This window comes from Ciconia boyciana, chromosome 36, assembly GCF_034638445.1.
Source record: "Ciconia boyciana chromosome 36, ASM3463844v1, whole genome shotgun sequence".
Taxonomy (NCBI): domain Eukaryota; kingdom Metazoa; phylum Chordata; class Aves; order Ciconiiformes; family Ciconiidae; genus Ciconia; species Ciconia boyciana.
The window spans coordinates 793,628-858,482 of NC_132969.1; the positions used below are offsets into that span (position 1 = coordinate 793,628).

General features: G+C 67.2%; 8 protein-coding genes across 13 annotated transcripts in view; 2 read left to right on the forward strand and 6 right to left on the reverse strand.

The window, feature by feature from the left end:
• Positions 1-228: 228 nt before the first annotated feature.
• LOC140645685 (uncharacterized) lies at positions 229-9,434 on the reverse strand. 2 transcript variants are annotated; one of them, XM_072849142.1, is made up of 5 exons: positions 9,151-9,434; positions 8,037-8,119; positions 7,548-7,597; positions 5,869-7,466; positions 229-1,486 (listed from the first exon to the last, which is right to left on the reverse strand). In XM_072849142.1, exons 1-5 carry the CDS (start codon positions 9,154-9,156, stop codon positions 701-703), a joined length of 2,523 nt encoding a protein of 840 aa, XP_072705243.1. In that variant the 5' UTR covers positions 9,157-9,434; the 3' UTR covers positions 229-700. The 2 variants fall into 2 exon arrangements, with proteins under 2 accessions (XP_072705243.1, XP_072705242.1); XM_072849141.1 differs by lacking the exons at positions 5,869-7,466; positions 7,548-7,597; positions 8,037-8,119; positions 9,151-9,434 and adding exons at positions 2,087-2,164; positions 2,921-3,136 and having other exon boundaries at positions 229-1,563.
• Positions 9,435-9,564: 130 nt separating this feature from the next.
• Positions 9,565-11,500, forward strand: LOC140645699 (transforming growth factor beta regulator 1-like). Its single transcript, XM_072849166.1, is given in 2 exon segments — positions 9,565-10,830; positions 10,833-11,500. Coding segments are annotated over 2 exon segments (1,200 nt in total). The 5' UTR covers positions 9,565-10,254; the 3' UTR covers positions 11,457-11,500.
• A 67-nt stretch (positions 11,501-11,567) lies between these two features.
• TACO1 (translational activator of cytochrome c oxidase I) lies at positions 11,568-14,708 on the reverse strand. 2 transcript variants are annotated; one of them, XM_072849148.1, is made up of 6 exons: positions 14,644-14,708; positions 14,017-14,216; positions 13,015-13,121; positions 12,788-12,849; positions 12,526-12,709; positions 11,568-11,867 (listed from the first exon to the last, which is right to left on the reverse strand). In XM_072849148.1, exons 2-6 carry the CDS (start codon positions 14,210-14,212, stop codon positions 11,667-11,669), a joined length of 750 nt encoding a protein of 249 aa, XP_072705249.1. In that variant the 5' UTR covers positions 14,213-14,216; positions 14,644-14,708; the 3' UTR covers positions 11,568-11,666. The 2 variants fall into 2 exon arrangements, with proteins under 2 accessions (XP_072705249.1, XP_072705248.1); XM_072849147.1 differs by having other exon boundaries at positions 12,788-12,924.
• Positions 14,709-16,712: 2,004 nt separating this feature from the next.
• LOC140645659 (integrin alpha-M-like) lies at positions 16,713-29,588 on the forward strand. The gene is made up of 30 exons (XM_072849106.1): positions 16,713-16,965; positions 18,009-18,126; positions 18,209-18,312; positions 18,393-18,457; positions 18,773-18,887; positions 18,976-19,106; positions 19,335-19,480; positions 19,584-19,737; positions 20,564-20,714; positions 20,794-20,867; positions 20,979-21,108; positions 21,648-21,796; positions 21,883-22,023; positions 22,107-22,313; positions 22,923-23,053; positions 23,140-23,297; positions 23,787-23,941; positions 24,039-24,170; positions 25,040-25,113; positions 25,201-25,342; positions 26,631-26,679; positions 26,738-26,924; positions 26,999-27,076; positions 27,199-27,280; positions 27,362-27,469; positions 27,562-27,645; positions 27,764-27,877; positions 27,997-28,085; positions 29,028-29,277; positions 29,400-29,588. The coding sequence occupies exons 1-30, from the start codon at positions 16,929-16,931 to the stop codon at positions 29,481-29,483; spliced, it is 3,639 nt and encodes a 1,212-aa protein (XP_072705207.1). The 5' UTR covers positions 16,713-16,928; the 3' UTR covers positions 29,484-29,588.
• An 83-nt stretch (positions 29,589-29,671) lies between these two features.
• On the reverse strand, positions 29,672-31,757 carry COX6A2 (cytochrome c oxidase subunit 6A2). Its single transcript, XM_072849113.1, has 3 exons — positions 31,639-31,757; positions 30,252-30,394; positions 29,672-29,792 (listed from the first exon to the last, which is right to left on the reverse strand). Exons 1-3 carry the CDS (start codon positions 31,709-31,711, stop codon positions 29,712-29,714), a joined length of 297 nt encoding a protein of 98 aa, XP_072705214.1. The 5' UTR covers positions 31,712-31,757; the 3' UTR covers positions 29,672-29,711.
• A 677-nt stretch (positions 31,758-32,434) lies between these two features.
• Positions 32,435-45,408, reverse strand: LOC140645661 (integrin alpha-M-like). Its single transcript, XM_072849108.1, is given in 30 exon segments — positions 32,435-32,718; positions 32,837-32,947; positions 34,115-34,207; positions 34,330-34,443; positions 34,562-34,645; positions 34,757-34,864; positions 34,946-35,027; positions 35,150-35,227; positions 35,304-35,383; positions 35,491-35,598; positions 37,804-37,945; positions 38,033-38,106; positions 39,134-39,265; positions 39,363-39,517; positions 40,011-40,168; positions 40,255-40,385; positions 41,013-41,219; positions 41,303-41,401; positions 41,404-41,445; positions 41,532-41,680; positions 42,220-42,349; positions 42,461-42,534; positions 42,612-42,762; positions 43,135-43,288; positions 43,378-43,529; positions 43,622-43,752; positions 43,974-44,076; positions 44,879-44,943; positions 45,058-45,161; positions 45,243-45,408. Coding segments are annotated over 30 exon segments (3,450 nt in total). The 5' UTR covers positions 45,398-45,408; the 3' UTR covers positions 32,435-32,634.
• Positions 45,409-48,779: 3,371 nt separating this feature from the next.
• TGFB1I1 (transforming growth factor beta 1 induced transcript 1) lies at positions 48,780-55,433 on the reverse strand. Its single transcript, XM_072849169.1, has 11 exons — positions 55,289-55,433; positions 53,889-54,040; positions 53,302-53,333; positions 52,981-53,081; positions 52,538-52,640; positions 52,247-52,349; positions 52,020-52,160; positions 51,494-51,667; positions 50,848-50,929; positions 50,349-50,497; positions 48,780-49,785 (listed from the first exon to the last, which is right to left on the reverse strand). The coding sequence occupies exons 1-11, from the start codon at positions 55,299-55,301 to the stop codon at positions 49,519-49,521; spliced, it is 1,317 nt and encodes a 438-aa protein (XP_072705270.1). The 5' UTR covers positions 55,302-55,433; the 3' UTR covers positions 48,780-49,518.
• A 1,064-nt stretch (positions 55,434-56,497) lies between these two features.
• ARMC5 (armadillo repeat containing 5) overlaps positions 56,498-64,855 on the reverse strand; it is an 8,885-nt gene continuing 527 nt past the window's right edge. The window contains exons 2-7 of one of the 4 annotated variants that reach the window (XM_072849109.1): positions 64,380-64,487; positions 62,937-63,762; positions 62,102-62,580; positions 61,385-61,517; positions 59,767-59,980; positions 56,498-59,420 (exon numbers count right to left, since the gene is read on the reverse strand). In XM_072849109.1, the coding sequence (XP_072705210.1) occupies positions 58,017-59,420; positions 59,767-59,980; positions 61,385-61,517; positions 62,102-62,580; positions 62,937-63,762; positions 64,380-64,487 (3,164 nt within the window). In that variant the 3' untranslated portion in view covers positions 56,498-58,016. The other 3 variants (XR_012040030.1, XM_072849110.1, XR_012040031.1) reach the window with 3 other exon arrangements.

A 64,855-nucleotide genomic window follows, 5' to 3' on the forward strand; every position in this document is an offset into this window, starting at 1 on the left:
CCCCCAGTGTCTCCCAGGTCCCTCCCAGTGCCCCCAGTTCCCCCAGGTCCCTCCCAGTGCCCCCCAGTTCCCCCAGTCCATCCAGTGTCCTCCCAGTGCCCCCAGTTCCCCCCAGTGTCTCCCAGGTCCCTCCCAGTGCCCCCAGTGTCTCCCAGTCCATCCAGTGTCCTCCCAGTCCTCCCAGTCCTCCCAGTGCCCCCCGAGGCCACCCCGCCCCGCAGTGCCACTCCACGTCCTTTATTGCCGCCCTCTCGGCGCTAACGAGGGTGCCACAACGAGGGGCCACGGCACGGAGATGCCACCGCCCCGTCCCGTCCTGCCGAGTCCCCAAAGTGTCCCCAGTCCATCGCCAAGTAGCACCAGGAGCCACACGCCAGGTTCAACCGTAGCATGGTGGGCACCGTGCCATCCTACCACGCTCCTTCGTTAGGTCCTAACGGGGATGCCTCCATGACGGACCACGGCACGGAGATGCCACCGCCCTGTCCCGTCCTGTTGAGTCCCCAAAGTGTCCCCAGTCCATCGCCAAGCGGCCCCAGAGGCCACACGCCAGGTTCAACCATAGCATGGTGGGCACCGTGCCATCCTACCACGCTCCTTCGTTAGGTCCTAACGGGGATGCCGTGACGATGGACCCCACCACGGAGATGCCAGCACCCATCCCGTCCTGGTGAGCGTCCCCCAGCCATCTCCAAGTGTCCTACGGGCCACACGCCGGGTCCCCGTCGGGGTGGATCTTCAGGTGGCGGGTGAACTGGGGCTTGTAGCGGAAGCGCTTGCCGCAGCGCCCGCAGCCGTAGGGCTTCTCGCCGGTGTGGATGCGTTGGTGCTTGACCAGGTTGGAGCTGACGCAGAAGCTCTTGCCGCAGGCACCGCAGCGGAAGGGTCGTTCGCCCGTGTGGGTCCTCTGGTGCTCGATGAGCGTGGAGCTCTGCCCGAAGGCCTTCCCGCACTCCCCGCACCGGTAGGGCCGCTCGCCGGTGTGGGTCCGTTGGTGGGACGCCAAGTGGGTCTTCTTCTTGAAGCGCTTCCCACATTGCCCGCAGGAGAAGGGCTTCTCCCCCGTGTGGGTCCTCTCGTGCTTGACCAGGTTGGAGCTGAGGCTGAAGGTCTTCCCGCAGCGCCCGCAGCCATAGGGTTTCTCCCCGGTGTGGGTCCGGAGATGCTTGACCAGGTTGGAGGTCCGTCCGAAGGTCTTCCCGCACTCGGGGCAGGCGTAGGGCGTCTCGCCAGTGTGGGTGCGGCGATGCTCGGTCAAGGTGGAGCTGCGGCTGAAGGCGCGGGCGCAGACCGGGCAGGCGTAGGGCTTCTCGCCGGTGTGGGTCCGGAGGTGCTCGGCCAAGGTGGAACTCCGGCTGAAGCTCTTCTCGCATTGGCCGCAGGTGAAGGGTCGCTCGCCCGTGTGGGTCCGCTGGTGTTCAATCAGGTTGGAGCTCTGCCCAAAGGTCTTCCCGCACTCGGTGCAGCGGTAGGGCTTCGGCGTCGTCCTGCCGCCCTCCAGGAGACCCAGCAGGTTGATGAAGCCACGTGGGCGACCACCACTGTGGGCCGGCGCCGCGGCACCTGGGAGAGGCGAGAGGAACATCCGTTGGGTCGTTGTGCAACCACGTAGAGGTGTTCCCCAAAGGAGAACATCTCCTGTGGGTCATTGCACTACCACGGAGGCACGTTCTCCAGAGAAGAACATCTCCTGTGGGTCATTGCGCAGCCACGGAGGCGCGTTCTCCAGAGAAGAACATCTCCTGCGGGTCATTGCGCAGCCACGGAGGCGCGTTCTCCAGAGAAGAACATCTCCTGTGGGTCACCGTGCTACCACGGAGGGTTATTCCATGGAGGAGAACATCTCCCAGACGGTATTTTCTCCACCGTCGAGGACTATTTCCACCAGAAGACCATCTCCAGGACAATATTTCTCCAGCCAAGCAGGGGAACATCTCCTGGCCACCATTTTCTCCGCCGTGGATGCATATTCCCAGCAGAAGACCATCTCCCGGCCCACGTTTTCCTGTTGTTTTCCCCCAAAAGGCCCTCTCCCCCCAGCGCTCTTCTGGCCACCCCCCGGGCTCGTCCCCGTGTCCCCCCTCACCTGCGCCGGGGTCCGTGGGGACGTCCCCGTCACCCTGGTCCTGGGGAGGACGCTCCCCCCCCGGCTCCATCACGGCAGCTGCGGGCAGCAGGCGGAAACGGGGGTGGGGGGGAAAGGCAATAAATGAAAAAAAAACGGCGCCTGCCCGATGCTTTTCACCAAAATCAGGCAGTTTTCCCCCAAAATGCACCCCCCCCACCGTTAGTTAATTTGGCAACGCCCACACCAGGGTGCAATCGGCCCAATTCCCCCCTTCTTCACCCCAAAATACTCCTCCCCCCATTAGGTAATTCTGCATCCTGATTCCCGGGATCAATCAGCCCATTCCCCCCTTTTTTACCCCAAAACACAGTCCCCACAATGAGTTAATTTTGCACCCCCACGTCTGAGAGCAATCAGCCCCTTTCCCCCTTTTTCACCCCAAAACGTTATCCCCACAATGAGTTAATTTTGCACCCCCGCACCTCCGAGCAACCACCCCATTCCCCCTTTTCACCCCAAAACACAGTCCCCACAATGAGTTAATTTTGCACAGCCACGTCTGAAAGCAATCAGCCCATTCCCCCCTTTTTACCCCAAAACACAGTCCCCACAATGAGTTAATTCCACACCAACCCCCACCCGGGACGAATCAGCCCAATTCCTCCCCGTTTCACCCCAAAACACAATCCCCACAATGAGTTAATTTACAACCTCCCCACCTGAGAGCAACCGTACCATTTTCCCCCTTTTTCAGCCCAAACCGCCCCCCGGTAGTTAACTCCCCCGCCCCAGCCCAAGCGATCGACCCGTTTTCCCCCTTTTTCCCCCCAAAACCCCAGGGGGGACCCTCACTCTGGCCCCAGCAGCTCCCCGGCGCTGACAGGCCCAATCCAGGTGTTTTTCGACCCAAAACGGCGGCGCTTTGCCCGTTCTGGACAATGGTGGCGGGAGAGCGGCGCTTCCTGCCGCAAAGGCTCCCGGGGACACGCCAAGCACACGCGTGGCCCCTGGGGACACGTGAAGGGACATCCGTGACCCCCGGGGACACGTGAAGGGACACGCGTGTCCCCTGTGTATGCGTAAAGGGACACGCGTGGTTCCTGCGCACATGCAAAGGCACACGCGTGACCTCAGGGCATGTGTAAAGGGACACGCGTGGCCCCTGGGAACATGTAAATGTGCCCATTAACGCCCCAGTGCTCCCCCCCGTCCCTCCCAGTGCTCCCAGTAACCCCCAAACCACCTCCCAGCGCTCCCAGTGCCCCCCCAATCCCTCCCAGTGCTCCCAGTAACCCCCAAACCACCTCCCAGTGCTCCCAGTGCCCCCCCAATCCCTCCCAGTGTTCCCAGTAACCCCCAAACCACCACCCAGTGCTTCCCCAATCCATCCCAGTGCTCCCAGTAACCCCAAACCACCTCCCAGCGCTCCCAGTGACCCCCAATGCCTCCCAGTGCTCCCAGTAACCCCCAAACCACCTCCCAGTGCTCCCAGTGCCCCCCCAATCCCTCCCAGTGTTCCCAGTAACCCCCAAACCACCGCCCAGTGCTTCCCCAATCCATCCCAGTGCTCCCAGTAACCCCCAAACCACCTCCCAGCGCTCCCAGTGACCCCCCAATGCCTCCCAGTGCTCCCAGTAACCCCCAAACCACCTCCCAGTGCTCCCAGTGACCCCCATCCCTCCCACTGCTCCCAGTAACCCCCAAACCACCTCCCAGCGCTCCCAGTGCCCCCAGTAACCCCAAACCACCTCCCAGTGCTCCCAGTGCCCCCCAATCCCTCCCAGTGTTCCCAGTAACCCCAAACCACCTCCCAGCGCTCCCAGTGCCCCCCAATCCCTCCCAGTGCTCCCAGTAACCCCCAAACCACCTCCCAGTGCTCCCAGTGCCCCCCAATCCCTCCCAGTGTTCCCAGTAACCCCCAAACCACCTCCCAGCGCTCCCAGTGCCCCCCAATCCCTCCCAGTGCTCCTAGTAACCCCCAAACCACCTCCCAGCGCTCCCAGTGACCCCCAATCCCTCCCAGTGCTCCCAGTAACCCCCAAACCACCTCCCAGCGCTCCCAGTGCCCCCAATCCCTCCCAGTGCTCCCAGTAACCCCCAAACCACCTCCCAGTACTCCCAGTGCCCCCCCAATCCCTCCCAGTGCTCCCAGTAACACCCAGTGCCACCCCAAATCCCATTAACCCTCCAGTGCCCCTTGCAATGCCTCCCAGTGCTCCCAGTACACCCAGTGCCCCACCAACCCCACCAGTGCTCCCAGTGCCCCCCCAATCCCTCCCCACTGTTCCCAGTGCCCCTCCAATCCTGCACCAGTGCTCCCAGTGCCTCCCAAAGCCACCCCAGTGCTCCCAGTACCCCCCAGTGCCCCCCCCCAATCCCTCCCCACTGCTCCCAGTGCCCCCTGGAATCCCTCCAGTGCTCCCAGTACCCCCCAAACCACCTCCCAGTATCCTCAGTGCCCCCGCCAATCCCTCCCCACTGTTCCCAGTGCCCCTCCAACCCCCACCAGTGCTCCCAGTGCCCCTTACAGCCCCTCCCAGTGCTCCCAGTGCCCCTCCAACCCCCACCAGTGCTCCCAGTGCCCCTTACAGCCCCTCCCAGTGCTCCCAGTGCCCCCCAATCCCTCCCCACTGCTCCCAATGCCCCCCACTCCCCCCAGTGCTCCCAGTAACCCCAGTAAGGAGGCCCGGCAGCAGCGTTCACGACTTTATTGACACACGGGGGATCCCCCCAGCCCTGCCCCCGACGCCCGGGTCCCTCTGCGGGGAGACAGGGGGGCCCGGGGAGGTGGGGACCCGAGGTGGGGACAGGGAGGGGGGACAGGGAGCTGGGCTGGGGACACGGCTCCGGGGCGGGGGAAGGGGCTGGGCGAGGACAAGAGGGTTCTCCAAGATGGAGACGTGGCCCGTAATGGATCCCGGAGTGGCCCTCCAAGATGGAGACACGGTTGTGGGCCAGGATGAGGGTCTCGGTGTGGTCCCCCAAGACGAAGCCGTGGCCTCGGGGCACCACGATGGCCCTGGGCCAGGACGATGGATCCCAGGGTGGTCCTCCAAGATGGAGACACGGTTGTGGGCCAGGATGAGGGTCTCGGTGTGGTCCCCCAAGACGAAGCCGTGGCCTCGGGGCACCACGATGGCCCTGGGCCAGGACGATGGATCCCAGGGTGGTCCTCCAAGATGGAGACACGGTTGTGGGCCAGGATGAGGGTCTCGGTGTGGTCCCCCAAGACGAAGCCGTGGCCTCGGGGCACCACGATGGCCCTGGGCCAGGACGATGGATCCCAGGGTGGTCCTCCAAGATGGAGACACGGTTGTGGGCCAGGATGAGGGTCTCGGTGTGGTCCTCCAAGACGAAGCCGTGGCCTCGGGGCACCACGATGGCCCTGGGCCAGGATGATGGATCCCGGAGTGGCCCTCCAAGATGGAGACACGGTTGTGGGCCAGGATGAGGGTCTCGGTGTGGTCCCCCAAGACGGCCGTGGCCTCGGGGCACCACGATGGCCCTGGGCCAGGATGATGGATCCCGGAGTGGCCCTCCAAGATGGAGACACGGTTGTGGGCCAGGATGAGGGTCTCGGTGTGGTCCCCCAAGACGAAGCCGTGGCCTCGGGGCACCACGATGGCCCTGGGCCAGGACGATGGATCCCAGGGTGGCCCTCCAAGATGGAGACACGGTTGTGGGCCAGGATGAGGGTCTCGGTGTGGTCCTCCAAGACGAAGCCGTGGCCTCGGGGCACGCTGACGGACCTGGCCCCCGCCGAGGCACCCCAGCCTGGGTCGGCGGCGGTCTCAGGAGAGGTGGGTGCGCTGGTGCTTGCTGAAGGCCGAGCTCCACCCGAAGGTCTTGCCGCACTGGGCGCAGCGGTAGGGCCGCTCGCCGGTGTGGGTGTGCCGGTGCTCCAGGAGGTTGGCGCTCTGCCGGAAGCTCTTGCCGCAGTCCCCGCAGCGGTAGGGCCGCTCGCCGGTGTGGGTGCGCCGGTGCTTGACCAGGTGGGAGTTTTGGCAGAAGCTCTTGCCGCAGAGCCCGCAGGTGTAGGGTCGCTCGCCGGTGTGGGTCCGCTGGTGCTGGATGAGGTTGGAGCTCTGCCGGAACGCCTTCCCGCACTCGGTGCAGCGGTAGGGCCGCTCGCCGGTGTGGGTCAACCGGTGCTTGGCCAGGTAGGAGCCGAGGGCGAAGCCCTTGCCGCAGAGCGGGCAGAAGTGCCGCTCGCCCGCCCCGTGGGTCCGCCGGTGCTCGGCCAGGTTGGAGCTCTGGCTGAAGATCTTGCCGCACTCGGGGCACTTGTAGGGCTTCTCGCCAGTGTGGGTCACCTGGTGCCGGAGGAGCTTGGAGCTCTGCCCGAAGGCTTTGCCGCACTCCGGGCACTTGTAGGGCTTGGCGGGCGGCCGGCACGCCCGGAGGTGCCGGGCCAACCGGCAGCTCCAGAGGAAGGCAGCTCCGCAGTGGGGACATCCCAGCGGCTGCTCCGGCTGGTGGTGCCGCAGCCCGGCGGGCTGGGCGTAGGCTTTGCCGCAAGCCTCGCAGCGGTAGGGCTTGGCTGCCGGGCCGTGCCGTCGCCGGCGGTGCCGGGCCAGCTGGGCGCTGCCCTCAAAACGCTCAGGGCAGAGCGGGCAGGCAAAGGCACCGGCGTGGGTCTGCCGGTGGAGGAGCAAGGTGCCGCCGTGGCGGAAGGCCTGGCCGCACTCCTCACAGCGGTGCGGCCGGTCGTCGCCGCACTCATCGCCGTTGCGGTCCTCGGCGGCATCGCCCCGGTCCTTGCCGTCGCTGCCGTGATGCTTCTTCCGGTGTCCGGCCAGTGCCGCCGGCCGGGGGAACTGCTCGCCGCAGTCCCGGCACCGGTGCCCGCCGTGAGCCCCCCGCCGGTGCTTGGCCAAGTCGGAGCTGACGGCGAAGCGACGGCCGCATTCCGGGCAGCCGTAGGGTCGCTCGCCGGTGTGGGTCCGCCGGTGGGTGGCCAGGGTGGACTTACGACCGAAAGCCCGGCCGCATTCGGGGCAGCCGTAGGGCCGCTCGCCGGTGTGGGTCCGGCGGTGGTGGACCAAGGTGGAGCTCTGGCTGAAGCGGGCGCCGCACTGCCCGCAGCGGAAGGGTTTCTCGCCGGTGTGGGTCCGCTGGTGCTCCAGGAGGGTGGACCCTCGGCTGAAGGCTTTGCCGCACTCGCCGCAGGCGTGGGGCTTGGCCCCGGCGTGGCCCTTGCGGTGTTCCAGCAGGGACGAGCTCCAGCCGAAAGCCTTGCCGCACTCCCCGCAGCGGTAGGGCCGCTCGCCCGTGTGCACCCGCCGGTGCTTCAGGAGGTTGGAGCTCTGGGCGAAGGCTTTGCCGCACTCGCCGCAGCGGTAGGGACGGGGGGCGGCCTCCCCGCCGCCATCTTCGGCCTCTTCTTCCTCCTCCTCACCTGCAAGGGAGGGGGACAGCGGGGGTCACCCGTGCCTCGGTCTCCCCCACCCGCGCCGCCGACGCGACGGCGAGGCCTCACCTGGCGGCAGCGCGGTGGCGGCGGCCGGTCCCAACGGCGGCGGCGGGGAGCTGTGGAGGAAAACGGTGGCGGTGGCACCCGCGGGGACGTGGCCCCGGGGTGGGGGGAGACGCCGGGGATGTTGGTTTGGGGGTGAAGGACATCGGCGCTGGGGCGAGGGAGGTGCTGGGAGGCGGGGACGTCACCCTGGGGACGTCACCCTGGGGACGCCGGTCGCGGGGGGAAGGAGACGCTGGGACACGGGGACGTCGGTCTTGGTGTGAGGGAGACCCTGGGGAGTGGGACATCACCTTGGGGACAATGTGGTGGCCCCGGGGATGTCCCCAGTGGCTGGGGTCACCCCAGGGCACAAGGGCCCCCTGTCCTCATCCCCTGTTGTCATGTCCCCGTCCCGTGGCTCCACCCCTGTCCCCATGTCCCTGTCCCCATCCCCGTGCCCCCATCCCCGAGTCCCCATCCCTGTCCCCGTCCCCAGCCCCCCAGCCCCACCTGATGGCCTCGGGGTCCTCCAGCGGGAAGGGCCCGTTGCTGTCACCGTCCTCCAGGAAGTCGGGGACCGACGGGGACTTGTCCTGGGGGGGTTTGGTGGGGGGCACAGCGTGCACCATGGCACGGGGCGGCACGTGCCACACGCCTGCCACGTGCGCGTGCCCCCGGGGGCGGGCAAATCCCCCCCACAGCCCCGAAGGGGGGCAGACCCCGCCCCACAGCCCCCAAGGGGGGGGCAGACCCCGCCCCACAGCCCCTAAGGGGGGGCAGATCCCGCCCCACAGCCCCCAGTGGGGCGGCAGATCCTGCCCCACAACCCCCAGTGGGGCAGATCCCTCCCCACAGCCCCTAAGGGGGCAGACCCCGCCCACAGCCCCCAGTGGGGCGGCAGATCCTGCCCCACAGCCCCTAAGGGGGCAGATCCCGCCCCACAGCCCCCAGTGGGGCGGCAGATCCTGCCCCACCACCCCCAGTGGGGCAGGTCCCCCCCCACCGCCCCTAAGGGGGCAGACCCCGCCCCACAGCCCCCAGTGGGGCGGCAGATCCTGCCCCACAGCCCCTAAGGGGGGGGCAGACCCTGCCCCACAACCCCCAGTGGGGCAGATCCCTCCCCACAGCCCCTAAGGGGGGGGCAGACCCCGCCCCACAGCCCCCAGTGGGGCAGATCCTGCCCCATAACCCCCAGTGGGGCAGACCCCGCCCCACAGCCCCTAAGGGGGGGCAGATCCCGCCCCACAGCCCCCAGTGGGGCGGCAGATCCTGCCCCACAACCCCCAGTGGGGCAGATCCTCCCCACAGCCCCTAAGGGGGCAGACCCCGCCCCACAGCCCCCAGTGGGGCGCCAGATCCTGCCCCACAGCCCCTAAGGGGGGGCAGATCCCGCCCCACAGCCCCCAGTGGGGCGGCAGATCCTGCCCCACAGCCCCCAGTGGGGCAGATCCCTCCCCACAGCCCCTAAGGGGGCAGACCCCGCCCCACAGCCCCTAAGGGGGCAGACCCCGCCCCACAGCCCCCAGTGGGGCGGCAGATCCTGCCCCACAGCCCCTAAGGGGGCAGACCCCGCCCCACAGCCCCCAGTGGGGCAGACCCCCTCCTGTCCCCGGCCCCTGCTCACCTCCATTGTCCTCGGCCGCGGCGCCGCCCCCCCGCCCCGGGGTCGGAGGGCAGGGGTCAGGGGTCGGCGGGATTGGGGGGCCGCAGGGTGGGGGTGGGGCCCCTTGGCAGCGCCGGCCCCAGGGGCTGCTGGGAGGAGGCCCCTCCCCTTCCCCACAGCGTCACGCGTGTCATCCGTCACGTCACCACCCACGTCACGCGGCGGGGGGGGCGCAGGGGAGGGGGGGGCTCAGGGGAGCGGCGCTGCCCCTCCCCCAATTCAGTCGGGGCTTTCTCCCGCCCCTCCCCACCCCTCCTCTTCCTCTTCCTGTCCCTGCCCCCCCCCTTCCTCTTCCGCTTCCGCTTTCCCGCGGTCCCTTCCGCGCCGGTGAGTCCGTGCGCCGGCGCACCGCAAAGTGCCGGATTTCACCCCAAATCGGGGGGGGGGGAGGGGCGCAATTAGCGGGGCCGTCACTGGCGGCGGCGGGGCTGCAATTAACGCCGCAATTAACAGCGGCGGCAGCCGCGCGGTGACGCGGTCCCCGGCGCTGGCGGCGGTTTATTGCGATAGTGACGCAATCAACGGTATTGCGATAATGAACGCGGTTCCGCGCGTTCATTGCGACCCCCGCGATACCCGCGGTGCGCTGCAGTTTGCTGCTTTAATTGCGATCCATCGAATTATTAATTGCAGCATCGGATTAATTGCAGCCCGTGGCATCAGTTGTGATCCACGGCATTAATTGCAACGCGTCGAATTAATTGCAACGCGTCGAATTATTAATTGCAGCATCGAGTTAATTGCATCGAATTAGTTGCAACCCGTGGCTTTAATTGCAACCCATCGAATTAATTGCAACCCGTGGCATCAGTTGTGATCCACGGCGTTAACCGCAACCCGTGGCATTAATTGCAGCCCATCGAATTATTAATTGCAGCCCATCGAATTATTAATTGCAGCCCATGGCCTCCATTGCAACTCACGGCGCCCGCCGCACGTCTGAAACCCGTTGCGCTAATTGCAATCAACGTGGCAACGGGGAAGGGCCGCGATTCACTTCTCGCTAGCCGGCCCCGCCGCGAGGCCGCGCGTTCGTTAATCGCCGGGGTCCGTCGGGCAGGCGGGATGCCGAAGGGGCCGCGGCAGCGCCCGGCGGAGCGGTACCGCCTGAAGTACAGCCGGCTGCGGCGGGCGGCGCGCGCGCTGGTGTTCGAGAACGGGGCCCTCTGCGACGAGGTGGCCCGGCTGGAGGCCAAGTGCCTGCGGGCGCGGGACGAGCGCCGCTTCCTCCTCACCCGGCTCCTCCAGCTCCAGGCGGCGGCCGGCCCCGAGGACGGCCCCGGCGGGGGCCCCGGCCGCCGGCCCCGCCGCGGCGGCTCCCGGGCCGAGGGCTCGAGAGACGGCGGGAAGGACGGGGCTCGGTCGGCCGGAGCGAGGGACGGCCCGCGGCCGGCGGGGCCCAGGGACGGGCCGAGGCCGGCGGGGCCAAGAGACGGCGGGAGGCCGGCCGGCGCCAGAGACGGCCCGGGCGACGGGCCCAGGGCCGGCGGGCCCAGGGACGGGCCGAGGCCGACGGGGCCGCGGGACGGCCCGAGGGATGAGCCGAGCGACGGGCCGAGGCCGACGGGGCCGCGGGACGGCCCCGGGACGACTCGAGGCCGAGCGGGCCCAGAGGTGGCCCCAAGCCGGACGTGCCGCCGGCGGCCGTCCCGAGACCGCCGGAGGGCGGCTCCGGCCCGGCCGGGCGGCCGGCCGCCGTCCCAAGGCCGCCCCCGCGCCGGCGCGGCGGGGCCTCGGCCCTGCCCTTGGCGCTCGGGCCTCTGACGGTGCACAGCCTGGGCGCCGGCGGCGCGGGGCCGGGGGCCGCCTTGCCCCTGGGCTTCCACAGCACCCGCCTCTTCGCCAGCGCCCGCCGGCCGGCCCGCCGCTGCCTGTACACCTGCCGGATCGCGGCCGGTCCCCGCTGCGAGATCGTGGCCGAGGACGAGCCCGGGCGGGTGCTGGCGGGCCCCACGCCCGACGCCTGCCACGGCCGGCTGCTCCAGGCCCTGGGGGAGGCCGGGGGGCGGCCCCGGGCGATGCCGCCGGCCCCTGGCGCTGGTGCCGACTTCTTCGGCCTCACCCACCCCGCCGTCCGCCGGCTGCTCCGGGGCGAGGCTGGGGCCTTCCTCCACCCCGACGAGGAGGAGGAAGAGGAGGAGGAGGAGGACGACGACGACGACGACGAGGACGAGGACGATGAAGAGGAGGAGGACGAAGAAGGGGCCGCCCCGGCCTTCACCTATGCCGATGTCTTCCTCGGCAGCCCTGCCGGCTCCGACGAGTGACGCCCCCCCCCCCCCCGCCCCCAAAATAAACAACCCTGCCCTCCGCTGCCGCCATGTTTGTTGGGGCGGGGGGCCCCCGGATGGGGGCTGGGACCACGGAGGCGGTGGAGCCACGGTCAAAGCAGGGTTTTATTGTCAGCACAGGGATGGGGACAAGATGGGGGGGGAACGTGACGCCCAACTGGTGGGGCCACGCTCCCCCCCCATCCCCTATTGGATGTTGTGGTAGAGGCGGACGACGTCGGGGCAGTCGCCGAGGGCCTGGAGGAGGCGTTCCGCCTGCTCCCGCGGCCCCTCCGGCAGCGTCACCCGGTCCCGGGGCAAGTACTCGATGGCGGCCGAGAGCGGGCGCAGCCCCGAGGCCTCCAGACGCTCCCGCACCGTCCGCAGGGCTGAGGTCTCGCAAATGAACTGTGGGGAACGGCCAAGGGCGGTCGGGGACGGTCAAGGAACGGCCAAGGGCGGTCGGGGACGGTCAAGGAACGGCCAAGGGTGGTCGGGGATGGTCAAGGAACGGCCAAGGGCGATTGGGGACGGTCAAGGAACGGCCAAGGGCAGTAGGGGACGGTCAAGGAACGGCCAAGGGCGACTGGGGACGGTCAAGGAACGGCCAAGGGCGGTTGGGGACGGTCAAGGAACGGCCAAGGGCGGTTGGGGACGGTCAGGGAACGGCCAAGGGCGGTCAAGGAGTGGGCAAGGGCGGCCAAGGGCAGTCAGGGATGGCCAAGGGAGGGCCGAGAGTGGTTGGGGACAGTCAAGAGTGCTGGGGACAAGCAGTGGTGGTCAGGGATGGTCCTCGATGGGGAGGGAATGGCCAAGAGCAGTCAAGAAGTAACCGAGAGCAGCTGGGGACAGCCAGCGGTGGTCATGGATGGTCAGAAATGGCTAACAGTGGCCAGGGAATGGCCAAGAGTCACTGGGGACAACCAGTGGTGATCACGGATGGTCTGAAAAGGCCAAGAGCGGTCAGGGAACGGCCAAGAGCAGTTGAGGCACCAAGAGGACCCCCCCATCCACGCCAAAACCAGCCAAACCCGGCGTCCGCCGGCCCACCGCCCTCCTCACCCACCTTTAGCGCCGGCTCTTCTTCTTCCTCCTCCTCCTCATCCGGGCAGACGTCCTGGGCCCCGGCCTCCAGCGCCGCCTCCAGCGCCGCCTCCAGGGAGACGGGGTGGCCCTGAAGGTCCCGTGGCCCCACGCGCACCACCCCCTTCTGCTCGAAGCCGTGACGCGCCCCCTCGGCCATCGTCCCCCTGCAGGCACCCGCACCCGGCTCAGCCCCGGACGCCCGGGTTCTCGGCCCCCGATGCCTGGGCGCCCCTCGGACTGACCCGTGGCGGGTGAGGATCAGCCGGACGTCTTGCTGGCTCCGCCGGGGGTTGTCGGTGAGGACCTCCAGGAGAAGAGCCGAGCCACCGGGGCCACGGGCTTCGTAGAGCAGCCGGGCCGCCGCCGCTGCCGACCTCTCCTGGGGCAGGGGGTGCTCAGGGATCCCCCCCCCAGCTTGGAGGGCTCTATCCCCCTGTCCCCCCCACCCCCAAAATCCCCCAGGACCTACCGCGCCGTGGATGGCCGCCTCGATGGAAGCCTTGGGCATGTTCTTCGCCCGACATTGCTCCACTACGTTGGCCAACTGGGCGTTGAGTGCCGGGTCCGGGCCCCCCTCTGCGGGGAGAGGGGTGTGGGTGGGATCGGGGGGGGGCTGGGGAGACCCTCCCCACATCCCAGAGGATCTGGGGGGGTGGTGCGTGTCTGCGGGACAGGGAGATGCTGGGGGAGCTGAGAGGGTCTGTTGGGCAGAAGGACTTCTAGGATCCTGGAGAACCCCAAGAGATCCCGGAGAACGTGGGGCTGAGAGATGTCTGGGATCCCAGGGGACCTGGGGGGATCTGTGGGGTGAAAAGATCCTGGGGAAGATCTGTGGGGGCTGAGGGACCTCCAGGGTCCTGGCGGAGGGGATCTGCTGGGCTGCAGGATCCTGGGGGCACTGGGGATGAGACACCCCCCCCCCCTCCCACCAGGGATCCAGGGTGGGGGAGATCTGAGAAGACCCGCTGGGATCCCACCAGCCCCAGAAGACCCACAAGGATCCCACCAGCCCCAGAACACCCGATGGGGTCCCACCAGCCCTAGAAGACCCACAAGGATCCCACCAGCCCCAGAAGACCCGATGGGGTCCCACCAGCCCTAGAAGACCCACAAGGATCCCACCAGCCCCAGAAGACCCGATGGGGTCCCACCAGCCCTAGAAGACCCACAAGGATCCCACCAGCCCCAGAAGACCCGATGGGGTCCCACCAGCCCCAGAAGACCCACAAGGATCCCACCAGCCCCAGAAGACCCGATGGGGTCCCACCAGCCCCAGAAGACCCACAAGGATCCCACCAGCCCCAGAAGACCCGATGGGGTCCCACCAGCCCTAGAAGACCCACAAGGATCCCACCAGCCCTAGAAGAGCCGATGGGGTCCCACCAGCCCCGGAAGAGCCGATGGGGTCCCACCACCCTAGGGACCGCCGTTCCGGGGATCTGGGTGGCGATGGGACCGGGTGGGTCCCTACCGCGGGCGGCGGTGCGCAGCATCAGGCTGAGGCGCTGGAAGAGGCGGCTGCGGGCGGTGTCGCGCGGACCCTTGACGTTCTTCACCTTGGACCAACGGTTGTGGCCGGCCCAGGACGGTGGCCCAACATGCAGGGGGCGGCTGGCGGCCACCAGCCGGGGCCACCGGGCCAGCGCCAGGGCCCCCACTGCCGCCATGGGGCTGGGAGGGTGGTGGTGGGGGGTGAGGTGGGACCCAGGGGTCCGGGGACCCCCCCCCCCCCACCGGGGGGTCCGGGGACACCCCTCCCCCCACCAGTGGACCCGGGAACCACCCCTCCCCCCACCACCAGTGGACCCAGGGGTCCGGGGACACCCCTCCCCCCACCAGTGGACCCGGGAACCACCCCTCCCCCACCAGTGGCCCCGGGGACACCCCTCCCCCACCAGGGGTCGGGGGACACCCCTCCCCCCAGAGGCCCCGGAGACACCCCTCCCCCACCAGTGGCCCCGGGGACACCCCTCCCCCACCAGGGGTCCGGGGACACCCCTCCCCCACCAGAGGCCCCGGAGACACCCCTCCCCCACCAGTGGCCCCGGGGACACCCCTCCCCCACCAGGGGCCCGGGGACACCCCTCCCCCACGTTACCGCGTCCGAGAGCAGCCCGGCCCTGCCCCCCGCCGCAAGGGCTGCTGGGTAGCATCCACCCCACCCCCCCCCGCCGGGGGGGAAGGTGACGTAGGGCTTCTATTTGCATATTCCCCACCCCCTTCCCTCAGGGCGGGGGAGGGAGGGAGGCGTGATCGGTGGGAGCGAACGGGGAGGCACTGGAGGGTACTGGGAGCGGCCAGGGGACCCCACAGCACTTGTAGGGCGGCCCTGTAGGCCCTCGAGGAGTGGGGAGGAGCTGCAGGGACCCCATAGCACTTGTAGGGCGGCCCTATAGACCCTGTAGCCGTCGTCACGGTGTCACCTTGGGGCACGGTGATGTCCCCCTGATGCTGAATGGTTGCTGGCCGCCGTCCCGGCGTCACTTTGGACGTGGCCGTGTCCCTGTGATGCCAAGCGGCTCGTGGCCACCATCCCGCTGAGACCCCCAGGCCCTTGCAGACGCGGCCGTGTCCTGGCCCCTCCCCGGGGCCACCAAGTCCTGTCCCCCAAGGGGGACCACCCCGTCCCCCAAGTCCTGTCCCCAAACCTGCCCCGTGGTCCCCCGTGTCACTCCGAGGGGTTAATCTCGCCCCCTGTCCCCTCTGTGTCTTCTTCAAGAAGCCTCCGTGTGGGTCCACCACGACGGGCCACGGGGACCCAGACGCCGCCGGTCAGAGGGTGGGACGGGATGTTGGCCAACAGCCGTGGGGCAACAGAGGAAGGCCCCCAAAAGCCTCCTTTCCGCCCCAGGTGGTTCAGCCGTGGTGCGGCCGATGGTTACTCAACGCTGATTGAAGAGTGGGGTGGGGGGCCGTGGGTCGCCGGCGGGGTTCGGGGGTGACAAGGCAGACGGTTGAGAAATGCCTGTGGGAAGACGGAGCGCGATGTTGGCTGGTGGCCCTGAGTCACCGGGAGGTGGTTCCTCCAAAGTGGCGTCTGGTGACAGCCTGCCCCGTGCCTTGTCCCCACCCGTCGGTGACCCTCGGGTGGACCATGGGGCTGGGGAGGTCCCTGGGGGTGCCTCAGGGTGGGGGCTGCTGGCTGGGGTCTGTGGGGAGATGGAGGAAGGGATGGGTGGGTGTTGGAAGGATGGATGGGCGAAGGGAGATGCGGAGACGCTTTGGGGTGGGTGGGTGGATGTACGGATGGAGATGCTGGGGATGGATGGATGGAGATGTTTAGGGATGGACGGATGGACGGATGGACGGATGGAGGTGTTTTGGGGGGCGGATGGAGATTTTGGGGCAAACGGACGGCGGGAGATGTTTGGAGATGTTTGTTTAGAGATGGACGGATGGACGGATGGAGATGTTTGGGGACTGGCAGATGGACAGATAGAGAAGTTTGGAGATGGATGGACGGATGGACGGACACCCCCGCCTGCCTTATCCCACCCTGCCCCCACCCCGGTTCTGCAGTGGGGGGAAGCACCGTCACCGTCACCACAGGAAGGAGGTGGCGAGGGCCCAGCTCCTTCCGCGGTGGGGGATGGGCTCGCATCCCTCTCGGGGTTGGGAAGCTGACATCACCCTGAGGTCACCACCGCTGTGTAAGGCGCCGGCGGCAGCTGGCCGGGTTGTGAAAGCGGACGGGCGTGGGGACAACACCCCAAAATAGGGGTGACCCCCAGCCAGCTGCACCCCAGCACCGGGTAACCCCCACCCTGCAGCTGTGCCCCATCCAGCTGTGCGCCGTGTGGCCATGCCCCATCCAGCTGTGCGCACTGCATGGCTGTACCCCATCCAGCTGTGCGCTGTGGGGCCGTACCCCATCCAGCTGTGCGCACTGCATGGCTGTACCCCATCCAGCTGTGCGCCGTCCGGCTGTACCCCATCCAGCTGTGCGCACTGCATGGCTGTACCCCATCCAGCTGTGCGCTGTGGGGCCGTACCCCATCCAGCTGTGTGCACTGCATGGCTGTACCCCATCCAGCTGTGCGCTGTGGGGCCGTACCCCATCCAGCTGTGTGCACTGCAGAGCTGAACCCTGTCCGGCTGTGCGCACCGTGCGGCCGTACCCCGTCCAGCTGTGCGCCGTCCGGCTGTACCCCGTCCGGCTGTGCAGCGTCCATCTTTCCCTTCCCATCCTTCCTCCTCCTTTGCCCTTTTCTCCCCCCTTTCACCATCTCGCCCTTTCCCCCCCCATTTTTATCTTTTGCCTCCCAAATTCCCGGCCCTCTCCCCCGTCCCCGCCCCACACCCCTTCCTTCCCCTCCCGCCCCGCACCCCCAACTTCTGCTTTGGCCCCCGCTCCCGTCATCCGCTCCTGGCTCCCGACGCGACATGGAGCCCGGGGTTCTGCTCGCCTGCCTGGGCGCAGGTGGGTGTCCGGACGCCGGGGTCCCCTGGGTGGGTGCGGGGTGGCACCCGGACACCGGGGTCCCTCAGGAGGGTGTGGGGCGGCACAGGGACGCTTGGGTCCCCTGGGGTGTGGGGTGTGTGGGGTGGCGCCCGGATGCCTGGGTCCCTCAGGAGGGTGTGGGGCGGCACCTGGACAGCGGGTCCCCTGGGGTGTGGGGTGTGTGGGGCGGCACCTGGACAGCGGGGTCCCCTGAGAGGGTGTGGGGTGTGTGGGGCAGCACCCGGACAGCGGGGTCCCTCAGGATGGTGTGGGGTGGCACCTGGACATCTGGGTCCCCTGGGGTGTGGGGTGTGTGGGGTGGCACCTGGACATCTGGGTCCCCTGGGGTGTGGGGTGTGTGGGGTGGCGCCCGGATGCCTGGGTCCCTCAGGAGGGTGTGGGGTGTGTGGGGTGGCACCTGGACAGTGGGTCCCCTGGGGTGTGGGGTGTGTGGGGCAGCACCCGGACAGCGGGGTCCCTCAGGAGGGTGTGGGGTGGCACAGGGACAGCTTGGGTCCCCTGGGGTGTGGGGTGTGTGGGGTGGCGCCCGGATGCCTGGGTCCCTCAGGAGGGTGTGGGGCGGCACCTGGACAGCGGGTCCCCTGGGGTGTGGGGTGTGTGGGGTGGCACCCCGATGCCTGGGTCCCTCAGGAGGGTGTGGGGTGTGTGGGGTGGCACCTGGACATCTGGGTCCCCTGGGGTGTGGGATGTGTGGGGTGGCGCCCGGATGCCTGGGTCCCTCAGGAGGGTGTGGGGTGTGTGGGGCGGCACCTGGACAGCAGGGTCCCCTGGGGTGTGGGGTGTGTGGGGCAGCACCCGGACAGCGGGGTCCCTCAGGATGGTGTGGGGTGGCACCTGGACAGCGGGGTCCCCTGGGGTGTGGGGTGTGTGGGGTGGCGCCCGGATGCCTGGGTCCCTCAGGAGGGTGTGGGGCGGCACCTGGACAGCAGGGTCCCCTGGGGTGTGGGGTGTGTGGGGCGGCACCCGGACAGCGGGGTCCCCTGTGCCCCCCCGCCCCGCAGTGCTGACCTCCTGCCGCGGCGCCGGGCTGGACGTGGAGATGGTGACGGTCTTTCATGGGGACGCCAGCGGGGCTTTCGGGCAGACCGTGGCCCAGTTTGGCACCACCGACGACGGCGGGTAAGGTGGGGAGGGGCACACTCCAGGGTTGGGGAGGGTGCCCCCAAAACCTCCTCCCACCCCCTTTCCCCCACCCCGACAGGGTCCTCGTGGGTGCCCCATTGCAACGCGGCGCTGTCAACCAGACGGGGATGATTTACCAATGCCAGCACCGCTCGGGGAAGTGCCAGGAGGTCCCCGTCACCGGTGAGCCATCCCCCACCCCCCCCCCCGAAACCGGACGCCTGGGTCCCCGAGGAGGATGGCCTCACCCCGTCTCTCCCTAGGACCCCCAGAGGCCATCAACACGTCCCTGGGGCTAGCGCTGGCCGCTGGAGGCACCGGGGCCCTGGTGAGTATGGTGGGGGCTTGGGTGAGGGCTGGGGGGTGATGGGGTTCACCCCAAAATTAGGCTGACCGGGGCAATGGGGGGGGATTGCACCCTGAAATCGGCCAGTCCAGGGTGGGGTCACGGAGATTGCGCCCGAATTTGGCCCTTTGGGGATGAGACCAAGGAGGTTGCACCCCAAAATTGGTCTTTCTGGGGTGACATCAAGGGGACTGCCCCCCAAAATATGGCCACCCCTGGTGGTGCCCCGGGCATTGCTCCCCACTATCCCCCCATCCTGGGCTCTGCTGATTTCGGGGTCACCCCCCCCCAACCCAGGCGTGCGGCCCCACGGTGCCCCAAGCCTGCGGGGAGAACATCCACCTCAACGGCTTCTGCGTCCTCCTTGACACCAACCTCCAGCAGCTCCAGCGCATCCCAGATGCTCAAGCAGGTATGGGGGGCAGCGGGGGAGGGATGTGTTGGGGACATCCTGGCCCAGGTGACCATGGGGACGTCTCCGTGCTCCCCTCCCCTCCCAGAGTGTCCCAAGCGCTCCTCAGACGTGGTGCTCCTCATCGACGGCTCGGGCAGCATCAGCCCCAGAGAGTTCTTGACGATGAAGACCTTCATCGTGGAGGTGATGAGGCGCTTCAAGGGCACCGACACGCAGGTACCATGCGCCCAGGCGCCGGCGGTGACCCCCCAAATGGCTGTTCGCAAGGGGGTGTCATCTCAGGGGGTTGTCTCCGTTGACGTTGCATGTGGCTCCTTGCAACGAGTGACATTTTGGGCTACTCTTCCCTCTTGGCAATGGGGTGGCATTTTGGGTGGCTGCTACCGTGGCAGTTGTGTCCCCACCAGTGTCTCCCTACATTGTCCCTCCCCTGTCCCCCCCCAGTTTGCTCTCGCCCAGTTCTCCGATATTGTCTTGGCCCACTTTGACTTCAACACCTTCCGGAGGTCCCATGACCCCACCAAGCTACTGAATCAGGTGCAGCAGCTCAGGAGCGTCACCCGCACTGCCTCTGCCATCTGGACAGTCCTGTGAGTCCCGTCCACCCCCACCTCTAGCACCTGTGACCCCCCCACCCCCACCTTGGGGTGAAGGGGCGACCCTCATCATTTGCATCCCCCTTCCCTGGCGCAGGACGCAGATGTTCATCCCTGGCAGGGGGGCCCGAGAAGATGCCAACAAGATCCTCATTGTAATCACAGACGGGCAGAAGTTTAACGACAAGATGGATTACCCAAGTGTCATCCCGTTGGCTGACAAGATGGGGGTCACCCGCTACGCCATCGGGGTGAGGGACCTGCATGCCCAAAGCCATCCACCCACAAGCAACTAGCCATCCCAAACACATCTGTCCATCCAGCCATCCATTTGTCCATCCATCTCCAAATGTCTCCACCCATTCAAACACCCAACCCTTTTTAAACACGGCCATCCATCCACCCATCCCATCCATCTCTAAACATCTCCATCCATCCATCCATCCCCAACATCTCCATCCGTCCATTTCCAAGCATCTCCATCCATCCATCCATCCATCCATCCATCCATCCATCCATCCCTCCCTCTATCTCCAAACATCTCCATCCATCCATCCATCTCCAAACATCTCCATCCATCCGTCCATCTTCAAACACCTCTGGCCATCCGTCCATCTACAAGCATCTCCATCCATCCATCCATCCATCCATCCATCCCTCCCTCTATCTCCAAACATCTCCATCCATCCATCCATCTCCAAACATCTCCATCCATCCATCCATCTTCAAACACCTCTGGCCATCCGTCCATCTACAAGCACCTCCGTTCATCTCCAAACTTCCCTTCATCCATCCACCCATCCATCTCTCTCAAGCATCTCCATCCATCCATCCATCTCCAAACATGTCCAGCCATCCGTCCATCTACAAGCACCTCTGTTCATCTCCAAACCTGGCCATCTGTCCACCCGTGCCCAAACATCTCCATCCATCCACCCACCCATCCATCTCCCGCCACCTCCATCCCTTCTCTTCGTGTCCGTCCATCCCTCCCTCTCCAAACACCCGTCCATCCATCCCTGCTCCCCTCCCCAGACCTCTCTGTCCCTCCATCCGGCCATCCTTCTCTGACCACAGGTGGGCAGCGCCTTCACGGAGCCAAAAGCCGTAGAAGAGCTCCACACCATCGCCTCCAAACCCAGCAAGGACCACGTCTTCCGGGTGGACAACTTTGACGCCCTGCAGGGCATCCAGAACCAGCTGCAGGAGAAGATCTTCGCCATCGAGGGTACCGGGGGGCCGGGGGCGGCTTTGGGGTGGCCGAGGGGGGCAGCCGGTGCCCCCCGCTCACCCCTGCCTCCCCCCAGGCACCCAGTCTGCAGACAGCAGCTCCTTCCAGCTGGAGATGGCCCAGGAGGGCTTCAGCGCCCTGCTCACCCCCGTAAGTGTCCCCCGGCCACCCGCGACCATCCCCACACCCGTGGGGCGTCCCTGCGGCAGGACTGGCTCCTCTCCCCCACCACCGTCCCTCTCCCCGTCTTTGCCGTTGCAGGAGGGGCCCGTGCTGGGAGCGGTGGGCGCCTACGACTGGTCTGGAGGGGTCTTCGTCTACGGCAGGAGCGGGGAGACCACCTTCGTCAACGAGTCCCGGGCTGCCCGGGACATGAACGACGCCTACTTGGGTAAGGGCTGCCTGGGACGGGGACGCACGGGTCCCCACCGGGGTCCCACAGGTGGTGGTGTCCCCTGTGAGGGTCCTGGGGGCGTCCGCGTCCTCGGGAGGGTGCCAGGGACGCGTCAGCGGCCTCACGGGGGCTGCGGGGAGAAGTCCGTGTCCCTGTCGGGGTCGCGGGGACGTCGGCTTCCGCAAGGGTCTTGGGGATGTCGGTGTCCTCGGGAGGTTCCCCACGTGGGGCTGGGGACAGTGCGTTCCCATGAGGTCCTTGGGGACATCAGGCCCCGGCGAGGGTCCCCACAAGCGGGCTGGGGACATCGGCGTCCTCACAGGTGTCTCGGGGACGCCAGGTCCTCGCGCGCGTCCCCGCGAGAGTCCTGGGGACGTCAGCGTCCTCCCAGTGTTCCTGGGGACACCGGTGTCCCCATGAGGACCTGGGGGACGTCGGTGCCCCCAGGAGGTCCCGGGGCCGTCGGCATCCCCACGCGGCTCCTGGGGCCGCCGGCACCCCCGGCAGGGTCCCCCGCTGACCCCCGCTGTGACCAGGCTACGCGGCCGAGTCCCTGTCCCTGGAGGGCAGCCGGGCACTGGCGCTGGGGGCCCCCCGCTACCGCCACGTCGGCCGCCTCCTCCTCTTCCGCCTCCGCGGCCCCCGGGCTGCCTGGGAGCTCGTGGCCGACGCCACGGGGACGCAGGTAACGGCGGGGACGCGGGGAGGGGACGGGGGGGTGCCGGGGGAGGGGGAGCCCCCGGCCAGCCCCACGGCCGCTTCTCCCCGCAGGTGGGCTCCTACTTCGGGGCGTCCCTGTGCGCCCTGGACGCCGACGGGGACGGCTCGGCCGAGGTGGTGCTGGCGGGGGCCCCCATGTTCTACGGGGCTGGCAGCGGGGGCCGCGTGGCCGTCTGCACCCTGAGGCCGAAGGTAGGGGACCCCCAGCCCACCCCACCCCACCCCGCTCGCCCCAGGGCGGGCAGAGGGGGCACCCAGCACCTCGTTCCCCCCAGGGCGGCCGGCTGCCGTGCCAGCAGACGCTGCAGGGACAGCCCGGCCACCCCTTGGGGCGCTTTGGGGCCAGCCTGGCTCGCCTGGGCGACGTGGATGGGGACCGGTGGCCCGACGTGGCCGTGGGGGCGCCGCTGGAGGACGAGGAGCGGGGGGCCGTCTACATCTTCCGCGGAAAGCGGGGCGGCGTCGCCTCCCAGTACAGCCAGGTGAGACCCCCACCCCTGGTCCCGGGGGTGGGGATGTCCCAGGCCACGGGTGCCTGCTGGGTGACGGAGAGGTCTCGGGCGGTGGGGACCTCCTCGGTGCTGGAGAAACCTTGGATGCCGGAGACGTCCTGGGCGATGGAGATGTCCTGGATGACGGAGACGTCCTGCGTGCTGGAGATGTCTTGGGTGGTGGAGACACCTTGGGTGCTGGAGATGTCTTGGGTGGTGGAGGCACCTGGGGTGCTGGAGGCATCTTGGGTGGTGGAGAGGTCCTGGGTGCTGGAGGCATCTTGGGTGCTGGAGGCATCTTGGGTGGTGGAGATGTCTTGGATGCTGGAGGCATCTTGGGTGCTGGAGATGTCTTGGGTGGTGGAGAGGTCCTGGGTGCTGGAGGCGTCTTGGGTGCTGGAGGCATCGTGGGTGCTGGAGGCATCGTGGGGTGCTGGAGGCATCGTGGGTGATGAAGGCGTCTTACGTGCTGGAGGTGCTCCAGGTGCCCCAATGTCCTGGAAGCTGGAGACGCTCCAGTTCCTGAAGATGTCCCAGGTGCTGGGAACATCTCGGGTGCCAGAGACGTCTCACCTGCTCGGGTGCCTCTGTCTCCCCCAGCGCATCTCGGGTGCCCGGTTCTCCAGCGGGCCACGCTATTTCGGCCAGGCCATCAGCGGTGGCCAGGACCTGACGGGGGACAGGCTGCCGGACGTGGCCGTGGGCGCCCAGGGACAGGTCCTGCTGCTCAGGTGCGCCCGGGGGACCCACCTGGCACCTTCCTCGGCCTGGAGGATGCGGTGGCCGCCACCAGTCCCCTTCCGGTCGTCCCCACCAGGTCCCAGCCGCTGCTCAAGGTCCGCGTGACGGTGGCTTTCCAGCCCCAGGAGATCCCTGCGGCCGCCTTTGACTGTCAGGAGGAGGAAGCGCTCAAGGGGGAAGTGGCCAAGGCCAAGATCTGCTTCCTCAGCACCAAGAAAACCCTCGATAACTTTGGTGAGGCCTCCCAGATGTCCGCCTGGACCCCAAAGCATCCGCAGGTGTCCCCGAGACCCCCCAGAAGTGTACATGGACCCCCCAAACCCCCTCCCCGTGTTCTCAAGGCCCCCAGAAGTCCATCTGTCCTCCCAAAGCCCCTCCAGGTATCCCCCAAGACCCCCAGACGTCCCCGTGGCCTCCTAAATCCCCTCCAGGTGTCCCCAAGACCCGCCAGAAGCCTGTCGGCCTCCCAGAGCTCCTCCGGACGTCTGCCAACCCCGCAGATCTCCGTCTGCCCTCCCAGAGCCCCCCAGACGTGCTCGAGATCCCCAGTCCCCTCCAGACGTCCCGCAGGTCCCCCAGAAGTCCGCGTGCCCTCCTAAGCCACCTCCTGCTGGCCTCCAGCCCCTCCAAAATCCGCCTGGCTCCCCATCTCCCCTTTCCCTCGTCCTGGGGGCTGCCAGAGACCCCGCCCGCCCGCCCACCTTCCCCTCCCTTTCCGTGCAGGCAGACAACTTTCCACCACCCTCCGGTACCAGGCGGCCCTGGACCCCGGCCGGGCAATGGCCCGGGCTGTCTTTGCCGGCAGCGCCGCCGTCCGCAACGGGACCCTCCAGCTGGGCGTGGGGCAGAGGTGCGAGACCTTCGCCATCGCCTTCACGGTGGGTGTTGGGAAAGGCCCCGGCGGGGCGGGGCGGGGGTCCGCCAGACCCCCGCGGCACCAGCCTGGGGGACGCGGCCGTCTCTCCGTGCCGGCAGGGGTGCCCACGGGACACGCTGGCCCCCCTGGTGCTGCGCCTCACCTACGATGCCACGGGGGACCCCATCGCGGTGGCCGGGGGCCTGCGGCCAGCCTTGAGCGAGGACTCGGAGATGGTGGCTGTGGGCACGGTAGGGGCTGGGGGGCACCCCACGGCGGCGGCATTGAGGGGGAGCAGTGGGGGGTGTAGGGTTGGGGGGTGTGGAGGGACGGAGGGATGGCGGGAGAGGTGGGATGGACGGAGGGAGGGACGGACGGAAGGATGGTTGGATGGATGGGAGGGAGGAGAGAGCGACGGAGGGATGGACAGAAGGATGGTTGGATGGATGGATGGATGGGAGGGAGGGAGGAGAGAGGGATGGAGGGATGGAAGGAGAGGTGGGATGGACGGAGGGAGGGACGGATGGAAGGATGGTTGGATGGATGGGAGGGAGGAGGGAGCAACGGAGGGATGGACAGAAGGATGGTTGGATGGATGGATGGGAGGGAGGGAGGAGAGAGGGATGGAGGGATGGAAGGAGAGGTGGGGTGGACGGAGGGAGGGACGGGCGGAAGGATGGTTGGATGGATGGGAGGGAGGAGAGAGGGACGGAGGGATGGAAGGAGAGGTGGGATGGAGGGAAGGAGAAGAGGAAGGAAGGACAGATGGATTCGGGGACAGAAGGGAGGTGGGATGGATGGACGGCAGGGAGGATGGGAGGAACCAAGGCAAGATGGGCGGAAGGCAGGAGGGACAGACGCATGGACAGAAGGGAGGAAGGACAGAAGGATGGAGGGACAGGTGGGTAGAGGGGTGGGAGGAAGGAACGACACAAGGACTGACGGGAGGACGGAGACGTGGAAGGACATCTGTGCGTGGGGAGGGCTGGAAGGACCAAGGAGAGCCAGGGTGGGTGGGCAGACGGACAGACGGCTGGCTGAGGGGTGGGGGGACGAAGGAGAGGAAGGGCGGACAGCCAGCCAGCTGGCCAGGGGACGGACGGACGAAGCATCTCTTCAGCTGCCCTTCGAGAAGAACTGCGGCGCCGACAACATCTGCGTCGACGACCTCCAGATCTCCTTCAACTTCTCGGGGTAGGCACCCCCGTTCCCATGTCGGGGGACACCCGCGGGTGCCAGGGTCCGCTCCCACCTGCCCCCACCCGCCCTGTCCCCCGTCAGGCTGGAAACCGTCGTGGTGGGGGTGACCGACGTGGTGGACATCACCGTCACCCTCCGCAACCGCGGGGAGGACTCGTACGGGGCCACCGTCCAGCTGCATCACGCTGAGGCCCTCTCCTACCGCAAGGCCGTGGTGCTCCAGGTACCCCCACCCTCGCCGATCCCCCCAAATTCCTTCAGAGCCCCGAAGACCCCCCAGAAGTCCCCAAGACCCTCCAGAAGTTCATTTGGCCTCCTAAAGCCCTTCCGGATGCCCTCAAGACCGTCTACAAGTTCGTGTGGATGCCCAGCTCTCCTCCACATGTCCTCAAGATTCCCTAGAAGTCCGTGTGGCCTCCTGAACGCCCCCAGATGTCCTCTAGACCCCTAGAAGTCCATGTAGCCCATCAAACCCCCTTCCAGATGTCCTCAAGACCCACCCAAAGCCCTTCCAGATGTCCTCAAGACCCCCCAAACAGTCTCCAGACGAGCTCAACACCCCCAAAAGTCCATCTGGTCTCCAAAACCGCCCCAAATGTCCTCTAGACCCCTAGAAGCCCATGTAGCCCATCAAACCCTCTCCAGCTGTCCTCAAGACTCACCCAAAGCCCTTCCAGATGTCCTCAAGACCCCCCAAACAGTCTCCAGACGAGCTCAACACCCCCAAAAGTCCCTCTGGTCTCCAAAACCCCCCAGATGTCCTCTAGACCCCTAGAAGCCCATGTAGCCCATCAAACCCTCTCCAGATGTCCTCAAGACCCACCCAAAGCCCTTCCAGGTGTCCTCAAGACCCCCCAAACAGTCTCCAGACGAGCTCAACACCCCCAAAAGTCCCTCTGGTCTCCAAAACCCCCCCAGATGTCCTCTAGACCCCTAGAAGCCCATGTAGCCCATCAAACCCCCTCCAGATGTCCTCAAGACCCACCCAAAGCCCTTCCAGGTGTCCTCAAGACCCCCCAAACAGTCTCCAGACGAGCTCAACACCCCCAAAAGTCCCTCTGGTCTCCAAAACCCCCCAGATGTCCTCTAGACCCCTAGAAGCCCATGTAGCCCATCAAAGCCTCTCCAGATGTCCTCAAGACCCACCCAAAGCCCTTCCAGGTGTCCTCAAGGCCCCCAAACAGTCTCCAGACGAGCTCAACACCCCCAAAAGTCCCTCTGGTCTCCAAAACCCCCCAGATGTCCTCTAGACCCCTAGAAGCCCATGTAGCCCATCAAAGCCTCTCCAGATGTCCTCAAGACCTCCCAGATATCCCTCTGCCCACCCAAAGGCCTTCCAGATGTCCCCCAAGCCCTCCAGAAGCCCGCGTGGCCTCCTAAACCCTCCCAGGTGTCCTCAAGACCCTCCAGAAGCTCACGTGGCCCCGGCCCTCCTCCAGACGTCCCCTGCCCCCCGACGTTGCCTTGCCCTCCCCGGTCCCCAGCCCTGACACCCCCCCGGGCGTTCCCAGTCCTCCAGGAGGTCCCCGTCCCTGCGCTGCAACTCGGGGCCGGCAGCGGGCCGCGGCGCAGGACCCTCTGCCTCGTCGACCACCCCATCTTCCGCCCCGGCACCGAGGTAGGGGGGTCCCCGGCGTCCCCACGTCCCCCCAGCCCGCTCGGGCGCTGGGGGACGGTCGCCGAGAGCCGGGCTGGGGGGTGGCACCCGGGCGTCCCGTCCCGCAGGTGGTGTTCACCGTCACCCTGGACGTACCGAGCGGCGCGGAGCTGGGGGGCGCGTTGGAGGTGGTGGCCAACGCCAGCAGGTGAGGGCCGGGGCGCGGGGGCGGGGGGCGGGCAGCGGCGGGGCGAGGCGACCGAGTGACGCCCCCCGCCGCAGCGACAACGGGCTGTCGGGCGGCCGGGAGCAGCGCGCCGAGATCCCGGTGAAGTACGGCGTCTTCCTCGCCCTCACCAGGTAGGGGATGCCACCTCCCGGGGCCGCCCCCCGCCCCGGCCCCGGGGTGCCACCAGCCCCCGTCCCTCTCCGCAGCGCGCCCCTCCGCGCGTCCCCACCGTGTCCCCTCCCGTCCCCACCAGCGCCCCGGACTCCACCAAGTACGTCAACGTCTCGACCCGCGCGGGGGCCCCCGCCAGCGCCCCCGTCGCCCACCGCTACGAGGTGAGGGGCGCGGGGAGGAGGGGGGTCCCGGACGCCTCCCGTCCCCACCGTCCGTCCCCACCGTCCCCCTCCCCGCGGCAGGTGAAGATCTTGGGCCAGCGGGGCCTCCCCATCAACGTCACCTTCCTGGTCCCCACGGCCCTGGGGGGGACCCCGCTGTGGGAGAAGGTGGAGGTGACCCCCGAGCAGGTAACGGCCCCCGCCAGCCGCCCCCCAGAACGGGGGCGGCCCCCCAGAACGGGGGGGGCCCGGAGCTGGGGTCCCCACACCTGCCCCCCCAGCAGGAGCTGGTGCAGTGCCGGGCGGTGGCCGAGCACCCGGGGGTCCCCGACGCCGGCCGGCGGCTGCGCGACCACGCTGTGCTGGTGAGTGCCGGCCCCGGGGCCGCGGGGCAGGGGGTGCCCCGGGCTGTCCCCCAGAGCCACCCCCCGGCACCCGCACCGCCCCCACGCCGCCCGGAACACCCCAAAACCTCCCCCCCAGGGCTGCGCCGTGGCCGCCTGCCAGGAGCTGCAGTGCCGCGTCCGGGAGCTGGAGCCCCCCCGGGCCCTGGGCTTCAGCCTCGGGGGGAGCCTGGCCCTGGGCTGGGTGGCAACGGTAAGGGGCAGCCGGGGGCGGCCGGGGGGCAGCCGGGCGGCGGGGCTGGCGGCCGTGCCCCGTGCCCCGCGGCCGCCCCACGGCCGCCCCACGGCTGCCCGCGTGTCCCCCCGCCCCAGACCCAGCAGCCCAAGGTGGTCGTGCAGAGCTCGGCCCGGCTCGTCTACGACGTGGGGCGCTACTGGAACAGCGGGGGGCCCAGCTCCAGGTGCGCTGGACCCCGGGTCCGGGGGTGCACATTGGGGTGGGGTGGGGTCCCGGACGCCCGGGTCCGTGGGGGTGGGGGGGTCCTGGAGCCCTCGGTCCGTGGGGGTGGTGGGGTGGGGGTCCCTGATGTCTGGGTCTGTGGGGCACATTGGGGTGGGGTGGGGTCCCGGATGCCAGGGTCCGTGGGGGGCAGTGGGGTGGGGTGGGGTCCCAGACCCCCGGGTCTGTGGGGGCGGTGGGGTGGGGGTCCCGGATGCCTGGGTCCATGGGGGACATTGGGATGGGGTGGGGGTCCTGGACCCTGGGTCTGTGGGGTACCTTGGAGTGGGGTGGGGTTCTGGACCCCGGGTCTGTGGGGTACATTGGGGTGAGGTGGGGTCCCGGACCCCTGGGTCTGTGGGGGGCGGTGGGGTGGGGTCCCGGATGCCTGGGTCCATGGGGGACATTGGGGTGGGGGTCCTGGACCCTGGGTCTGTGGGGTACCTTGGGGTGGGGTGGGGTTCTGGACCCCTCGGTCCGTGGGGGCAGTGGGGTGGGGGTCCTGGACCCTGGGTCTGTGGGGTACCTTGGGGTGGGGTGGGGGTCCCGGACCCCGGGTCTGTGGGGTACATTGGGGTGAGGTGGGGTCCCGGACCCCTGGGTCTGTGGGGGCAGTGGGGTGGGGGTCCCGGATGCCTGGGTCCATGGGGGACATTGGGGTGGGGTGGGGTCCTGGACCCTGGGTCTGTGGGGTACCTTGGGGTGGGGTGGGGTTCTGGACCCCTCGGTCCATGGGGGGCAGTGGGGTGGGGGTCCTGGATGCCTGGGTCCATGGGGCACATTGGGGTGGGGTGGGGTCCTGGACCCCTGGGTGTGTGGGGGTGGTGGGGTGGGGGTCCCTGATGTCTGGGTCTGTGGGGATGGGGGTTGTGGGGGTCCCGGATGCCTGGATCCGTGGGGGCAGTGGGGTGGGGTGGGGCTCCCAGACCCCTCGGTCTGTGGGGCACATTGGGGTGGGGTGGGGTCCTGGGCCCCTGGGTCCGCCGTGGGGCAGTGGGGTGGGGGCCGGACGCCTGGGTCCCCCGGCCAGCCCCCCCCCGCAGGTGCAGACGGAGGTGGAGCGCCTGGAGACCCCCGACCCGCTGCCCCTCATCCTGGGGGGCACCGTGGGGGGGCTCGTCCTGCTGGGCCTGCTGGCTCTGGTGCTCTACAAGGTGAGGGGCGGGGCCCGGGAGAGCCCCGCCCACAGCGGTGGGGCGGGGCCTCCTCCCCTCCCCCACCCCGGGCTCATCCCCTCCCCCCTCCTCTCCCTTCCTCTCCCCTCCCCTCCCCCCAGGTGGGTTTCTTCAAGCGCCGCTACAAGGAGCTGATGGAGGGCGACGGGAGCCCCACGGCCCCCCTGGGTGACCCCCAGGGCTGAGGCGGCCCCCGGATGCCGGGGTCCCCCGGGGGAGGGAGGGGGGGACGACAAGGGGGCGTCCGGACGCCCGGGTTCACTCTGGGCCCCCCCTCATTAAATGTCCGAAGTCCCCCTCTCTCGGTGTCTGCTATGGGGCCTGGACCCCTGGGTCCGCCGTGGGGCAGGGCTGGAGGAGGCAGACGGGGCAGGTTCAGGGCGTTTATTGCTGTGGGGGGCCGGGGGGGGACCCTATTTCTCGTAGCCCGTGGGCAGGGGGTTGGTGCGGGGATTGTGGAAGAGCGTGTGGTTTCCGTCACCCCACGGGAACGGCTGTGGGGAGGGAGAGGGAGACGGGGTCAGCGGCATCAGCCCCTGGGCCCATCCACCCTGGCATCAGGCCTTCCCCACCCCATATCCTCCCCATAGGGCCCGTCTACCATGGCATCAGACCTTCCCCACCCTGTATCCACCCCATAGGGCCCATCTACCCCAGCGTCAGGCCTTCCCCACGCATTAGGGGCCCATCTACCCTGGCATCAGGCCTTCCCCACCCCGTATCCACCCCATAGGGCCCATCTACCCCAGCGTCAGGCCTTCCCCACGCATTAGGGGCCCATCTACCCTGGCATCAGGCCTTCCCCACCCCATATCCACCCCACAGGGCCCATCCACCCTGGCATCAGGCCTTCCCCACCCCATATCCGCCCCATAGGGCCCATCTACCCTGGCGTCAGGCTTTCCCCACCCCATAGGGCCCATCTGCCCCGGCATCAGGCCGTGCCCCCATACCTTGGTGCGGATGCGGAGGTGGTGGTACGGCACGAACTTGGGGGGCCGGCGGCCGTGCCGGCGCTGCTCCAGCCAGGCGTTGAGCATGCAGACCCCCACCGCCGGCAGCGCCACCAGGAACGACAGCGCCCGCCATGTCCGACCTGCCCCACAGGCGCCGTGGGGCCAGGGCACCCCAAACCCACTCCCCTCCCCCCCCAAAGGTCCCGGTACACCCCGAGGTGTCACCTGGTGCACCCCAAAAGACCCCCCGGGTACCCCTGGGTCCACGTCACCCGATAATGCCCCAAAATGCCCCAAAAAAACAATGCGCCATCCCCCCTTCCCCCCCAAAACACCCCGTGGGCCCCCAAACCACCCCAAATACACTCGCTACACCCCAAAACACCCTGCAACCACCGGAGACATCCTGTAGCACCCCGAAACACCCCAAAACAGCTCCAAAACACCCGATACAGCCCCAAAACACCCCAAATCCACCGGAGACATCCTACAGCACCCCGAAACACCTGATACACCCCAAAACAGCCCCAAAATACCCAATACTGCCCAGTTCCACCCTAATGCATCCCCAAAACACCTGAACCTCACCCCCAAAACACCCAATATCACCCAATACATCCCCCAAGGCCCCCAAAACTACCAGAGACCCCAAAACACCCCATACAGCCCCAATACCACCCAAAACACCCCAGAACCATACAATGCACCCTGATATCACCCAATACATCCCCCCAACACCCCCAAAACTACCAGAGACACCCCAAAACACCCCATGCAGCCCCAATACTACCCAAAACACCCCAAACCATACAATGCCACCCCAATACCACCCCAAAACACCCCAAAACCCCCAGATACACCCCTATACCAACCAAAACACCCCAATATCAGCCAAAACCAGCCCAAAACACCTGATACGACCCAAATACCACCCAAAACACCACAAAACCACCCAATACACCCCAATATCACCCAATACATCCCCCCAAGGCCCCCAAAACTACCAGAGACACCCCAAAACACCCCATGCAGCCCCAATACCACCCAAAACACGCCAAAACCACACAATGCCACCCCAAACCCGCCACATGCAGCCCCAATACCGCCTGAAACACCCCAAAACCACATGATACACCCCAAAAACACCCCAAACCAGCAGATACAGCCCCAGTACTACCCAAACCCACACAATACACCCCAAACCACCCCAAACCACCCGATACAGCCCCCATACCACCCAAACCACCCGATACACCCTGATACCACCCAAAACCACCCCAAAACACCTGACACAGACCCCCAAGCCACCCCAAAACCCTCCTGATACGCCCCAAAACCACCCCACACGTGCTGTCGGCCCCCCAAACGACCCCCGCCCCCGGACCTCCGGCAGCACCGGCGTGGGCCCCGGCAGCGGAGGCCAGGGCCCGCCGTGGGGCAGCCCCCCAGGCGAGCATGGTGACGGCGAAGGGCGACTGACCGCCCGGGGGTCACCTCGGCCCCACGGCGGCCCCGCCCGGCCAATGGGCTGAGGCCCGGCCCCAGCTCGGTGCACGTGTTAGACACGGACCAGGGTTAAATATAGGCGCGACAGAGGGCGAGGGGGCCCGGGCCGGGCGAGGGGGGTTTGGGAGAGGGGGCCCGGGCGAGGGGGACCCGGGAGAGGGGGGTCCGGGAGAAGGGGGTCCGAGGGGGCCTGGGCAAGGGGGTCCGGGCGAGGGGGCCTGGGCGAGGGGGTCCGGGCGAGGGGGCCCGGGAGAGGGGGTCCGGGAGAGGGGGTCCGAGGGGGCCCGGGAGAGGGGGCCCGGGCGAGGGGGGTCCGAGGAGGTCCAGGCGAGGGGGTCCAGGAGAGGGGGGTCCGAGGGGGTCCGGGAGAGGGGGTCCAGGCGAGGGGGTCCAGGAGAGGGGGTCCGAGGGGGCCTGGAGAGGGGCCCGGGCGAGGGGGCCCGGGCGAGGGGGGTCCGTGAGGGTCCGGGCGAGGGGTGCCTGGGCGAGGGGTGCCCGGGCGAGGGAGGTCCGGGAGAGGGGGCTCCGGGAGAGGGGGGTCCGAGGGGGTCCGGGAGAGGGGTCCAGGCGAGGGGGTCCGGGAGAGGGGCGTCCGAGGGGGCCCGGGCGAGGAGGTCTGGGGGGCGGGTCCTAGGGAGGGACGAGGGGGTCGCGCGGCTCCCCAGGGCACCCAGGCGTGCGGGCGTGCCCCCCCCAGGCCCCCCAACTTCAGGCGGAGATGGGGCGGGGGGGTGTCCGGCATCCCAGCGGCTATATTGGCAGCTGCGAAAATGGGGGTGGCCGCCCCCAAAATTTGGGAGGCCCCGGGCGTCCGGACGCCCCCTTGTCGTCCCCCCCTCCCCCCCCGGGGGGACCCCGGCACCCGGGGGCCGCCTCAGCCCTGGGGGTCACCCAGGGGGGCCGTGGGGCTCCCGTCGCCCTCCATCAGCTCCTTGTAGCGGCGCTTGAAGAAACCCACCTGGGGGAGGGGAGGGAGAGGAAGGGAGAGGAGGGGGAGGGGATGAGCCCGGGGTGGGGGAGGGAGGAGGCCCTGCCCCACCGCTGTGGGCGGGGCTCTCCCGGGCCCCGCCCCTCACCTTGTAGAGCACCAGAGCCAGCAGGCCCAGCAGGACGAGCCCCCCCACGGTGCCCCCCAGGATGAGGGGCAGCAGGTCGGGGGTCTCCAGGCGCTCCACCTCCGTCTGCACCTGCGGGGGGGGGCTGGCCGGGGGACCCAGGCGTCCGGCCCCCACCCCACTGCCCCACGGCGGACCCAGGGGCCCAGGACCCCCACCCCACCCCAATGTGCCCCACAGACCGAGGGGTCTGGGAGCCCCACCCCACCCCACTGCCCCCCACGGATCCAGGCATCCGGGACCCCCACAACCCCCATCCCCACAGACATCAGGGACCCCACCCCACCACCCCCACACACCCAGGGGTCCAGGACCCCACCCCACCCCAATGTGCCCCACGGACCCAGGTGTCTGGGACCCCCACCCCACTGCCCCCACGGACCGAGGGGTCCAGAACCCCACCCCACCCCAAGGTACCCCACAGACCCAGGGTCCAGGACCCCCACCCCACCCCAATGTCCCCCACAGACCCAGACATCAGGGACCCCCACCCCACCACCCCCACGGACCCAGGGCTCCGGGACCCCACCTCACCCCAATGTACCCCACAGACCCGGGCGTCCGGGACCCCACCCCACCCCAAGGTACCCCACAGACCCAGGGTCCAGGACCCCCACCCCACTGCCCCCACGGACCCAGGGGTCCAGAACCCCACCTCACCCCAATGTACCCCACAGACCCAGGGTCCAGGACCCCCACCCCACTGCCCCCCACGGACCGAGGGGTCCAGAACCCCACCCCACCCCAAGGTACCCCACAGACCCAGGGTCCAGGACCCCACCCCACCCCAATGTCCCCCATGGACCCAGGCATCCGGGACCCCCACCCCACCGCCCCCACAGACCCAGGGGTCCGGGACCCCACCTCACCCCAATGTACCCCACAGACCCGGGGTCCGGGACCCCACCCCACTCCAAGGTACCCCACAGACCCAGGGTCCAGGACCCCACCCCATCCCAATGTCCCCCATGGACCCAGGCATCCGGGACCCCCACCCCACCGCCCCCACAGACCCGGGGGTCTGGGACCCCACCCCACCCCACTGCCCCCACGGACCCTGGCATCCGGGACCCCACCCCACCCCAATGTGCCCCACAGACCCAGACATCAGGGACCCCCACCCCACCACCCCCACGGACCGAGGGCTCCAGGACCCCCCCCCCACCCCCACGGACCCGGGCGTCCGGGACCCCCACCCCACCCCAATGTGCACCCCCCGGACCCGGGGTCCGGGCGCACCTGGAGCTGGGCCCCCCCCCCGGTGTTCCAGTAGCGCCCCACGTCGTAGACGAGCCGGGCCGAGCTCTGCACGACCACCTTGGGCTGCTGGGTCTGGGGCGGGGGGACACGCGGGGCAGCCGTGGGGCGGCCGTGGGGCGGCCGCGGGGCACGGGGCACGGCCGCCAGCCCCGCCGCCCGGCTGCCCCCCGGCCGGCCCCCCGCTGCCCCCTTACCGTTGCCACCCAGCCCAGGGCCAGGCTCCCCCCGAGGCTGAAGCCCAGGGCCCGGGGGGGCTCCAGCTCCCGGACGCGGCACTGCAGCTCCTGGCAGGCGGCCACGGCGCAGCCCTGGGGGGGAGGTTTTGGGGTGTTCCGGGCGGCGTGGGGGCGGTGCGGGTGCCGGGGGGTGGCTCTGGGGGACAGCCCGGGGCACCCCCTGCCCCGCGGCCCCGGGGCCGGCACTCACCAGCACAGCGTGGTCGCGCAGCCGCCGGCCGGCGTCGGGGACCCCCGGGTGCTCGGCCACCGCCCGGCACTGCACCAGCTCCTGCTGGGGGGGCAGGTGTGGGGACCCCAGCTCCGGGCCCCCCCCGTTCTGGGGGGCCGCCCCCGTTCTGGGGGGCCGCCCCCGTTCTGGGGGGCGGCTGGCGGGGGCCGTTACCTGCTCGGGGGTCACCTCCACCTTCTCCCACAGCGGGGTCCCCCCCAGGGCCGTGGGGACCAGGAAGGTGACGTTGATGGGGAGGCCCCGCTGGCCCAAGATCTTCACCTGCCGCGGGGAGGGGGACGGTGGGGACGGACGGTGGGGACGGGAGGCGTCCGGGACCCCCCTCCTCCCCGCGCCCCTCACCTCGTAGCGGTGGGCGACGGGGGCGCTGGCGGGGGCCCCCGCGCGGGTCGAGACGTTGACGTACTTGGTGGAGTCCGGGGCGCTGGTGGGGACGGGAGGGGACACGGTGGGGACGCGCGGAGGGGCGCGCTGCGGAGAGGGACGGGGGCTGGTGGCACCCCGGGGCCGGGGCGGGGGGCGGCCCCGGGAGGTGGCATCCCCTACCTGGTGAGGGCGAGGAAGACGCCGTACTTCACCGGGATCTCGGCGCGCTGCTCCCGGCCGCCCGACAGCCCGTTGTCGCTGCGGCGGGGGGCGTCACTCGGTCGCCTCGCCCCGCCGCTGCCCGCCCCCCGCCCCCCGCGCCCCCGGCCCTCACCTGCTGGCGTTGGCCACCACCTCCAACGCGCCCCCCAGCTCCGCGCCGCTCGGTACGTCCAGGGTGACGGTGAACACCACCTGCGGGACGGGACGCCCGGGTGCCACCCCCCAGCCCGGCTCTCGGCGACCGTCCCCCAGCGCCCGAGCGGGCTGGGGGGACGTGGGGACGCCGGGGACCCCCCTACCTCGGTGCCGGGGCGGAAGATGGGGTGGTCGACGAGGCAGAGGGTCCTGCGCCGCGGCCCCGCTGCCGGCTCCGAGTTGCAGCGCAGGGACGGGGACCTCCTGGAGGACTGGGAACGCCCGGGGGGGTGTCAGGGCTGGGGACCGGGGAGGGCAAGGCATCGTGGGGGGGCAGGGGACGTCTGGAGGAGGGCCGGGGGCCACGTGAGCTTCTGGAGGGTCTTGAGGACATCTGGGAGGGTTTAGGAGGCCACGCGGACTTCTGGAGGGCTTGGGGGACATCTGGAAGGCCTTTGGGTGGGCAGAGGGATATCTGGGAGGTCTTGAGGACATCTGGAGAGGCTTTGATGGGCTACATGGGCTTCTAGGGGGTCTAGAGGACATCTGGGGTGTTTGGAGACCAGAGGAGACTGTTTGGGGGTGTTGAGCTCATCTGGAGACTGTTTGGGGGGTCTTGAGGACACCTGGAAGGGCTTTGGGTGGGTCTTGAGGACATCTGGAGAGGGTTTGATGGGCTACATGGGCTTCTAGGGGGTCTAGAGGACATCTGGGGGGGTTTTGGAGACCAGAGGGACTTTTGGGGGTGTTGAGCTCGTCTGGAGACTGTTTGGGGGGCCTTGAGGACACCTGGAAGGGCTTTGGGTGGGTCTTGAGGACATCTGGAGAGGGTTTGATGGGCTACATGGGCTTCTAGGGGGTCTAGAGGACATCTGGGGGTGTTGAGCTCGTCTGGAGACTGTTTGGGGTGTTGAGCTCGTCTGGAGACTGTTTGGGGTCTTGAGGACATCTGGAAGGGCTTTGGGTGAGTCTTGAGGACATCTGGAGAGGGTTTGATGGGCTACATGGGCTTCTAGGGGGTCTAGAGGACATCTGGGGGGGTTTTGGAGACCAGATGGACTTTTGGGGGTGTTGAGCTCGTCTGGAGACTGTTTGGGGGGTCTTGAGGACACCTGGAAGGGCTTTGGGTGGGTCTTGAGGACATCTGGAGAGGGTTTGATGGGCTACATGGGCTTCTAGGGGTCTAGAGGACATCTGGGGGGTTTTGGAGACCAGAGGGACTTTTGGGGTGTTGAGCCCGTCTGGAGACTGTTTGGGGGGTCTTGAGGACACCTGGAAGGGCTTTGGGTGGGTCTTGAGGACATCTGGAGAGGGTTTGATGGGCTACATGGGCTTCTAGGGGTCTAGAGGACATCTGGGGGGTTTTGGAGACCAGAGGGACTTTGGGGGGTGTTGAGCTCGTCTGGAGACTGTTTGGGGGGTCTTGAGGACACCTGGAAGGGCTTTGGGTGGGTCTTGAGGACATCTGGAGAGGGTTTGATGGGCTACATGGGCTTCTAGGGGTCTAGAGGACATCTGGGGGGTTTGGAGACCAGAGGGACTTTTGGGGGTGTTGAGCTCGTCTGGAGACTGTTTGGGGGGTCTTGAGGACATCTGGAAGGGCTTTGGGTGAGTCTTGAGGACATCTGGAGAGGGTTTGATGGGCTACATGGGCTTCTAGGGGTCTAGAGGACATCTGGGGGGTTTTGGAGACCAGATGGACTTTTGGGGTGTTGAGCTCGTCTGGAGACTGTTTGGGGGGTCTTGAGGACACCTGGAAGGGCTTTGGGTGAGTCTTGAGGACATCTGGAGAGGGTTTGATGGGCTACATGGGCTTCTAGGGGTCTAGAGGACATCTGGGGGTTTTGGAGACCAGATGGACTTTGGGGGTGTTGAGCTCGTCTGGAGTCTGTTTGGGGGGTCTTGAGGACATCTGGAAGGGCTTTGGGTGAGTCTTGAGGACATCTGGAGAGGGTTTGACGGGCTACATGGGCTTCTAGGGGTCTAGAGGACATTTGGGGGGTTTTGGAGACCAGATGGACTTTGGGGTGTTGAGCTCATCTGGTGACTGTTTGGGGGGACTTGAGGACAGCTGGAAGGGCTTTGGGTGGGTCTTGAGGACATCTGGAGGGGGTTTTGGAGACCAGATGGACTTTTGGGGGTGTTGAGCTCGTCTGGAGACTGTTTGGGGGGTCTTGAGGACATCTGGAAGGGCTTTGGGTGGGTCTTGAGGACATCTGGAAGGGGGTTTGATGGGCTACATGGACTTCTAGGGGGTCTAGAGGACATCTGGGGGCGTTCAGGAGGCCACACGGACTTCTAGGGAATCTTGAGGACATGTGGAGGAGAGCTGGGCATCCACACGAACTTGTAGACGGTCTTGAGGGCATCCGGAAGGGCTTTAGGAGGCCAAATGAACTTCTGGAGGGTCTTGGGGACTTCTGGGGGGTCTTCGGGGCTCTGAAGGAATTTGGGGGGATCGGCGAGGGTGGGGGTACCTGGAGCACCACGGCCTTGCGGTAGGAGAGGGCCTCGGCGTGATGCAGCTGGACGGTGGCCCCGTACGAGTCCTCCCCGCGGTTGCGGAGGGTGACGGTGATGTCCACCACGTCGGTCACCCCCACCACGACGGTTTCCAGCCTGACGGGGGACAGGGCGGGTGGGGGCAGGTGGGAGCGGACCCTGGCACCCGCGGGTGTCCCCCGACATGGGAACGGGGGTGCCTACCCCGAGAAGTTGAAGGAGATCTGGAGGTCGTCGACGCAGATGTTGTCGGCGCCGCAGTTCTTCTCGAAGGGCAGCTGAAGAGATGCTTCGTCCGTCCGTCCCCTGGCCGGCTGGCTGGCTGTCCGCCCTTCCTCTCCTTCGTCCCCCCACCCCTCAGCCAGCCGTCTGTCCGTCTGCCCACCCACCCTGGCTCTCCTTGGTCCTTCCAGCCCTCCCCACGCACAGATGTCCTTCCACGTCTCCGTCCTCCCGTCAGTCCTTGTGTCGTTCCTTCCTCCCACCCCTCTACCCACCTGTCCCTCCATCCTTCTGTCCTTCCTCCCTTCTGTCCATGCGTCTGTCCCTCCTGCCTTCCGCCCATCTTGCCTTGGTTCCTCCCATCCTCCCTGCCGTCCATCCATCCCACCTCCCTTCTCTCCCCGAATCCATCTGTCCTTCCTTCCTCTTCTCCTTCCCTCCATCCCACCTCTCCTTCCATCCCTCCGTCGCTCTCTCCTCCCTCCCATCCATCCAACCATCCTTCCGTCCGTCCCTCCCTCCGTCCACCCCACCTCTCCTTCCATCCCTCCATCCCTCTCTCCTCCCTCCCTCCCATCCATCCATCCATCCAACCATCCTTCTGTCCATCCCTCCTTCCCTCTCTCCTCCCTCCCATCCATCCAACCATCCTTCCGTCCGTCCCTCCCTCCGTCCATCCCACCTCTCCTTCCATCCCTCCATCCCTCTCTCCTCCCTCCCTCCCATCCATCCATCCATCCAACCATCCTTCTGTCCATCCCTCCGTCCCTCTCTTCTCCCTCCCATCCATCCAACCATCCTTCTGTCCGTCCCTCCCTCCGTCCATCCCACCTCTCCTTCCATCCCTCCATCCCTCTCTCCTCCCTCCCTCCCATCCATCCATCCATCCAACCATCCTTCTGTCCATCCCTCCGTCCCTCTCTCCTCCTCCCTCCCATCCATCCAACCATCCTTCCGTCCCGTCCCTCCCTCCGTCCATCCCACCTCTCCCGCCATCCCTCCGTCCCTCCACACCCCCCAACCCTACACCCCCCCACTGCTCCCCCTCAATGCCGCCGCCGTGGGGTGCCCCCCAGCCCCTACCGTGCCCACAGCCACCATCTCCGAGTCCTCGCTCAAGGCTGGCCGCAGGCCCCCGGCCACCGCGATGGGGTCCCCCGTGGCATCGTAGGTGAGGCGCAGCACCAGGGGGGCCAGCGTGTCCCGTGGGCACCCCTGCCGGCACGGAGAGACGGCCGCGTCCCCCAGGCTGGTGCCGCGGGGGTCTGGCGGACCCCCGCCCCGCCCCGCCGGGGCCTTTCCCAACACCCACCGTGAAGGCGATGGCGAAGGTCTCGCACCTCTGCCCCACGCCCAGCTGGAGGGTCCCGTTGCGGACGGCGGCGCTGCCGGCAAAGACAGCCCGGGCCATTGCCCGGCCGGGGTCCAGGGCCGCCTGGTACCGGAGGGTGGTGGAAAGTTGTCTGCCTGCACGGAAAGGGAGGGGAAGGTGGGCGGGCGGGCGGGGTCTCTGGCAGCCCCCAGGACGAGGGAAAGGGGGAGATGGGGAGCCAGGCGGATTTTGGAGGGTCTGGAGGCCAGCAGGAGGTGGCTTAGGAGGCCACGCGGACTTCTGGGGGACCTGCGGGACGTCTGGAGGGGGACTGGGGATCTCGAGCACGTCTGGGGGGGCTCTGGGAGGGCAGACGGAGATCTGCGGGGTTGGCAGACGTCCGGAGGAGCTCTGGGAGGCCGACAGGCTTCTGGCGGGTCTTGGGGACACCTGGAGGGGATTTAGGAGGCCACGGGGACGTCTGGGGGTCTTGGGGGATACCTGGAGGGGCTTTGGGAGGACAGATGGACTTCTGGGGGCCTTGAGAACACGGGGAGGGGGTTTGGGGGGTCCATGTACACTTCTGGGGGGTCTCGGGGACACCTGCGGATGCTTTGGGGGTCCAGGCGGACATCTGGGAGGCCTCACCAAAGTTATCGAGGGTTTTCTTGGTGCTGAGGAAGCAGATCTTGGCCTTGGCCACTTCCCCCTTGAGCGCTTCCTCCTCCTGACAGTCAAAGGCGGCCGCAGGGATCTCCTGGGGCTGGAAAGCCACCGTCACGCGGACCTTGAGCAGCGGCTGGGACCTGGTGGGGACGACCGGAAGGGGACTGGTGGCGGCCACCGCATCCTCCAGGCCGAGGAAGGTGCCAGGTGGGTCCCCCGGGCGCACCTGAGCAGCAGGACCTGTCCCTGGGCGCCCACGGCCACGTCCGGCAGCCTGTCCCCCGTCAGGTCCTGGCCACCGCTGATGGCCTGGCCGAAATAGCGTGGCCCGCTGGAGAACCGGGCACCCGAGATGCGCTGGGGGAGACAGAGGCACCCGAGCAGGTGAGACGTCTCTGGCACCCGAGATGTTCCCAGCACCTGGGACATCTTCAGGAACTGGAGCGTCTCCAGCTTCCAGGACATTGGGGCACCTGGAGCACCTCCAGCACGTAAGACGCCTTCATCACCCACGATGCCTCCAGCACCCCACGATGCCTCCAGCACCCACGATGCCTCCAGCACCCAAGACGCCTCCAGCACCCAGGACCTCTCCACCACCCAAGACATCTCCAGCACCCAAGATGCCTCCAGCATCCAAGACATCTCCACCACCCAAGATGCCTCCAGCACCCAAGATGTCTCCAGCACCCAGGACCTCTCCACCACCCAAGATGCCTCCAGCACCCCAGGTGCCTCCACCACCCAAGACATCTCCAGCACCCAAGGTGTCTCCACCACCCAAGACATCTCCAGCACGCAGAACATCTCCAGCACGCAGGACGTCTCCGTCATCCAGGACATCTCCATCGCCCAGGACGTCTCCGGCATCCAAGGTTTCTCCAGCACCGAGGAGGTCCCCACCGCCCGAGACCTCTCCGTCACCCAGCAGGCACCCGTGGCCTGGGACATCCCCACCCCCGGGACCAGGGGTGGGGGTCTCACCTGGCTGTACTGGGAGGCGACGCCGCCCCGCTTTCCGCGGAAGATGTAGACGGCCCCCCGCTCCTCGTCCTCCAGCGGCGCCCCCACGGCCACGTCGGGCCACCGGTCCCCATCCACGTCGCCCAGGCGAGCCAGGCTGGCCCCAAAGCGCCCCAAGGGGTGGCCGGGCTGTCCCTGCAGCGTCTGCTGGCACGGCAGCCGGCCGCCCTGGGGGGAACGAGGTGCTGGGTGCCCCCTCTGCCCGCCCTGGGGCGAGCGGGGTGGGGTGGGGTGGGCTGGGGGTCCCCTACCTTCGGCCTCAGGGTGCAGACGGCCACGCGGCCCCCGCTGCCCGCCCCCCAGAACATGGGGGCCCCCCCCCGCACCCCCCCGGCCGCGCCGTCCCCGTCGCGGCGTCCAGGGCGCACAGGGACGCCCCGAAGTAGGAGCCCACCTGCGGAGAGAAGCGGCCGTGGGGCTGGCCGGGGGCTCCCCCTCCCCCGGCACCCCCCCGTCCCCTCCCCGCGTCCCCGCCGTTACCTGCGTCCCCGTGGCGTCGGCCACGAGCTCCCAGGCAGCCCGGGGGCCGCGGAGGCGGAAGAGGAGGAGGCGGCCGACGTGGCGGTAGCGGGGGGCCCCCAGCGCCAGTGCCCGGCTGCCCTCCAGGGACAGGGACTCGGCCGCGTAGCCTGGTCACAGCGGGGGTCAGCGGGGGACCCTGCCGGGGGTGCCGGCGGCCCCAGGAGCCGCGTGGGGATGCCGACGGCCCCGGGACCTCCTGGGGGCACCGACGTCCCCCAGGTCCTCATGGGGACACCGGTGTCCCCAGGAACACTGGGAGGACGCTGACGTCCCCAGGACTCTCGCGGGGACGCGCGCGAGGACCTGGCGTCCCCGAGACACCTGTGAGGACGCCGATGTCCCCAGCCCGCTTGTGGGGACCCTCGCCGGGGCCTGATGTCCCCAAGGACCTCATGGGAACGCACTGTCCCCAGCCCCACGTGGGGAACCTCCCGAGGACACCGACATCCCCAAGACCCTTGCGGAAGCCGACGTCCCCGCGACCCCGACAGGGACACGGACTTCTCCCCGCAGCCCCCGTGAGGCCGCTGACGCGTCCCTGGCACCCTCCCGAGGACGCGGACGCCCCCAGGACCCTCACAGGGGACACCACCACCTGTGGGACCCCGGTGGGGACCCGTGCGTCCCCGTCCCAGGCAGCCCTTACCCAAGTAGGCGTCGTTCATGTCCCTGGCAGCCCGGGACTCGTTGACGAAGGTGGTCTCCCCGCTCCTGCCGTAGACGAAGACCCCTCCAGACCAGTCGTAGGCGCCCACCGCTCCCAGCACGGGCCCCTCCTGCAACGGCAAAGACGGGGAGAGGGACGGTGGTGGGGGAGAGGAGCCAGTCCTGCCGCAGGGACGCCCCACGGGTGTGGGGATGGTCGCGGGTGGCCGGGGGACACTTACGGGGGTGAGCAGGGCGCTGAAGCCCTCCTGGGCCATCTCCAGCTGGAAGGAGCTGCTGTCTGCAGACTGGGTGCCTGGGGGGAGGCAGGGGTGAGCGGGGGGCACCGGCTGCGCCCCTCGGCCACCCCAAAGCCGCCCCGGCCCCCGGTACCCTCGATGGCGAAGATCTTCTCCTGCAGCTGGTTCTGGATGCCCTGCAGGGCGTCAAAGTTGTCCACCCGGAAGACGTGGTCCTTGCTGGGTTTGGAGGCGATGGTGTGGAGCTCTTCTACGGCTTTTGGCTCCGTGAAGGCGCTGCCCACCTGTGGTCAGAGAAGGATGGCCGGATGGAGGGACAGAGAGGTCTGGGGAGGGGAGCAGGGATGGATGGACGGGTGTTTGGAGAGGGAGGGATGGACGGACACGAAGAGAAGGGATGGAGGTGGCGGGAGATGGATGGGTGGGTGGATGGATGGAGATGTTTGGGCACGGGTGGACAGATGGCCAGGTTTGGAGATGAACAGAGGTGCTTGTAGATGGACGGATGGCTGGACATGTTTGGAGATGGATGGATGGATGGGTGGATGGATGAAGGGAAGTTTGGAGATGAACGGAGGTGCTTGTAGATGGACGGATGGCCAGAGGTGTTTGAAGATGGACGGATGGATGGAGATGTTTGGACAGCACTCACTCACCCCGATGGCATAGCGGATGATCCCCGCGTGCACCGCTTCAGGGATGACGTCTCCATAGTCCAGGTTGTCCCCATACTTCTCCCCATCCGTCACCACAATGAGGATTCTGTGAGCATCTCCCCGGGCTCCATTCCTTGGGGTGAACAGTTGCCTCCTGTCCCGAGAACGGATGGTCATCTTGGGATGATGGGGTGGCCCTGAGGTGGGGAGAGGGGGCAGGATGGGTCTGGGGGCAGGACCTACACTACGGTTTGGATAGCACTGGCCGTGCAGGTGGTCCCTCTGCTCTGCCTGATGCGGAGGACCTCCTTCACCCGCCCCGCCGGGGACAACCGGGCAAAGGTGGCGAAGTCAAAATGGAGGGTGGACGTACTGGAGAACTGCATGAGGGCAAACTGGCCGGGGGGCAAGGGGAGGACACGTGATGTGGCAGGATTAGGCCACCCATGGGTGCCCGGGACCCGGCCCTGGGGGGGGTGGCACCTACACGGGTGTCAGTGCTCTCAAACCGGCTCATGACCTGGGTGATGAAAGTCTTCATCCTCTCGAAGTCGGTGGCCATGATGCTGCCTGAACCATCCACGAGGAAGACAATGTCAGAGGCCTTCATGGGGCAACCTGGGGGGGAGGAGAAATGGGGGTGGCAGTGGGAAAGATGCACAGCTTGACCCTGTGGAGCCCATCTATCCCAGTGTCAGCTCTTCACCAACCTGTGGGGCCCATCTACCCTTGCGTCTGGTCTTCTTCACTCCATATCAACCCCCTAGAGCCCATCTAACCCAGCATCAGGCTTTCCTTACCCCACACGGCCCCTCACCCCATTGTCAGCCCCCCCATACCTGGCAGGGCGGCAGGCAGGGTGTTCCTTCCAGACAGGAGGAAGCAGAGCCCCCGCAGCTCCATGTTCACCCCACAGGCCCTCCGCGCCGTGGGGCCGCATGCCTGTGGCCCAAGACAGGGTGATGCCATATTTCCCCAACCTCCCCAGGCCCCGATAGACCCTAATATTCTCCAGTAGGTCCCAGTAGACCTCAAGAGACCCCAATAGACCCAGCAGACCCCAAAAGACCCCAGTAGACCATAGTAGACCCCAATAGACCCTAGCAGACCCTAGTAGATCCCAAGAGACCCCAGCAGACCCCAGGAGATCCCAGCAGACCCCAATAGACCCTAGTAGACCCCGTCAGAACCCCAGTAGCCCCCAGCAGACCCCAGCAGACCCCAGTAGGTCCTAGTAGACCCTAGTAGACTCCAAGAGACCCCAGGAGCCCCCAGCAGCCCCCAGTAGATCTCAATAGACCCTAATAGACCCCAAGACCCCAGCAGACCCCAAAAGACCCCAATAGGCCCTAGCAGACCCTAGTAGATCCCAAGAGACCCCAGCAGACCCCAGGACATCCCAGCAGACCCCAATAGACCCTAGTAGATCTCAATGGAACCCCAGTAGCCCCCAGTAGACCCCAGCAGACCCCAGTAGACCCCAGCAGACCCCAGTAGATCCTAGTAGACCCCAAGAGACTCCAGCATACCCCAAAAGATCCCAATAGACCCTAGTAGACCCCAGTAGCCCCCAAGAGACACCAATTGACCCTAGTAGACCCCAAGAGAGCCCAGGAGACCCCACTGGGCCCCCTCGCTAGGGATGATCAACCCACCTTCCCAGAGCCCCCCAACCCCACTGTCATGCCCCCCGCCCTTGCCACCGCATCACCCCATCGACCATCACGGTGGAGACGGGACCCACCAGGAGCTGGGATCCGTGAGCCGCCAGGGACAGGCCCAGAGACATGGAGGTCACCTCCGGGTGGGCTTTGGGGGAGAGGGGCATGAGGGGGGACCCAGGCGTCTGGGCTGCCCCCTCTCCACCCCCACACCCCTCCCCGGGGGACCCAGGCTTCCGGTGGGGACCCTCCAGCATCCTACCAGCGATGAGGACGTCCTGGCAGCTCCCGGTGTCGAACCAGCACTGATAGACCCGTCCCGTCTCACCTGCCCCTGCCGGCTCCAGGGGAGCACCCACCAGCACCCTAGGGTGGGTGGGGGGTGGCGGTCAGGGGGTGTCCCATGGGGGAGGAGGGGGCACTCAAGGGTGATGGGGCGGCACCTACCCGCCATCGAACTGGGCCACGCTGTGCCCGAAGGAGCCCCCCGTGCCCCGAAAAACCATCGCTGTTGCCTCTTCCAGTCTGGAGCTGAGGATGGGGGGCAGCCCGGGGGGGAAGGGGCGGTGGAGGAGGGCACCCAAGTGTCCAGGGACCCCCATTCCCCCCCCATCCCCCAACATTTCCGCCCCAGGGAACCCAGGCATCCGGGGACCCCCATTCCCCCTCATCCCCCAACATTTCCGCCCCAGGGGACCCAGGCGTCTGGGGACCCCCATTCCCCCGAAAACCCCCAGGGGACCCAGGTGTCCGGGGACCCCATTCCCCCCATCCCCCAACATTTCCGCCCCAGGGGACCCAGGCGTCCGGGGACCCCATTCCCCCCCAGCCCCCAACATTTTCGCCCCAGGGGACCCAGGCGTCCGGGGACCCCATTCCCCCAACCCCCAGGGGACCCAGGCGTCCGGGGACCCCCATTCCCCCCAACCCCCCAGGGGACCCAGGCATCCGGAGACCCCCATTCCCCCCCAACCCCCCAGGGGACCCAGGCATCCGGGGACCCCCATCCCTCCTGCGCCCCAACCCCCAGGGGACCCAGGCGTCCGGGGACCCCCATTCCCCCATCCCCCAACATTTCTGCCCCAGGGGACCCAGGCGTCCGGGGACCCCCATTCCCCCCATCCCCCAACATTTCTGCCCCAGGGGACCCAGGCGTCCGGGGACCCCATTCCCCCAACACCCCAGGGGACCCAGGCGTCCGGGGACCCCATTCCCCCCCAACCCCCAGGGGACCCAGGCGTCCGGGGACCCCATTCCCCCCCAACCCTCCAGGGGACCCAGGCGTCCGGGGACCCCCATCCCTCCTGCGCCCCCAACACCCCAGGGGACCCAGGCGTCCGGGGACCCCCATTCCCCCCATCCCCCAACATTTCTGCCCCAGGGGACCCAGGCGTCCGGGGACCCCATTCCCCCCATCCCCCAACATTTCTGCCCCAGGGGACCCAGGCGTCCGGGGACCCCCATTCCCCCAACCCCCAGGGGACCCAGGCGTCCGGGGACCCCCATTCCCCCCCAACCCCCAGGGGACCCAGGCGTCCGGGGACCCCATTCCCCCCAACCCCCCAGGGGACCCAGGCATCCGGGGACCCCCATCCCTCCTGCGCCCCCAACCCCCAGGGGACCCAGGCGTCCGGGGACCCCATTCCCTATCCCCCCCAACCCCCAGGGGACCCAGGCGTCCGGGGACACCCATTCCCCCCATCCCCAACATTTCTGCCCCAGGGGACCCAGGCGTCCGGGGACCCCCATTCCCCCCCATCCCCCAACATTTCTGCCCCAGGGGACCCAGGCGTCCGGGGACCCCATTCCCCCCAACCCCAGGGGACCCAGGCATCCGGGGACCCCCATCCCTCCTGCGCCCCCAACCCCCCAGGGGACCCAGGCGTCCGGGGACCCCATTCCCCCCCATCCCCCAACATTTCTGCCCCAGGGGACCCAGGCGTCCGGGGACACCCATTCCCCCCCAACCCCCAGGGGACCCAGGCGTCCGGGGACCCCCTTCCCCCCCCCAACACCCCAGGGGACCCAGGCGTCCGGGGACCCCATTCCCCCCCCCAACCCCCCAGGGGACCCAGGCGTCCGGGGACCCCATTCCCCCCCCATCCCCCCAGGGGATCCAGGCGTCCCCCCCACCTGTGCAGAGCACCACGAGCAGCACCCATGGGTGCATGGTGGCCCCTCTGGGGTGCGGGGAAGGAGAAGTGATAGGGGCGGAGGGGTGGGGCTACGGGGAGCGGGGGGAGGGGATGGTTTTGGGGGGGGCTGGGGGGGAGGAGCACCCACCACGTGCTGCAAGCTGAAACGGGGATTGCCCCAGCTCAGCTGCGCCCCAAAACGGGGGTGACTCCAACCAGGTGCACCTGAAATGGGGGTGCCCCCCCCCAGCCAGCTGCACCCCGAAATGGGGTTAACCCCCACCAGCTGCACCCTAAAATGGGGTTGACCCCAATCAGGTGCACCCCAAATGGGGGTGACCCCCCCAGCCAGCTGCACCCCAAAGTGGGATTGACCCCCACGGACCCACACCCCAAAATGGGGGTTACTCCCAATGAAGTGCAACCTAAAATGGGGCTGTCCCCAATCACTTGCACCCCCAAATGGGGCTGACCCCAGCTCAGCCACTCGCCCTGCCCCGGCAGAGACCCCGCACCCCCCAGCGCAGCACCCATGGGTCGCCGGAAGCGGTTGGGGTTATTTGTAGCTGGGGGCGGCCAGCGCCAAAGCCACACGTGTGGGACCCAGACACCTATAGCGTCTGTAGTTCCCTGGATGCCTGGGCCCAGAGACGCGCGAGGCGGGGGGCTAGGGGGTGTGACAGGGGCCGGTCCCATGTGACTGACCCCAGACTGCGGGGGGACCAGCAGAAATCGGGTGACATTGACCCAAAAAGGGGGAGGGGGGAAACTTGGCTGAAACGGTGCGAAATTGATCCAAAAAGGGGGAAAATTGACCCACGAGAGTGTGGAATTGGCAGAAATGGCATGAAATTGACCCAAAAAGGGGGGGAAACAGACCCAAACCTGCATGAAATAGCCCCAAAGTGGGTGAAACTGGCCCCAAAGTGGGCGAGCTAGACCCAAAATGTGGTGAAATAACCTCTGAAGTGGGGGAAAAATAGCCCGTATTTGGTGAAATTGCCCGCAAACTAGGAGAAATTGCCCCAAAAGAGGGAGAAATCGACCCCAAAGGGGGAGAACTGACACCACAGTGAGTGAAAATGGCCCCAAACTGGGTGAAATTGGCCCAAAGGGGGTGAAACTCACCCCAAAGGGAGACTAAATTGACCTGATGTGGCTGAAAGAGGGAGTGAAATTGGCATGAAAAATGGGCCAAATTGATGCCAAAAGGGGTGAAATGGCACTAAAAGTGTGAAACTGACCCCAAACTGGGTGAAACTGAGCTGGAAGGGGGTGAAACAGACCCAAAATGGGCACCTGGATGCGGGGGAGGTTGGGTTCACCCCACACGTTGCAGTTGTGCTGCGGGTGTTTATTGTCCATGTTCAGCCGCGTGCGCCCAGTGCTGCGTCCCTCCCCAACAGCCCCATAGATCCTCCCCCAACTGCCCCATAGATCCGCCAAACAGCCCCATAGATCCTCCCCCTACTGCCCCATAGATCCTCCTCCTACTGCCCCCCTAACTGCCTCACAGACCCACAGCTACCCCCTGACTCGCCCCAGAGACCTCCTATTTCCCCCCAACCTGGCCCATAGATCCCTCCAGACCCAAAGCCTGCCCCATAGACCTGCAATTGCCTCTCAACTGGCCCCATAGACCCTCCCAACCTTCCCCAGAGACCCCTCAGACCCATAAACAGTTGCATAGACCCTCCAACTGCCCCCCCAACCTTCTCCAGAGACCCCCCAGACCAATAACCTACCCCAGAGACCCCCAACTTGTCCCATTGATCCCCCAACTGCCCCTCACCTCCCCCCTAAATACGAAGGCTTTGGCATGTGCAAGCAAAGAGCAAGTGCGACCCACGGAGGCCCCCAGTGCCCCCAGTTACCCCCAGTGCCCCACTGGGACCATCAGTGCCCCCCAGTGCTTCTGGTCCTGCACCATGCACGGAGACCACCCCATGCTGTGGAGCAAGTCCTGGGCTGGAGCCATGGTCACCCCATGGCATGGGGCAAGTCCACGGCCGGATTCCCAGGTCACACGGCACCGTGGAGCACCCATGGGACCCCCATGGGGTATTTATGAGGCACCCCACACCATGGGGCAGCTCAGGGGTGATGGAGCCCCATGTGAGGCTCCCAGGCACCATGGGTGCACCTCTATGGAGCACCCCATCCAATGGGGCACCCATGGGATGGTCATGGGGTGCCCGTTCGATCTCTGTGGAGCACCCTACGCTATTGCACACCTCAAGAGTCCCATGCATGAGGCCTCCAAGTGCCCCAAGACACCTCCATGACCACCCCAGTGGTGCCCCCCATCCAATGGTTCACCCATGGAATGTTCTTGTGGTGGTCGTGGGGTGTCCATTGGACCTCTGCAGGACACCCTGCACCATGGGGCACCTCAAGGGTGCCAGATCCCCATGCATGAGGCTCCCGAGCACCATAGGGCACCTTGAAGACCACCTCAATGGTGCACTCCACGCAATAGGGCACCCGTGGGATGTTGTTCCGGTGGCTGTGGGGTGTCCGTTGGACCTCTATGGGACACCCCACGCCATGGGCCACCATCGGTGGGGCTGGGGGGGGCCGTGGTGGCCTCACCCGAAGAGGCGGAGGAAGCATGGCTGGCAGTAGGGCTTGCCCTCCTGCTCCTGGAAGGTGCCCTTGGAGAGAGGCCGGAGGCAGAAGGCACAGACAAAGTGCTCGGGGTGGAAGCGTTGGGCCATGGCGGTGACGCACCGGCCGGCGATGGGTTCCCCGCAGCCCCGGCACAGCGAGCCCCGCCGGGCGTGGAAGTGCCGCTCGCAGTACGGGTGGCCACCATCCTCGAAGAAGCTGCCCCCCACGAAGGGCGCGAAGCATTCCTGGGGACAGGGACATGGGGATGGGAACATCAGGGATGAGGGGAGATGGGAGGTGAAGTGCTCCTGGAGGTGGGACACAGGGACATCAGGGAGCAGGGGAGGTGGGGACATGGGAGGTGAAGTGCTCCTGGAGGTGGGACACAGGGACATGGGGACACCAGGGAGCAGGGGAGGTGGGGACATGGGAGGTGAAGTGCTCCCGGGGGTGGGACACAGGGACATGGGGACATCAGGGAGCAGGGGAGGTGGGGACATGGGAGGTGAAGTGCTCCCGGGGCTGGGACACAGGGACGTGGGGACATCAGGGACCAGGGGAGGTGGGGACATGGGATGCGAGGTGCTCCTGGAGGTGGGACACAGGGACGTGGGGACACCAGGGAGCAGGGGAGGTGGGGACATGGGATGCGAGGTGCTCCTGGAGGTGGGACACAGGGACATGGGGACACCAGGGAGCAGGGGAGGTGGGGACATGGGATGTGAGGTGCTCCTGGAGGTGGGACACAGGGACGTGGGGACACCAGGGAGCAGGGGAGGTGGGGAGGTGGCAGTGGTTGGGGTCTCACCCGGCAGACGAAGCACTCGGGGTGCCAGAGCCCCTCGAGGGCGGCAATGTAGCCCTCCAGGATGGGCCGCCCGCAGCCCCGGCACCGGCTGGAGAAGAGCTCGGCAAAGTCCTGGCGGCAGTACTGCTGGCCGTCCTTCTCCAGGAAGCCTGGGGGACACCATGGGGACGGTGGGGGGCCAGTGCAGGGACGGGGGGGCGTGGGGACACGGCGACGTGGGAGACGTGGACGTGGGGACGGCGAGATGTGGGGACGCGAGGGATGTGGCCATGGTGGTGAGGCCAGGATGGAGAAGGAAAGATCTGAGGAGGTGGGGATGGTGGTGGGACCAGTGTGGGGATGGTGAGATGTGGGGACACGGGGACACGTGAGCACGGGATCAGGCCGCAGGGACACAGAGAGACAGGGCAGGGACACGGGAGGCCATGGGGGGCCACGAGGCAATCTGGGAGGACAGGAGGGGACACAGGGGGACACGGGGGATACGGGAGCCACCCACCCTCCTCGCCAAAGGGCTGCCCGCACTTGACGCAGCAGAAGTGCTCGGGGTGCCAGTTCTTGTCCAGCGCTGTCACCATTTTCTGGGGGGATGGGGACGTCACTGCCAGCCACCCCCCGGGGGTCCCACCGCACCCCACAAAGGCCCCCTGCACCCAACGGGATCCCACCACCCCCAGGGCACCCCAGAAGGTCCCACTATACCCAAGGGGGTCCCACTGCACCCCACATCACCCCACGATGCCCCCCCGCACCCCACAAGCCTCCCACAGCCCCCCGCAAGATCCCACTGCACCCCAGGGAATCCCACCACCCCCAGGGTACCCCACAAGGTCCCACTGCACCCCACGGGGTCCCATGGCCCTCCAAAAGGTCCCACTGCCCCCCAGAAGTTCCCACCGCCCCCAGGACACCCCACTGCGCCCCAGAAGGTCCCACTACACCCAGGGGGGTCCCACGGCCCCCAGGACCCCCCAGGGGGTCCCACCACACCCCGCAAGCCGCCCGCTGCTCCCCAGAAGGTCCCACCGCCCCCAGGGCACCCCATAAGGTCCCACGGCACCCAAGGGGGTCCCGCTGCTCCCAGAGCACCACAGAAGGTCCCCCTGCCCCCCGGGCCCCCACCCCCCGGGGGTCCCCCGTCTCACGTCGAGGATGGGCTGGGCGCAGCGGGCGCAGCGGGGGGAGAAGAGCCGTCCGTAGTCCCGTGGGCAGTAGGGTGCCCCGTCCTTCTCGAAGAAGCTGCCGCCCCCCAGCTCCCCCCCGCAGCGGGTGCAGACGAAGTGCTCGGGGTGCCAGGTGCACCCCAAAGCCCTCACCACCTGCGGGGGGGGAGAAGGAAAAAGGGGGTGCCCAAGGGGTGACGCCCCATTTTGGGGTCCCAGCTGGGTGAGGTCTGGTTTGGGGTGCTGCTGGGGTGGGGGGCACCCTCACTTTGGGGGTGCTGCTGGCTGGGGGTAGCCCTATTTTTGGGGTGCAGCAGAGGGCACCCCCACTTTAGGCCATGCACGAAGCTAACTCCATTTTGGGATACACCAGAGGACCCCCCCATTTTGGGGCACAGCCACAAGCAAGCCCCCAATTTGGGGTGCAACACCAGGCACCCCCCTGCCTTTTTCCTCCCCTACCCACCTGCCCCCTCCCCTTCCCCCCCAGGGGCACCCCAAAACCCACCTTCCCAGCGATGGGCTTCTGGCAGGACCCACAAACCCCCTTCGCCCCTGTGGGGACCCCTTGGCGGCTCAGGTCCGACTGCAGCAGCACCAGCATTGAGTCCAGGTTTTCCCCCTCAGGAACCCCCTTTTTTTGGGGGGGCTGGGGGTGGGGAGGGGGGAAAAGAGAGTTATGGGGGTGCAGGTAAAATGGGAGGGGACACACACCCTGAAACGCCCCGGACTCACGGTGCGGTGGAGGTGGAAGTCGGAGAGCGAGGCCATCAGCTTGTCCAGCTCCTGGGTGGCCGAGGTGGCCGAGGCAGGGGGCACTGGGGGGGTCCCCGAGCTGCTTTGGGGGGGCAGGGAGAGGGTTGGGGCGGGTCTGGGAGGGTGGTGGTGACATGGGGGCTGGTAATTGGGGATGACCCCATTTTGGGGTACAGCTGAAGGGGGTTACCCCCATTTTGGGGTGGTGCTGATGGGGTGTAACCCCATTTTGGGGTGGTGCTTCCCCCCCCCCCAGGGACACACACTCACCGGGGGGGCAACTCCCCGACTTCAGCCTCGTCCGCTGCCGCTGCCTCCTTCCTCTTCACCCCCTCGGGGCTCTTCAGTGGGGGGAACTGGGCCAGGATCTCATCTGGGGGGTGTCCCAGCCAGTTTTGGGGTCCCCAGGAAGGTTTTGGGGGCTCCCCAAAAGATTTTAGAGGTCCCCAGAAGATTTTAGAGGTCCCGAAGGAGATTAGAGGTCCACAGAATTATTTCTGGGGTCCCCAGGGTGACTGTGGGGGGGCTGAGGGGATTTGGGCTGCCCAGGGTGATTTTTGGGGTGCTGGGGTGGGGTGCTTTGTGGGCTTTTGGGGTGCCCAGGGTTCTTTTTGGGGTGCTCTGGGGGCTTTTGGGGTGCCTGGAGGGGGTTTGGGGCAGGCAGAGGTGATTTTGGGGTCCCTGGGTGGATTTGGGGGTGGCGGGGGGGGTACCTGCAATAGAGCTGTGGGTGGCGTTGAGGTCACGGAGGAGCCGGTCGAGCTCCCCAAGCTGGGGGGCTGGGGGGCCGGGGGGCCGGGCCTTCTGCACCGTGCTGGGGGACAGGGACACCGGGGGGTGGCACATCCCCTCCGTGTCCCCAAGGTCCTCTCCGCACCCCCACCCTGGCCCTCCATCCTCCCCCTCCTCTCAAATCCCACCCCCATCCCCCCATATCCCCAATGTCCCCTCCTGTATCCCCAGTGTTCCTCCCATATTCCCAGTGCCCCCACCATGTCCCCAACGTCCCCTCCAGGTCCCCAAGGTCCCCGTACCTGTAGAGCTGCTCGGTGTCCCCCCCTGGCGCCTGGGGACCAGGACATTGGGGGTTAATGGGGACCTGGGATGTCGTCATCCCCAATGTCTCCATCCCCCGGGCCCCTGCGGCCTCCATGTCCCCAGTGTCCCCCGAGTCCCTGTCCTCATCCCTGATGTCCCCATTGTCCCCATCCCAGAAGCCCCCAACCCCACTGTCCCCCATCTCCAACCCCCATGCCCCCAAGATCCTCCCTGTTCCAAAGCCCCCAGGCCCCCCAATGGTCCAGAGGTGCCCCATGTCCCCAAAGCCTCCAACGTCCCCAAACCCCCCCATGACCCCAAGATCCCCAGCATCCACCAATGTCCCCAGGGCCCCTCATGGCCCCAGTGTCCCAAAGACACTCCATGTCCCCAAGGTCCCCCACATCCCCAAAGCCCCCCATGCCCCCAGTGTCCCCAAGGTCCTCCAGTGTCCCCCAACATCCCCCTTATGCCCATAGCTCCCAAGGTCCCCTGTGTCCCCAAAGCCACCCATGTCCCCAAGGTCCCCAGCAGCGCCCAATGTCCCCAGGGCCCCTCATGGCCCCAAGATGCCCGAGCTCACTGGGCCATAGGGGGGCGGGGGTGGCCGGGGGGGGTCCCCGCCAGGGGCAGAGGGCAGGTGTGGGGGGCTCATCGCCCCCGGTGGGTCCGTGAGCAGCACCGGCCGCCGGGCGAGGTGCGACGTCGTCGTCTCCAGGTCAGCCAGTAGGGCGTCTGGGGAGCGGGGTGGGGTGAGGGAGCCAAGTGTCCGGCGGGGACCCAGGTGTCTGAGCACCCATCCATCCCCTGCTCGATGGACCCAGGCATCCAAGCACCCATCCATCCCAGCACCCATGGACCCAGGCGTCTAAGCACCCATCCATCCCCTGCTCGATGGATCTAGGCATCCAAGCACCCATCCATCCCCTGCTCCAGAGACCCAGGCGTCCGAGCACCCATCCATCCCCTGCTCCAGGGACCCAGGTGTCCAAGCACCCATCCATCCCCTGCTCGATGGATCTAGGCATCCAAGCACCCATCCATCCCAGCACCCATGGACCCAGGCGTCTGAGTCCCCAGCCATCCCCTGCTCGATGGACCCAGGCATCCAAGCACCCATCCATCCCCTACTCCAGGGACCCAGGCATCCGGGCACCCATCCATCCCCAGCTCCAGGGACCCAGGGATCCGAGCACCCATCCATCCCCAGCTCCAGGGACCCAGGGATCCGAGCACCCATCCATCCCCTGCTCCAGGGACCCAGGGATCCGAGCACCCATCCATCCCCTGCTCCAGGGACCCAGGCGTCCAAGCACCCATCCATCCCCTGCTCCAGGGACCCAGGTGTCCAAGCACCCATCCATCCCCTGCTCGATGGATCTAGGCATCCAAGCACCCATCCATCCCAGCACCCATGGACCCAGGCGTCTGAGTCCCCAGCCATCCCCTGCTCGATGGACCCAGGGATCCGAGCACCCATCCATCCCCTGCTCCAGGGACCCAGGGATCCGAGCACCCATCCATCCCCTGCTCCAGGGACCCAGGCGTCCAAGCACCCATCCATCCCCTGCTCCAGGGACCCAGGTGTCCAAGCACCCATCCATCCCCTGCTCGATGGATCTAGGCATCCAAGCACCCATCCATCCCAGCACCCATGGACCCAGGCGTCTGAGTCCCCAGCCATCCCCTGCTCGATGGACCCAGGCGTCTGAGTCCCCAACCATCCCCTGCTCCAGGGACTGAGGCGTCCGGGCACCCATCCATCCCAGCACCCATGAACCCAGGTGCCCGAGCACCCATCCATCCCAGCACCCACGCATCCAGCCGTCCGAGCACCCATCCATGCCAGCACCCACGTCCCAGGCGTCCGCGCTGCCAACATCCGCCATCCCCGCCGCCGCCCCCGCACCGGGGACGGCCGCAGGGACCCCCGGCCGGCCGGCGGCAGGGACGGACGGACAGAGGGACGCGCGCGGCTCTTACCCAGGTCGTCCATGGCCGGGACTGGGTGCGGCCCCCCCGTGACGTCGCCCCGCGCGGGCCCCTCCGTGCCCTTGTATGGAAGCGCCCGGACGCCTGGGTCCCGGCCAGGGAACGGGGGGGACGTGGCCGGACGCCTGGGCCCACGGGATACGGGCGGGGGGGGGCAGATGCCCGGGCCCGTGGGATGCGGGGGCCGGACGCTGGGTCCGTGGGACGGAGAAGGAGGGGACTTGGGGTTGGGAGGGGAGGGGGCCCGGACGCCTGGGTGCGGGGGATACGGGGGAGGGGAGGGGACATCTGGGTGCGGGGGATGGGGGACACATCTGGGTCCGTGGGATACGGACACACACATCCATCTGGAGCCGTGGGATACAGGCGATACAGGGCAGGGGGGACACATCTGGGTCCGTGGGACACGGGGACGCACACACACGTCTGGGTCCGTGGGATACAGGGGAGGGGGGACACATCTGGGTCCATGCAACACGGACCCACACACACACATCTGGGTCCGTGGGACATGGGGACCCACACACACACATCTGGGTCTGTGGGACATGGGGACACACACACACACATCTGGGTCCATGGGATACAGGGGAGGGGACACACACGCACACACACACACGTTAGGGTCCATGGGACATGGGGACACACACACACACACACGTCTGGGTCCATGGGATACAGGGGAGGGGACACACACACACGTTAGGGTCCATGGGACATGGGGACACACACACACACATCTGGGTCTGTGGGACACGGGGACACACACACACACATCTGGGTCCATGGGATACAGAGGAGGGGACACACACACACACGTTAGGGTCCATGGGACATGGGGACACACACACACACGTTAGGGTCCATGGGACACGGGGACACACACACACACATCTGGGTCCATGGGATACAGGGGAGGGGACACACACACACGTTAGGGTCCATGGGACATGGGGACACACACACACACGTTAGGGTCCATGGGACACGGGGACACACACACACACATCTGGGTCCATGGGATACAGGGGAGGGGGGACACATCTGGGTCCGTGCAACACGGGGACACACACACACATACATCTGGGTCCGTGGGACATGGCGACACACACACACGTGGGTCCACGGGACATGGGGACACACACACATCTGGGGCTGCGGGATTTGGGAGGGGACACCCGGCTCCTCATCACGCTGGAGCAGTTTCACCTCCTTTATTGTGCGTTGCCATCGCTACAGTCACGACCCCAAAACCCTGTGAAATCAACCTGAAACCGGGCGCCTCTCCCATAGCAGCCCCACCCTGACACTGTGGGGATGCCCCATAACTTGGGGGGGGTCCCCCTGTCACCCGGGGGGTGCCCTGAAACTGTGCCTTCCTCCCCAAATCTGTGTCTCCATGGGGGTCCCCCCCTCGGCCTCATCATCATCATCATCAAAAGAAGCCTCAACATCTAGATGAGGTCCCCAAGGTCCTCATGGGGGCCCCCAAGTCCTTATGGGGGGCTCCCCATCTCCCCAGCCTTGTCTTCATCATCAAAAAGGGCTTCAACATGTAGAGGAGAACCCCAAGGTCCTCATGGGGCTCCCCCACCTCCCTGGCCTCATCTTTGTCATTGAAAAAGGCCTTAACATCTAGAGGAGGACCCCAAGGCCCTCAGGGGAGTCCCTGAGGTCCCCACAGGGGTCCCTCAACCTCCATGTCCTCCTCATCTTCATCTAAGGGGTCTCCAAAGTCGCTATGGTCCTCCAGTGTGTCCCCAAGATGAATGGGTGTTCTCGAGATCTTAAGAGAGGTCCCTTGACCTCCATGTCCTCATCTAACGGGTCCCCAGGAAGGTCCACCATGTCCTTAAAGTCCACAAAGTGCTCCCTAAGGTCCCCAACAGAGGTCCCTGAAAGTGTCCTCCATCTCCTCAAGGTTCCTAAAGATGTCCCCCAAGATCTGAGAGCGCTCTCCTGACCTCTTTGTCCCCCTCATCTCTGTCTAAGGGGTCCCTAACAGCCATAAAGGGGTCCTTCAGGGTGTTCCCAAGGTCTTAGAAAGGTCCCCCGACCTCCATGTCCCCCTGATTTTCATCTAAGGGGTCCCCAAGACCTATAAAAGGGCCCCCAAGGTCTTAGAGAAGAGGTCCCTGAGCTCCACGTCCTCCTGATTTTCATCTAAGGGGTCCCCAAGACCTATAAAAGGGCCCCCAAGGTCTTAGAGAAGAGGTCCCTGACCTCCACGTCCTCCTTGTCTTCATCTAAGGGGTCCCCAGCACCCATGTAGTGGTCCCCAAGGTCCTGCTGGGGGTCCCCAAGCTCCTAGAGAGGTCCTTCACCTCCATGTCCTCCTCATCTTCATCTAAGGGGTCCCCAACACCCATGCAGTGGTCCCCAAGATCCCCAAAGGGGTCCCCAAGGTCCTGCTGGGGGTCCCCAAGGTCTTAGAGAGGCCCCTTGACCTCCACGTCCACATTATCTTCACCTAAGGGGTCCCCAAAATCCATAGAGGGGTCCCCAAAGGGGTCTGCCACATTGCCAAGGTCTCCCTGCATGTCCCCGAGGTCCTCGTAAGGAACCCCAAAGTCGTCATCCTCCAGGTCCCTGAGGTCCTCCTGGACATCCCCGAGGTCCCCATCGGCATCTCCGGGGGGTTGCAGCAGGGGGTCACCCCCGCCCCACGGCTCCCCCATATCAAGGTGGGGCTGGGCCCCCTGGGGTGCCACAGCAGCCATCAAGGCCCGGGCCAAGCGAGGGGGACATCGGGCCAGCCGGGCCACTCGAACCAAGCGGGGGGCCACGTTGTGGGGCGGTCCCCCCAAAATGGCCTGGGCTGCCCGGGCGGCCAACGGGGCGCAACCCCACCGCTCGGCCAGGGCCCAGAGGGCACCGGGGGATGCGGTGACAGCGGTGGCCATGACACTCTCAAAGCCGTCCACCAGGTAACGGCGGGCCAAGGCAATGGCGGCGCCGGCAGCAGCGGGGGACACGGGGGGGGACAGGAGGGGACACTCGTCCCTGGGGCGGCCCCGGCAGCCATGGACAAAATGGAGGAGGAGGAGGAGAGGGCGGCGGGGGGCACAGCCCAAGGCCACTGCTGCCTGGCGGGCCTCGGCAAAGGCCCCCCCCAACATGGCTCCCAAGACAGGGGACCCCCGGGCCAGGGCCGCCCGGGCCACTGGCACCCCAGGGTGGGCACCGTTGGGGAGGAGGAGGAGGTCGTGGGGGGTCTGGGCATAGGGACACGGGGACACGGGGACATGCGTGGCTGGGGGGGTTGGGGACGCTTGCGGGGCCGGAGACAGTGGTGGAGATGGGTTGGAGGAGCTTGGGGACACTTGGGGACAGGGGTTGGAGGAGCCTGGGGAGGCTTGGAGACAGGGGGATGGTTGTGGAGATGGGTTGGAGGATGCTGGGGACACCCAGGGACATGGGGACGGTTGGGGACAGGGGTCGAGGGGTTTGGGGACACCTGGGAACATGGGGACAGTTGGGGACATGGGTTGGAGGATGTCAGAGACACCTGGGAACATGAGTTGGGGAGGTTTGAGGACAGTGGAGAAGAGGACAGTAGGGGACATTTGGGGGGTCTTGGGGCCACTTGGGAATGGAGGTTGGGAGGATTTGGGGACAGCTGGGAACAAGAGGACGCTCGGGGACGTTTAGCAGCCCTTGGGGACACTTGGGGACAGGGGGGACCCGGGGAAAATGGGTCAGGAGATACTTGGGGACATGGGGACACAGGGGACAGCAGGGGTGGGGGGTAGAGGGTCACAGGGGACAGGGGACATGGGGACCCTGTGGGTCCCCACGAGTCATCAGCGTCCCCAAGTCCGTCCACGTGTCCCCATGGGTTCCCATGTCCATCAGTACACCCTGGTGGGTCCCCAGTGTCACCGTGTCCATCCGCAGGAGAGGCTGCGTGGCCATCCATGTGTCTCCAGGCGTCCTCAGTGTCCCCAAAAGTGTCTGTGTGTCCCCACGGGTCCTTGAGGTCCTTGTGTCGGTCCAGAGCTCTCTGCAGGTCACCGTTCTCCCCGAGGGCATTGCCACTGTCCCCGTGTCTGTCCACCTGTCCCCACAGGTCCTCGGCATCCCCGTGTCCCCACGGGTCCTTGGTGTCCCTGTCTCTGTGCACCTGCAGGTCCCCCGTGTCCCCAAGAGCACCTGTGAGTCCACGGGCATTCCCAGCGTGCCCCCATGGTTCCCCAATCTGGATGTCCCCAAGGGATCCCTGATGTCCCCAACATCCCCATACATCTGTCCCCATGAGTCCCTAACAATCCCAGTGTCCCCAACCAGGTCTCAGTGTCCCCACCTGGGTGTCCCTACCGGTCCTCAATGACCCTCCACGTCCCCAACGATCCCCAGTGGCCTCAGCGTCCCCTTCCGCATCCTCCATGTCTCCATCCACCCGTTCCCGACGCCCCGTCACGTGTCCCCAGCACTCCGCTGCATGTCCCCAGCACCCCATGGGGCCGTACCTGCAGGTCCTCGGCACTGGCGTGTCCCGGAGCATCCTCGCCGTCCCCCGGCGTGTCCCCGGCGTGTCCCCGCAGGAGGGCAATAGCATCGGCAGCGTAGAGGGCGAAGGCCGGGGGGGGCTCGTAGGGGGACGCGGGGCCCCGGGCCACCGCTGAGAGCAGCAGGGCCACCGCCCCCCCTCCCCACAGCAGCCCTCGTGCCGGGGACGCCGGCCTGCACATGCCAAGGACACGTGTCACGCCAGCGTCACGGCAAAGGATGCCGAGGGTCACGCTGACGCCACACCAGTGCCGAGAGTCGTACCAACAACACAGGTCATGCCAACGTGACAGTAGTGACTTGGGTCACGCCAACGACGTGGGTCACGCCAACATGGCGCCGCCAACATGGGTCATGCCAATGTGACATCAACACTGTGGGTCGCACCAACATGACACCAACACCACGGGTCCTGGCAATGATGTGGGTCACGGTAATGTGACGCCAACGCCGCAGGTGATGCCAACGTGACGCCAACGTCATGGGTCACGCCAACGCTGTAGGTGATGCCAACGCCATGGGTCACACCAACGCCGTGGGTCATGCCGTCGTGATGCCAATGATGTCACGCCAATGCGTGGGGGATGCTATAGGGTCTAGGGCCACCCCCCACCCCAGGGAACATTGGGCTGCACATGCCAATGACACATCAATGGCGTGCTGATGACATGCGGGAGGCACGCAGAGGGAATGTACAGGAAATCTATAGCAGATCTATAGGGGAACTATAGGGCTACAGGTAGGAAATCTATGAGACCTATGGGGCTGCCTATAAGGCATCCATAGGGGACTAATGGGGCAGCTATAGGGAACCTACAGGGCTGCCTGTGGGAGTTCTGCAGGGGGCCCTATAGGTGATCTATACACTTGGGGCACTGGGGGTCTACAGAGGATTTATGGGGGCTCTATGGGGCCAGCAATAGGAGATCTATAGGAAAATATTGCACTCACTATGAGGCACTTAGAGGCAGCCTACAGAATACCTATAGGGTTTGTTACAGGGAATCTATAGGAAATACTTATGAAATCAGCTATAGTGGATCTATGGGGCCACCTATAAAGAATATATAATGGATGCACTGCCTTGGCTAAAAAAAAATTTACACTGAGCACCTATGTGGGATCTACAGGCTGTTTCTGGGACCCCATATGGATCCTGTGGGGCTCTATAAGCACTGGAGACAAGTGAACAAGCGGGAATCCGCGAGGGGAACCCCCCAGGTGGGTTATGGGGCTGACTCTGGGGGGCTATAGGGGGGCCACAGAGGCTCTATAGGGGACATATAAGGCTCTACAGACAACGTATTGGGCTCTATAGAGGACTTATGGGCACAGGTGCAGGGGGATACACGAGGGATCTCCCGGGTGAGCTATGGGGCTGGTTCTGGGGGGGCTGCAGGGGCAGCGCAGAGGCTGTATAGGGGACATATAGAGCTCTATAGGGGACATACGGGCTCAGCTGCAGGGGAGTGCGTGAGGGACCCCCCAGGTGAGTTATGGGCCAGTTCTGGGGGGCCCACAGGGATGCCGTAGCAGGGAACCGACAGGGGCTCTATAGGAGCGCTATAGGGTCAGTACCTGGCGAGCAGGGGCAGGGCGGTGGCGCAGGCCAGGCGGGCCGGGGGGGCCCCGCAGCGCAGCATGTGGGTCAGCAGCCCCACGCCGAAGGGGGCTGCTGCCGCTGCCCCCAGGTTGCGCAGGAGTCCCTCACCTGGGGGGGACACGGGGACATATTGGGGGGGGGGGGGGTCAGGTCCATAGGATCACACTATGGATCCCACCTTCTCCCCCAGCCCCCAGGGTCACCCCAGGAGACCAAAACAGCACCCAGGACCCCCAGTAGCCCCCCAGGGACCCCCGGAGACCTCCAACAGCCCTCCAGAGACTCCAAGGACCCCTAAAGACCCCCCCCAGGGACCCCCAAAAGCCACCGGGGACCCCCCTAAAGACCACTCAGGAGCCCCCAATAGCCCTGAAAAGACCACTCAGGACCCCCCGGGGACACCCAAAGACTACCCAGGACCTCCAGGGACCCCTGGGGACCCCCAGAGAGGCCCAATAATCCCCCAGGGACTCTTGGGGACCCCTCCAATAGCCCGCTGGGGACACATCAGAGACCCTCAAGGCTGCTCGGGCCCCCCGTGGGACTCCCAGCAGCCCCCCCAGAGACCCCCAACAGTCTCCCAGGAACCCCTGGGGACCCCCAAAGGCCAACAAGGCCCCCCAGGGACCCCCAAAGGCCAGCCATGACTCCCGGGGATCCCAGTTAGCCCCCCTGAAGCCCCCGCAACTCACCCAGCTCCTTGAGGCGTGCCTGGCGGGGGTGGGGGGGGGCAGCCGGACGTCTGGGTCCCCCGAGCCGCGAGAGCTCCTCGGCCTGGGGCGGGGCGAGGCCGAGGACCAGCCAGGAGCGGAGCAGGGAGGGGACGTAAGCCCGGACCAGTGCCCCCAAAAAAGCAGGGTGCCCCGTCAGGCGCTGCAGCACCCGGGCGGCCCGGGGGGCCGGGGCAGCGACCCCCGTCAGGTAGCGGAGGAGCCCCGAAACGACAGGGGCAGTGGCCAGGGCTCGGCTGGGCTCGTCGGCGGCTGCTAGGCGCCCCAAAAGTAGGAGAGCGGGGGCTTCGGGGAGCCAGGGGTCCCCCTCGCCCACCCCCCGGGGTAGGGCCAGGGCCCCCATGGGGGGCAGGCGGCGGCGGGGAGGCGAGGGGCAGTGGGAGGGGCGGTGGAGGATGGGGGAGGGCGGCGGGGAGGCAGCTTCAGAGAGGAGCCAGGACCTGGGGGGAGAAACGGGGGGGGCTGAGCAGTTTGGGCACGAGGATGGGGACAGCCACGGACCCCCAGGGTGTCACTAAGCGACAGCCTGGACCTCCCCCCACCCCTCCCCCAGCACTAAGGGCTGGGGACCCCCCGTACCCCCATGCTATGGCCAAGGACACCGAGGGTGATCCGAGGGCTGCCCCCGGCCCTGAGGTGACAGGGGCCCCAAAGGTGACCCCAAGGAGCCCCCGAGGTCACCCCAGAGATCCCCCTCAAGGTGTCAACGACCTCGGGGACCCCAGGGACACCCCAGGAGGTGCCAAAGCCCTGCAGTCCCCCAAAAGCCTGTCCGTCTGTCTGTCCCCCCACTCACTTGAGTCCCCGCAAGCTCCCGGCGGCCGCCCCGGCCCCAGGCGGGCCAGGCAGCTCCCGGGGGAGATCGCACGACGCGGCAGCTTCATCCTCCTCCTCTTCGTCCTCCTCCTCTTCGTCTTCCTCCTCTTCGTCCTCCTCCTCCTCATCGGCCCGGGCCCGCAGGACGTCAGCAAGCAGCGGGACGAGGCCCCGGGCCTCCAGGGCCGCCAACGCCTCCTGGTCGTAGGCGAAGGCGGCCAAAGCCAGGAGGACGCGGGGACGCCACGGTCGGGCGTGGGGCTCGGCCAGGAGGCGCAGGAGCAGCCCCAAGCCACCGGCTGCCCGTACCCGCGCCCGGTTGACAGCCTCCCGGCACAACAGGCAGAGCGCCCGGACGGCTACGGTGGAGCCGGCGATGTTGGGGGATGCCAACGCCCTCCTCACCTCCTCGGCCACCGCCTCCACCGCCCCGGCGGCCCCCAGGGCAGGCCGGAGCGGGGCACGGGCGCAGGCGTTGGCAATGGCTCCCAGGGCGGGTTGGCGGTGGTCCCGCTTGGCGTGGGCGGCCAGGGCGGCCAAGGCGGGCAAGGCGGGGGCCACGTCGTCGGCTGAGGGGCCGGGGCTGTCGGTGAGGCCCCGCAGGGCTCGGGCGACAGCTGGGCAGGCCGGGTGGGCCGGGGAGAGGGAGGCCAGGCGGGACGCCAGGGCTCGGACGGCCCCGGCTCGGCCCAGGGCCCGGCGGGGGGCCGGGGCGGCCCCCAAGATGCGGAGGGCACGGGCAGCGCTGTGGAGGCACTCGGGGGTGCCGCAGGAGGCGGCCAGGGACACCAGGAGGGGGCCGGCACCTGCGAGGGAGGGGGGGCAGAGTCAAGGGGACTGTCAGGGGACACTCCAGGGATGTCCTGGTGCCCCCAGGGATGAGACAGCCATTAAGGAGGGCATCACGGACACTTTGGGGACGTACGGGTGTGTTGGGGGACAGGCTGGGCATGCCTCGTTACCCACAGTGATGAGAAATGCATTGGGGGACGCATTGGGGACACCCTCTGGGGACATGGCACCCGTCAGGGGATGCCCCGAGGACATCCCAGCACCCACAGCGATGAGAAAGCCATTAAGGGACTCACTGGGGACGCGGGGACCCACTAGAGGACGGGTTGGGGACCCCTGGGGACATCACGAATACCTGAGGGACCCCAAGAATACACAAGGGACCCCCCCAGGGGACCCTGGGGACACCCAAAGGACCTCTGAGAACACCTAGGGGACCTCACGGACAGCCAAGGCACCCCCAAAAACACTTAAGGGGACCACTGGGGACCTCAGGGACACCCTGGAGACCCACCAAGGGACCCCTGGGGGTCTTGCGGACACCCAAGGCACCCCCGGGAACACGCATGTGTCCCCTGCAGACCTTGGGGACCCCGAGGACACCCAGGGCCCCTTCGGTGACCCCGCTCACCGGCGTCGAGGACGTCCTGGGCGCCATCGGGCTCCAGCGCCAGGTTGGCAAGGGTGCGAGCCACCCGGTTCTGCACGCTCTCTGGCCCCGGCGAGGACAGCAGGGCCACTGTGGGAACAGAGGGCAGAGGTCACGGCTGGGGACAGGTCAGGGGGCAGAGGTCAGCGCTAGGGACAGGGGGACATCCTCAGGGACAGGTCAGGGGGCAGAGGTCAGCGCTAGGGACAGGGGACACCCTCAGGGACATGTCAGGGGTCGGGATCCTCCAGCTGCCCTCAGTGGGGCTTGGACTGAACCATTCCTGGGGGTGGGGGCCGGGGCTGACCCATTCCCAGTACCGGGGCAAGGGGGAGGCAGATTTGGGCTCCCTTAATCCCCCTGGGTGTGGGGGGGTCCAGACCCATTCCCAGTATGGGGCAGGGGGCTGGGCTGTCCCATTCCCCCCATCGGGGGGTCCAGACCCATTCCCAGTATTG

Coding starts and splice junctions, on each gene's coding strand:
- TACO1 (XM_072849147.1), bottom strand. CDS start 14,212: ATGGCGGCAGTGGGGGCCCTGGCGCTGGCCCGGTGGCCCCGGCTGGTG. Junction 12,710..12,787: donor CTGATCCTCACCCGCCACGG/GTCAGTCCGAGG, acceptor GGGTGCCTGCAG/GGGGACGATGGCCGAGGGGG. Junction 11,868..12,525: donor AAGAAGAGCCGGCGCTAAAG/GTGGGTGAGGAG, acceptor CGTTCCCCACAG/TTCATTTGCGAGACCTCAGC.
- COX6A2 (XM_072849113.1), bottom strand. CDS start 31,711: ATGCTCGCCTGGGGGGCTGCCCCACGGCGGGCCCTGGCCTCCGCTGCC. Junction 30,395..31,638: donor CCACGCCGGTGCTGCCGGAG/GTCCGGGGGCGG, acceptor CCTGTGGGGCAG/GTCGGACATGGCGGGCGCTG. Junction 29,793..30,251: donor ACCTCCGCATCCGCACCAAG/GTATGGGGGCAC, acceptor CCCTCCCCACAG/CCGTTCCCGTGGGGTGACGG.
- LOC140645659 (XM_072849106.1), top strand. CDS start 16,929: ATGGAGCCCGGGGTTCTGCTCGCCTGCCTGGGCGCAG. Junction 22,314..22,922: donor TCGCCTCCCAGTACAGCCAG/GTGAGACCCCCA, acceptor TGTCTCCCCCAG/CGCATCTCGGGTGCCCGGTT. Junction 26,680..26,737: donor CAACTCGGGGCCGGCAGCGG/GCCGCGGCGCAG, acceptor CCCGGCACCGAG/GTAGGGGGGTCCCCGGCGTC.
- TGFB1I1 (XM_072849169.1), bottom strand. Junction 52,161..52,246: donor ACTTCCACCTCCACCGCACC/GTGAGTCCGGGG, acceptor CCCCACCCCCAG/CCCCCCCAAAAAAAGGGGGT. Junction 49,786..50,348: donor CCGAGTGCTTCGTCTGCCGG/GTGAGACCCCAA, acceptor CCCTGTCCCCAG/GAATGCTTCGCGCCCTTCGT.
- LOC140645685 (XM_072849142.1), bottom strand. Junction 7,598..8,036: donor GAGGACCCCGAGGCCATCAG/GTGGGGCTGGGG, acceptor TTTCCTCCACAG/CTCCCCGCCGCCGCCGTTGG. Junction 1,487..5,868: donor GCAAGCACCAGCGCACCCAC/CTCTCCTGAGAC, acceptor GAGGGCGGCAGG/ACGACGCCGAAGCCCTACCG.